Genomic DNA, 72,089 nt, shown 5'->3' with positions numbered 1-72,089 from the left:
ACCAGAAGTCTCTAATGTAAACACGTGTCGTCGGGCGCAAAATGCATCCATCAGCAATGTTGAGTCCGGCACAAATGGTTGCGTCAGCGATCGCTCTTGCCGGAGCGCGTAATGCGCTGCGCCCTGCTGCCCGCGCCTCCGTCCCGGCGGAAACGTCACCCGTATGCATGTCAGCCCCTGCACGTGTATACTCCGCTGTAGCCGCTTCTACCAGCCGACTCGCCACTTCAAAACTCGAGAGACCGCCATCGGCTAAGAGTAAAAGTAATCCTCGTGTGCCTGTCTCCGAACTTGCAAAACCACAGAAGCAGACGGTTTAATGCGACGAGGACGGCTTCACAAAGGTGGTAAAGAGGAAGAGGAAGCACACCAGCCGTAACCTCTGTGGCACAGCACCGACAGGATCGTACTTTTTGCTCCGTTCGGCAATACCGCCGACGCTGCTGTACCTGTTGCGACTACGTTACTTCACGAAGTCTGACGACATAGTGGAGTACATCAGGCTAAAAGTCAAATACACCCTGAGGGTTGAGCGGTTTGAGTCCCGCCACAACGTAAATTTTAATTTGTTTGTGGTGACAGTGCCGACCGAACATCTGTCGGCCTTCATGAAGGAAGAGTTTTGGCCGAACGGGTGTCATATATCGGCGATTCCGCGGCCGGTTACCTGACACCTTGCGCCACACGTCGCCGACAAGTGCAATACGTGTAGGTTAGTTGATGGCTTATTTTATTGTCATGTTATATTATATATATGTTAGTCCTTAAGGTATATATTATATGGGTCATGTGGCCTGAAATAAATGTCTAAATAAATAAATAACAGTTGCAGTGCCACTCCGCTCTTTAAATCACAAAGATCTGAGGCACACTGCCACTGCGCCCGTCACCCTGAGACATAAGTTGACAAGGCCTATGTGCCTGTAATTTCTCCAGCACCCTTCAAAACCGGAACACAGTAATGCTGACATTACTGCTTGGCGGCTGAAATTTTTGTCTCCGGTAGAAGTAAGTGCCGCCGCATTAAATATAACTTCGAATTAGGTACACTTATTCTCTAACCTGAATCAATGCGTACAAAAAGGGGGCATAAGGTAGTCACCACACTTATCGACATGAAATAGTATAGCCGCCGGTGAGAAAAAGCTTTCTGTTCATGTAATGTAAGAGCGGAAAAGACATGACGAAACCGGCAGGGTAACAAACGGTTCCTTCATAAATATGTGTCTGAAAATCTACAATATTACATTGCAGGTGATAACGTTGCGTGATTGTGTTTTGAATTTTGCTTTTATAATAATTGGCACTATTCAAGCTGCATTACTCTGCTTTCGACTGGAAATATTTTTCAGAGAAGTTAAAGAAACCAAAAGTTTATGTATACGCATTATGTCACTTTCCTTCAATGGTAAGTTCGACTTATTTATATATACTTTGTACAAGCTACCTACGTTACATTTTCACAATGAAATTTACCAATATTTTACTGCTGGTAGACTCAGTTTCTTATAATAAGTATTTAATTGTATTGGAAGAAAAGCATTGGGACTGCAAAAGTTGATCAAATTTAATAAAATGTCAGAATTTATGCGAAATTTAATTTGAAATTTACCGTCAGCTTTTCAGTGAAGGAATACATCGTGTTTAAACCTGCACATCGAAGGAGGTTCACAACCTTCGGAAAACGTGTGAAGTCCCCAATCCGCACTGGGCCATTGTGGCGGAGGGACTATGGCATAAACCGTCGCCGGAGAGGATGCCCGTGCCCAGCAGCGGGACGTATGGGTTGATGTTGAATTAATTACTCTTGATGTCTTTGTCGCTTTATTTGTTGCAGGACCTATAAGGCACAAAGCCAAAATGACGCTGAAAATGATCGAAGAAAGCACACCCAGTTTCAAGGTATACGACATAATGGAAATAAATGCTGAAAGCATGCTAAAACTAACCAGTTTTGTGACCTTTCTTGTCGTTACTTTATTGCAGTTCGCATTCTTATAATTTTTAAGTTCCGGATATTCTTTAATCATGAGTAGATTAAGTATCTTCGTCCTTAGGTAGATAATTTCTTCATAGAAATACGCAAGTGTCTTTCATAATCTTTGATTTGTAAGAATACAGCGCAGTCTCTTTAATTATTTTATCTTAATTCCTAACATAAAATAAGAGTATTATTTATTATTGTGAATGTTATTATCGTTATTTATAAGATAAACTTATTTAAGTCACGTCTTGTAACTTATTAACTGTAACATATGATAAGTTTCAAATGTACGTTGTACATACATGTACTTAATGTAGTGTGTATTTGTAACATAAATAAACTAATTAATATCAAACGCATTTCGAATTAGTAACTATTCTTTCATCTCAGATATAATATTTTTATATCTATTGTATATATCTTATCAGATAAACCTAATAAATATTTAAACACATTTATCTCCAATTTTTTATGCCTTTCTTTCTTGCTAAAGCCGGGATTTCATTGAATAAACAAATAAATTGTAGGTATTGTAATATTTCAACCAATAATTTAATTTACAAAACAACAATGATTTAATTATGAAAAAGAAATAAAGTTCTTGAAACTTTTCAGCTCTATACTTTTTATATAGGTTTTGTGCATAAAATTACCAGAGGTATCCGAATAATTATTTATAGGTCGAATATTAGAAAGTCAATAGCATCAGTATTTTTGTGTTCCAATATCTAATAACAAAGCTCTTGTCAACATTAAATACGTTGAATGCAGGAAATCGTGGCTATTCATATGTATTTTAGAAAGAAAGAGGGAAAGTGAAAATAATTATTTGGTCATACCTACTAACATATGAAAGATACTACTGGGTGAAATTAACAAATGAATTTTATTGTAAGTTTTGGTGGCGCAATTTTTTTTACATTTTCCAGTATCCGAGATTCGTTTGCAATAAAATGAAATATTTCTTTTATATATAACAGATGATAGGCCATAACAATTTTCATTAATTTCTGAGATATAAGCAATTCAAAATTTTTGTCGTCACCAAAACTTAGAAACGCCACCAAAACGTTTATCAGTTGCACCACAATTGAATATTGCCACAAAAGTTGGAATATATGTAAAAACAAAGACAATTAAGTTAATTTAATTATGTGTTTTAATTTTTAAGTGTAATTAATCGCATTTTACCTTGTAACAATCTACCATATTAAAACTATTAATAACGTACACACTCATCGCGGGTGTCATGAGCACACACATAGGTAACCACAAATTCATCAGAGAAATAAATGTAGGCCATAACTAGTATTTTTTTGAAATAAATCAAACATTGCCAAACAATTCTGTAAAAAAATTAATTAATTTAGTAACTAAACCTATTCATTTTATAAACTTAGTGGACCTGCAATTTTTTATTAGATGAATTGACTTTAAAACAAAATGCAATAAGTACATAAATGTTTGTAAATAAAAATGATATAATTCAACATCATCATGCAGAGCAGTTGTTTCAGGTTTTGTTTCTAAATGTGACATCTTTTTGATCTTCATCTTCGTGACATAGTGAAGTATCTCTAGAGTTATAGAAAATGAAACGATTTTTCCGGATTTATATCGCGTATATTTGTTTTTTCAAGCAAACCAACATTCGGGCCCTTTACAGGTCCTATGATCACGGTTGACCATGGGACATGAGGTTGAGAAATGAAAAACATGGAAAAATAGTTTCATTTCCTATGTGTAACAATCGCGAAAACCTAAGAACTCAATATATCTCTGGACTTTTCAAACTTAGAATATGTATTGTTATTGATAATTCGAGTTTGTATCATATTGCCTTTTTTATGAATCTATATTCAATACGCCTATAGGAGATAGAATAAAGTTTTGTTTGAGATTTTGTTGTTGTCTTTGGACTTGATAAAAATTTGTTTGCCCCTTTAAAACGATTTGTTTGCCCCTTTAAAACGACGCTCAGTTGGAACTTTCTTTTGCTGTAATTTTTTCATTTTATAATAACATGTGACGGGACAAACGAGTCGTGCCTCTGATGGTAAGCTACACGCCTGTCCATAACAGCAGCAGTGCCACTCATAGCTTTAAATAAGCAAATATCTGAGGAGCACTGCCTCTGCGCCCGCCTGAGACATAAGTTGGCAAGTCCCATGTGCCTGTAACTTCACCAGCACCCTTACAAGGGTAACCGGACCGGACCGAACCTAACCGGAACGTAATGCTAATCGTGCGTTTGTATCGATGCAGTCGCGTGTTTGTATTGCATTTGCATCGCTGTTAAAAGTCGCCACGTATAACTGCTCTAAATCGCAAAGATCTGAGGGGCACTGCCACTGCGCCTGTCACCCTGAAACATAAGTTGACAAGTCCCATGAGCCTGTAATTTCCCGGCACCCCTTATCCTTCAAGACTGAAACACAGTAACGCTTACATCACTGTTTGGTGGCAGAAACAGGTAAGATGGCAGTTCTTCCCTGGATTATCAGGGAATGAGTTCATGGTTGCCGTCTCTACGAATGTTTCCTAAAGATAAATTGTAGAAATCCAAATGTTTACCATGAGGACATATAGTGGGTTTGTCCGGACATTGAGACTTAATGCTAGATAAGACGTATAGTAGTAATTTAGAGTTATTACTTCTCAAAATAACCTGAAGAAAATTCATGTTACTGAGAAAAGGCTTCAAATACTAAAGAATGAGCCAGTCTTTATGTATAAAAAAGTTTTATTGAATGACAGGATGTTTCATCACAATGATATTCAATTATTTTTTGTGTAATTACTCCTACCAGTTTCTTATAATTGTATTAAGTGTTATTTCTTCAGGTTATTTGCAAAAAAGTAACAACTCTAAATTAACACTCTGTACCTTCATTTACATCAAGCCTCAATGTCTGGATAAACCCATCGCATGTCCTCATGACCACCGCATGTCATCACGGCATGTAAATATTTGAGTTTCTACAATTTATCTTTAGAAAACATTCCTGGAGATAGAGTAGTGTATCGTAGTTATTCGACTGCCAATGAAAACAACAATAAACTATTTTTTCGTGTTTGACATTCTGAACGAAATTGATTAAATGATATCACCTTTAATTTAACTAAAATACAATTTAAAAGATCTCTAAGGTACAAATAGATCAAAGAGTAATTAAGTAATTTTACGTTATCTGAAAATTAATGAATAACACTATCTTTCTTAAGTTTATTGGGATAATTAAAACATGAGTAATACCTACTTTAAAACAATTTTCGAAAGGGAACGTTATATTCAAAAATATCATGACAATTTAAAATTTGGTGGCGTTTTTAAGTTAAGGTAGTAACATAAACGCCACCAAAACCACCAAATTTGAGCCACATAAGATGATATTGAAGCTTAAAAATCAAACCGAGATGATTAAATTGTGATAAAATAATGACAAAATTAGTCTCTTAATTTGGTTTCAGAACACGACCTTAGAATAACACAAAAATTGAGCCCAAATGGAGCCAGAAAAACTGAATATTTTTTGTCGCACGTGCCACCAAAGGGTGTATAATTACGCTTTTTGGTGGGAGGAACACAGTGCCAATGTTTTTAGCTGTCAGGTCCCAATACACGACTGAGGCTTGCGCGGGGCAAGCACGTAATGGTTTTTAGTTAAACTACTTACCAGTTCCAACCAATTGAATATTTGCCATCAAAATTACAATTTTCGCGTGGACAAAGTTTGATCAAGTACCCAGTCTCTCACAAACTGGTAATTGCAATACTTTCAATGATTTTAGTTAGTGTTTCTAATAGTGACTAGTATACATGGAATTGTTTTTCATAAAAGCGTACACATTTTACTAGACCGACTATTTTATACAATGAAACAGAATTTGGACATATCAGCAAAATTGAAAATCGGGACATTAATATTTTTTATTAATTATTATTGTATAATAAATATTCTGAAATTCTTGCCCTGAACTCATTTTATGTCTAATTAAAGTATAAAAAAGAAATTATTAATATTTCTTCACTTTGGGGGAGGCCTATGTTCAGCAGTGGACGTCTTCCGGCTGATATGATGATGATGATGATGATTCTTCACTTTACATCAGGATTCTCAGCTTGGACACGCAAAATTTACACATAAGATATTCGCCTTACTAATGATTACAAAATATTGTGACAACAATTGACGCGTTGAGTGTACAATCTGTCGATATTGCCAATCATTATACTAACATTTATTGTAAGAAATATTTAATAAACATTTTTAGTAAAAAGACAAAATACTACTTCAGCTAGTGTATTCGATGTTCTTCAAACAAGCAAATACCATCGACATACATAAATGTATATCGATAAAGAAAAAGAAGGCTCTCAGGGCTTGAACTGTATACGTGTACTGGATATAAAGTTAATTAGAGATCGAATTACCGCCGCCACGGTCAAACTTATGAACACTGGTGTTCTAACAGGAAAATACCTCAATGAATTAAAAGTAGGAATGGTTAGGTCCATTTTCAATATGAACAATGATTAATAGATTACGAATCTACCGACTATTCTTCTTTTTCTTCTTATCGTATCGATGGCATACATTATATCATTCTGGCCCAGAACTTACCTACCAGTGCGTGGCGTCCACACAATTCGATTCCCACCTTGCTTGCTTGCTTAAAATTTTCCACGTATTATCAAAAGACTGTACTAGACAGCGCGCGTACCCTACCGCTTAAAAAACTTATAAGTATTAAAAATTATTTCCTATTTATGAAATGATGTATCTTGTGTGCTAATTAGTGTCGTATTCCAGAACTCTACTGCTCAAGTCAGGACTTCAGTATGATTTAAAGCACTAGAAATCATACTCAAGTCCTTGCCTTTAGGGTCGTATTTCCAGTACTTGAAATCATACTCAAGTCCTGACTTGAGCAATGAGTAGAGTTCTGGAATACGACCCTCAGTTTGGAGACTAATAAATAGAAAATAAATATATTTTTTTCATTTATTACAAATAAAAAAATCATACAAAGCATGTTTTAATGCAATGTAACATAAACTATGTCGTAAATAAATGTGATTTAGGGTTTTTCAAAACAACCTCTAAATAGAGAGGAGGCCTTTCTATAGAAGATCGTATTCCTTACATTTACAAACTTGAATATTTTTAAATTGTGTTTTAGTAGTCGAAGTTGCGGGCAGAATAGCTAGTATATTAAACCTCTACAAATGTAATAATACATGTGAAATACTTGCCTAGTAAATACCGTATAAATGTATGTATTACATATGTGTGTATGCTACTAGAAAACTTTTTGATAAAAACTTCTACTTAGGTACAGTGGCGAGATACAGATGCAAAATTACCACGTCTTATTGAAATTATTAGATAAACAAACTGAAATATGTAGGCCCACCTAATAAGTTTCTACATAAGTTTCCGGAATGAATAAGAAAGAAATACTACAAATGGTCAGAAATGAGTTTCTCAAAATAACGCTAACGGAAAATAGCGTCAATGCGCTTTTTCATACGAATGAACCAATTTTGGAAACATTTATGCCACTCCTCCGTGACAATCTCTGAAACAAATTTTTCATACTCTTCGACAGCCTCTTCAGATGGTGAAAATCGTTGACCGCATAACTGGTTCTTAATTTTTGGAAATAAATAAAAGTCACAAGGTGCCAGGTGGGGACTGTACGTGGTATGGCTCATAAGGTCAACGTTGTTCACCTTCAAAAATTCATTTATCCGTCTGGCTGTGTGAGAACTGGCATTATGGTGATGCAAGATGATACGGCGTTTACGGTTATTTTTACGGAGTTTGTCTATAACTTCCGGCAAACAAATGGTCGTGTACCAATCACTATTCACGGTACAACGATTCTAAAAAGCATCAGTAGCCACGTGTCTACTTTTATTAAAAAAAGAAGCTATCATCCGCTTAGAGGCACTTTGCACGCGCGCCACTTTCGTTGGTTTCGGCTCATCTCGAAAGACCCATACGCTCGATTGCTGCTTTGTTTTAGGATCGTAACTATAAATCTATGTTTCGTCACCTGTTACTATGTCCCACACCAAACTTGACGCCCCTTCGTTAAATCTGGTAAGCATGGCATTGCACCAAGTGACGCGATCCGTTTTTTGAGCCTCAGTCAAATTGTGTGGGATCCACCGAGAGCACAGTTTTTTCACACCCAAATGTTTGTGTAGTGTTGATTATATTTGACTCATGCCTATGCCTAAAGATACTCGAATCTCATGGTATGTCACATGCCGGTCTGTTTTGATCATACGGCGCACAGCATCGATGTTTTTGTTGTTCACAGCAGTGGACGGGCGACCATCACGAAATTCGTCACTGACATTCACACGACCGCGTTTGAATTCTGCAAACTAGCTATAAATAGTCGACTTGCATGGTGCTTCATAGCCAAAAGTAGTTTGAAGTCGACCGAACTACCACGCAGAGGTCTCAGGTTCGATTCCCGGGCCGGGAGAAATATTTGTATGGCCTACATTTATTTCTCTCGTGAATTTGGGTGTAATTTGTGGTTGGCTATGTGTGTGTCCATGGCACCCCCGAACACAAGGTTTCCCTAGTGCGGGGCGGGGGGTAGTGTATGTTGAGTGTGTGCGTGATTTATTATTACCTAAAGTCGTAGAAAAGAAATCACATTATGAAAATTTTCACGAGTTAAATCCATGGCAATGTAGACAATCAATTTCTAAAATGACGCCAGAATGTAAAAACAAGTGACAGTCAGATGAAACAAACTGTATCCGTTCTACAGCCAAAGACTTATATTTTCAAATGTTCTAATTACTTTGTAAATATTGTTTATGTAAGTGGCCAGTTCCGGAAACTTATAATGCGCCCTATATAGATATACATTGCACAATTAGATGAAAATCTTAAAGAAATAAATGATCTGTTTTGTAAAAGTAAATAATAGAGATGTGACGTTTTGCACGGCATCTGTTGAATATGAATTGAACAAAATATGGCAAGTGTGCAATAAACTCTTGTAATCTTAGGTCGAAGACACCTTCACTTAAATTACGAGTAGTTCGGAAAGTACTATACAAAAAATAGGTTATGCACCCTAATCTTTACAGGGCTACCGCAACGTGTTATGTTCTGATGTCCTTTTTTATACTTGGAAAATATCAACAGCATTAAAATGGGTGAAATAGGTGAGTGGTCTATATGTTGACAACGGATCCGCTTTTATGTGGTCTGTGGCTTATATCTATATCTATATATTACATATATGTAAAATAATTTGAAGCACCTATCAAATAATCATGTCCGTTACTCATAAACGATTAAAAACTCATTTGAATGTTTATCGTCATAGACTCTGCCACCTGTTAGTACAAGTACTAAATTGTCCAAATAACAGTAATAATGAATGTATTAGACGTAAATGTATTAAAAGCATTGTGGAATTACTTAAGTTTTAGATATCGTCTAAACATCACTTGATCACACTGATCAGGCCATAGGGAAGTTGTTTCATTTAGTATCACCGACACTTTTGTTATATTCATAATGGCTATAATCACAATGTCCGACACAAGCGAATATGTGTCAAAGGATATATTAGAAAAAGATTTCTTGTCGGTGTTCTCATATTTCAATATTGCCCAAAGACTCTTGGGCTCATGTCGCGTTGATGCCAGAGACTGTTTCGTGTCTCCCCCGACCATATGTCAAAAACTGTACACTATAATATGCTGTATTTTCTTTTCGTTCTTAAGTAATATGTTCGTATATTTTTACGTAGCAAGATTTAATGATAGTCCTTATGTAGGCTTTGCATTGCAGGTCGCAATAGCCTCATACAATTTATTGTTTTTGTGTAATATCATTCACGTGCGGTTTTTAAACAACGAAGAGAATGTTAAATTTTATATCAAGATGCAAGAAATCGATAGGTCTATGGCAATAGGTGTGCATAAAGACTTAAACAAACTTTTGCGTTTTGTTTACAATGCATCAATCTTGTTGTTGGGAGCAGCAATATGTATATTGGTGTTGATGTTCCTAAATTTAGGGTTATTGTTATTTGGCTTCATTGCAATGATGTGCATGTACGGAGCTTTTACGTTAGAGACCATATATTGCATTAATTTATCAGTGTATTTTATCTTTAGATTACGTTTTATGAACTCAATAATAGCTAACTACATCGAACCGGAAGTAAAGACAATAAATTTGAGAAGAAAAAAAATTAGGAAATTAGCCGCTCAGACACATAATTTCAGAACTTGGGACGTTGATATTCATTTGAAGGCATTGTTTGAATGTTTTGAGCAATTTCAAAATCTCTACAGATTCCAGGTACGAGGTACAACCATCTCTTGTTGTTTTAGTAGTATATCACAGACGTCGCCGTCGTTACGCCAAAATCTGAGAAGTTGCGTAGTAACACTGTTCACACGTGGTGCATTTGATGCTCGTGTGTCATTGACCATTTGCATCATACATTCTTTTTAAATATGTTCCAGGTCCTGTTGTTTCTCATCAGCTATATTACATCAGTAATATTTTGCGTCGAATTCTTTACTACAGGTCTCCCGATTGGCGTAAGTAGACACCTAGATAAAACAATGCAAAAATACTAATTACTTATTTATTAACCTTTGTCACTTCTGTTCCAAATAAGTTCGAAGTGGTATTTTGCAAGAGATACCTTCTACTTATACACGTTCAGCTTAAATCCTGTTTGTCTATTATGCTTATCGATATGTCAAAAAATGAAGCTACAATGTTAATTGCAGGCGGTATCATTGCGTGAATGTGTTATTAACGGTGCTATTGCAGTAATCGGCACTGTTCATGCTGCACTACTCTACTTTCGACTGGAAATATTTTTCAGAGAAGTTAAGGAAACCAAACGTTTATGTATACGCATTATGTCCATTTACTTTAAGGGTGAGTTCGGTTTTTTTGACTTAAATGTATAATGTAGTACAATATATTTTACCTGAGCCCAACGGCGGGAATGACGTTGGGTCATCGTGATGAATATGCCAATAGCAAGAACTGTGTCAGTATGAATATATTTTGGTTAAAATACAATTATGATAATTGTCGGAATAGAAAAAAAATAAATTATTTTGTTATACTCCGTGTTTCGACATGAAATGGTCGAATAGAGCTCTAGTCTGGTATCTATCACAAACAATAGAATGTAATCACTTTTATTAGGTAGCACTGACGTACAAAAGTATGGACATACAATACTACAGACGCTAAATAACACGCAATCATTCGAAAGAAAACTATGTAACATCCGTTGACTATGGTAACATCCCACATAATATTGAAACTGGATGAGTTGTTCAGGCTCTGTGAAGGAACAAATGAACACATCCATAATTATGTGCGCTGCCAAAATCGACTCTTTCTATGGCGTCGCGTCGCTATAGTCGGATATAATATAAACTTAAATCGAAAAGAAATTTTAATAGTCCTAGTAGTTTAGTTTAGTAGTCCTTTTAATAGTGTTCAAGTTTAAGATATTTTTTCGCCTTATTTTGTGACGTTGTGATCTCCTCCATCGTCATCCCACCTTTTTTCTCTGGTTTCTGGCCACTTATTTTCAAATTTTGAATCGTTCTTTAATTCTTTTGCCCCGTCATTCTCACTTTGTTTCGCTCCGTCGCCACTATCTACCTAACTCCTGAAGCGAGCACACGTACTCTCACTCATCATACTAAATTACAAATACAATAGTTTCTTATATACGTTTAAGGATGTTGTTTGTTGCAGGACCTGTAAGGCAAAAAGCCAAAAAAACTCTGAAGATGATTGAAGAGAGCGCACCCAGTTTCAATGTATATGGCTTATTGGAAGTAAATGCTGGTACGATGCTAAAACTAATCAGCTTTGTGACCTTTGTCGTCGTCACGTTACTGCAGTTTGCTTTCCTCTAATTTTTATATTCGGGACAATTTTAACATCTGCTGTTCTTTTTAATCCTTTTGTGCTGGTTAGTTCACATCACACACTTTGTTTATTAGGTATAGAATTGACGGAACAAGCACCTAACGTATAAATAATATTTATGTATATTGTCTATAGTATGTAACTTCATAGACATTGCTTGCGTGCTTTTAATAAGTAAGGTAAGTCGAATAAATTTAAATGTTAACAATCCCAAGTAATCTTTTTTGTTTTCACTTACCTATTTATAAAAAATTAAAACGTAGTTGTATATTATTTCTATTATTCTCATTTTATTTGGATGATAGACAAAATATAATATAATTATGAGACATAAACACACACAAGTTCTTTAGATAGATAAAACTGCAAACTGCATTATTTTAATTAAAAAAAAAATAAAATTAAAGTACTCGAAAATTTTTGTGCGTTGAGGGTTTGACTACAACACTACTAAATTACCATATACTGGAATAGCAATTTGTGTCCAAAATCACAAATCGCAAAGAACTACATGTTCGCTGACATAACACCGAATTGTCGAAGACGACGTTTTTCGTTCGAAGAGGCAAGGTCTTGTCAAAATTAAATACGTTGAATACAGAAAACCTTGGATTTTCATGTTCTAGGAGGACAACAGGTTCCTTAGCTGCATCGTAGAGTGGACCTGAAAGAATTAAGAAGAAAGTGTACAGTAAAAATATATAGGAAATGAAACTATTCTGTCGGATCTAAATCACGTATATTTGTTTTTTCAATCCAAAGTGTCGGTCCCTTCACAGGACCCCCTCTCTGTTCACGTCTGACTATCCGATAAAAATGAATTCATTTCCTATATGTAACAATCGCGAAAACCTAAATATAAAGAATTCGACATTGTATCTTCAATATTACGTACTACCTACCCATAATATGAATATCGTTAGGATTGGTTGCTCAAAAGACGAAGATAGAACATAGCAGTAAAAAGGCAGTAAAGACATCTAGAATTTTCAAGCCGAGAGTGGACTGGCTGCGAAGACGCTTTCACGCTGTCTCAGAGCTCGGGTCGCCGGCACCGGTTTCGGTGTTTTACTGCGCCTCCTTGCTGTATTACTGCCCCCTTCCTGCGTCTCCGACAACCTATCGAAAATGCAACGTAGGCTGCTATAAATTTAACTAATTTGTCTATGGTAAATCATGGTTTTAATTCTTTATAATTTATTATTATTTAAAAATAGGATATATTTGTTGCAGATAATATTTGTGTTAATTTTGAATAATGTTAAATTTAAAACAAAAAGATTTACCCTAAAATAAAATGTATAACGTTGGAACGTTCCGTTACAACTATAACATGCGATGAGTGTGAATCATCGTAAAACTTTTAGTTGTAATTACATTAACTTCAAATGTTTTTATTTTATGTAAATTAGACAAATGCTTGTCCAAAATTTCACTTCATGTTCAGCGATGATGTTACGCTTACGATGATGTTATTGTTAATTGATGTATGGTTTCATTAGACAATCAGTTGAAATAATACAGGTAAGGTACAATGAAAGCTTAAATACTAAAAACTAAAACTAGAATTAAATTATATGAACAAAAACAACGTACGCGAAATATACATATGTACAATAAACAAGGCAAGGTACTTACTTTATATGCAATGAGCTTTATTGACCACCTGTTTTAATAAATTCACTTTACAATGAGAGCCAGAACAACAAAATTTCGAGGCATTATCAGAATGCTAAGATTAGAACCATTTAGAAAATTTCGCTTTCCAAATTGGTCTTATTGGTAATTGGTTCGACTATTATGTACCGTTCGACGAGTAATCGGGACCTCTTCGTCTAGCACAGGGGTTCTCAAACTTATTTTGTCTACTGCCCACTTTGAGAATAAATTATTTTTTAGTGCCCCCATTTCTTCACCTACTTAAAAACCACTATAACTTCAAATTAAATTAATTATTGTGGTTAGTTGGAAGAAATCTCTTTATGGGATAAGCTCGCCTTTGTACACAAATATTTAAATTGTTTCTGAAAATTTGTAAGTTACTTTGTGGTACAATAAAGTGTTTAAATAAATAAATATTGTGAGCTATATTAGCGGAGATTAAAAATTCATTCTAAAAGTGACTTTTACTATAACCCGCAAGAGTTAACTTGAGACCTGAGCGCAGCAGGTAGCACACAACGGCGCTCAGGTCTCAAGTTAACTCAGAGACAGCACTCACGAAGCGGTTTTGACCCGCACCCGCTGCAGTTGCGGGACAGCTGTTTTATTTCAACACTCACGATACCGCAGGTTTGTGTGGTCACGTAGCCGCCGCGGTTGCGGAACAGCCAGCAAACTTGGCGGGAGAGGATCGTAAGGCACGCGGTTATTTACGATCGAATGAGATCGTCAGTTAAGTCTCAGACGTTGCCATGGACTCATATCAAAAACGAGCTATCACGTCATACTTACTTCATCAAAGAATTAAAAGAAGAAAGCCTAAAAGATTCAGGGTACATCCTCTGATTCCGGGAAAAAATCGTTACGGATTATTCGTTGTTCTTATTAATGAGTTAAAAAAACCAGAAGACAATTTTTTTAATTTTATTCGCATGTCCGTGTCTACTTATTCAGAACTTTTGAGAAAAATGGCAACTAGTAGGAAATTAATTGATCGACTCCAACATCCATAACTGACACGAAGAAATAATGAAGAAATTGACACGCGCTGCGAAATCGAAAATCAATCACAAAACGGCGTGGGAAGGAAATACCCAAACCGCGCGCGTGCACAACGCGTCGCCCGCGAACCCACCGCAGAGTGCGCGGGCGACCCACGCCCGCCAAGTGCGCGGGTGACCGCGTCCCACACGTTTTGCGGCCGCCGCGAGCAACCGTCTCCGCTGCGGGCGTAAAACGTGTCGTGAAATGTGCTACTAACTTTTGCATACATTTCTACATTCTCCGGAGGCTGCGGTCCCACAGCGGGCGCGGGTGAAAACCGCTCCATGACTTCTTAGCTTTACGGGCTACACCCGCCAATGAGAATGATTATTGACATGCTACTTTATAGTATTCAGACAGAATATCATTTTATTCAAAATAAAACAAACATAATCGATTCTACTATAAAAACTAATGAATCTGATGCTGTTTAATAAGTTTGTCGATATCAGGTTCCAATTTACTCAAGAACAGCCGCAAGTCACCACGTTTGGTAACAGACAAACGATTTCCTTTTTTAGTAAGCAGCGTTGTCACAGCGCTAAAACCACGTTCACACAAATATGACGATGGGAATGCTATCAAGAAACGTTGAACGATTGACCACAATCCAGGATACAATTGCGGGATCAGTTTTTGTGGCCAACATTCTTGGTAGCCATTTTTGAACTTGATTTTTATTTCCTTGTTCGTTGTCAATTCTGTAAGTTCTTCTTCCAGCTGAGGTGATACTGCTGTGTTGACATTTTAAAACGGATCCAACACCCAGTCTGGTATTTTCAAGTTCAAAATGTGAATGTGAAGTCAATGTGGAGGTTTTCCAAATGTTGGCAGTAGGTAAACAAGTCGTCGTTACTGCAGGATACAGATAAATTCGGAAAATTGTGAAACTCACGTCTGCCATATTCTTTTTGTGTAGAAGCAGTTTGGCTGCGAAAGCAGCAACGACATTTTTTGTTTTACTTAAATTTAGTTCATCGCCTTGCAGTTGGAGATTCATGTCGTTGAACAATTTTTACAGATCTGTCATGTAAGCTATATCATTCATTGAAATAATGAGCTTGTTTGCCCAATTCTGTATCTTTAGTTTCCAAAAACTCTATCACATAGTCAAACAGGTTGTAAATCGAGTCAGACAAGTGCCTCTTGATAGCCAACGAACTTCAGTATGAAACAACAAACGGTTGAAATCTTCGTCATTAGTAACATAAAGCTGATGAACTAATCTATCATTCAAAGAACTGTCACTGATTTTATTGACTGCTTTGATGACATATTGCAGTGATTGAAATGGTCGTTCACTTAAATTTGTAGCAACCAAATGTTGTCTATGAATATCGCAATGTACAGCAAGGACATCTGGAATTTTATTTTTTAAGTACGCTATGAAGCCTTTATAACCGGAGCGCCATCCGTAGCGACTGATATAATATCTTTCAAGGGAATCTCTTTCTCATCACAAAATTTTTCCAATGTATTGAATATGGTTTCGCCTTTTGTATCGGTCTCTAAATTTTTAGCAAACAATAGTTCTTCACATATTTTCTCATCTTTAATAAACCTTACATAAGACAGCCACAATGCTTCATTAGTTGATAAAGTGGATTCATCGAGTTGAATTGAGAATTGACTAGTCCTCAAATGATTGCACAATGATTCTTCAATGTTTTCAGCCATTTCTTCAATTGGTCTTTGCACAGAATTATTACTCAAAGGAATTTTTCGGATAATATCTGCGGCCGGTTTATGAAGCACAGTAGTTATTACTTCCTTTATTGCTAGCAAAATTAACTCTTCTCCGACGTTGTGTGATTTGCCTTTTTGAGCAATTAACAAAGAGATATTGTATGAAGTTCAAAGTCCGCATCTTCTCTAGGTCTTGAAAATATGCTACATTCTTGTCTTTCCTATCTGGATGCATTTTATTCAAATGACCTTGCAGTCTTGAAGACTTCATTGCTTCATTCGAAAATGTTTTTAGACATAGAAGGCACAAAGGCGACGATGGGTTTGTGGGATTTTTAATGAATCCGATATAATTTAATATATTCCGCACAGTATTGCCGTCACTTCTTTTTTACTTCCGAAATAGTTTTGTTTTGAGAAATACGCAAGTAAGTGTTGAACTTAAGTACTGCTTATCTATTACGCGCGAAACAGCAAATGAAAATAAAATAAATATTACGTTGTTTATATAGGATTGCATAAGCAGCACGCACCGACAGGAATAAGACAAACATGCATAAACTCGTTTATCTCGTTCGACGCTCAATCATACTCAACAAGTAAGAACAAGTATTGTATGAACCAGCCGATTGATACAGGAATGGACAAATCGGGTTATTTAACAAAAACTTGTTAAAACATGATTGCTCGCAGTCTATTGTCGACAAAAATTACCTATCTAGGAATACTAATAACTTTTAAAATGCGAAACTGTGTCTGTTGCCTCGTATTTGTTTGTTTGTGTCTACTTTTATTTCGAAACGGAGCGAGCGATTGACATGATTTTTATTTTATTTATTCAATAAAACAGGACAGATATATGAACTACACGGAGAGATATATCGAACCGAGTTACTTTGAGCAATCTCTTAATTAATATTAGTTGATGTTCACAAGTTGTAGTCGAGAGTCGAGAGCTCAGTCGATGTCTAAGAGTCTTCCTAGATGAAATTACAAATTTCCCCCTAAGTCTCTACACAACGCCCCCATTTTTTTCTGGGTCTCTTACCGCCTCCTTTAGGCCTGCAGCGCCCACAAGGGGGCGTTATCGCCCACTTTGGGAAAGGCTGGTCTAGCATATAGGCCACTGAAATCGTCAAAGATAGGTATTGAACATTGCAAAGATACGGAGATTTTTGGGAATAACGTGGAATGAAAAGTGATCCAAGTAACGCTTTGAACCTTTTTAGGATAGGAAGTTGTTATTGGTTAACCTTTAAGTCATATTTTCCGTTTATTTATAATTTGTCTAGGAATGGCCAGCATTACTTAGGCTGCGAACAGATTGACTGCATGTTTGCAGTTAGTGCCGTTGCAGTCGAGACCTTGAATGCATGAGGTTGATAACGACTTCAGGCATTAACTGCAGGCAGTCGATCTCGGCTGCATGAAGTCGGTTTCGACTGCATGCAGTTGATTCGAGAAGTTGTTATTCAATTGCTCAACAGCATGAAGTTTATAACGATTTCACGCATTAACTGCGTGCAGTTAATACCGATTTCATGCAGCCGAGATCGACTGTATATAGTTGGTGCGTGAAGTCATTATCAACTTCATGCGTTCGAGGTCTTGGTTGCATGAAGTTGATTACGAATAATTTTACACAAACAGCCTTTAAACTTTACCTTATTACTTGTTATTACTTATGGTAGATGCTTGGTACACCAAGACACGCACACTTACACTCCGCATATTAGGCCTGGTACAGCAAGTGAACAGCTAGCTTCAGGTGAAGACTGAAAATCAGGAGTGCTGCGTCTGTAACCTTTATGTCAACATCACTCGATTGTTTTTTGATTCTTCTGTTTTGTGGAGAAATAAATCATTTTATTTTTTTATTTTAATTTCTGCCGCCAAACAGTAAATAATGTCAGTATTACTGCGTTCCGGTTTTGAAGTGGGACTTTTAAATTTGTCTCTGGGTGACGGGCGCAATGGTGGTGAATAAAAAAATATTTGTGATTTAAAGCTTTCGGCACGGCACTGTTATGAACAGACGTGTCGCTTGCCACTGGTTATATAGTTTTTGTATCATTACTTTGTATCATAAAAAGTATCAACTTATTAATTGTTTCTGAAGTCGCAAATTCTATCTAATAAAAACCTGTTGTTTAAGCAATTACATTGAAGGCAATGAAAAATGAAAAAGGTTCGAATAATTTGCAAAGTTAGTTACGCAAAGTATGATTATAATCTGCTAATGTAAAAAGTTTCGACATTTTTACTTGAAAAATGTATATAAGGATATAAACCAGCTCGTCTGGGAAAGATTTTTTGTGGTTTACAAGAGTAAAGATCTCCAAGGACAGTGCACTAGTGGCAGACAAGTTCTTTAGGTCGTTATAAAAAACAGTAATCTTTTTTTCCTTTTCCCTTTATGCTTTCGACAAGTACGCTATGGATTTTAAGTAGGGCGAGTTCTCTTAAGCTTAAGTTTTTGTGCTAAGAGTTAACTTTAAGCCATTCAAGTTAATCTGCGGAGAATTACAGTTTGATCTACAAATGTAGTTTTATTAGTAGCAAAATTTAATAAACTTTCCCTTTGGTATAATCAGAGCTAAAGATCAGGCGCTCGCGTGTTAATAATTATTCAAGGCAGCGACGCGTGCATAACTCTATAGGATTGGCATTGTACATTACTTATTTACTTATTACTGCTTTTTTATATTTCCCTCATTAGTGAGCCTTGTTTAAACATCCTTATTTATAGACTTCTAACAGGCAGGGTAAGGTTTGGTTTACTTTTACTATGATACACAAATTTTCACCGAATTTGAATGCAATGGTTACGTTGAATATAAAGTAGCAGACTTCCTTGTGGAAGGGTTCGTTCAGAAGGCTTAGCATATAGACAAAACTTAAGCGTTTGGAGATATCTTTCTCTTCTCTACCGATTATGTCTCTACTCCGAGCACGATGTAACAAGAAGAGAAACTCTCTATCGTACAAAGTTTTCTCTACTTAGCGATAAATGAGTTGCTGCAACTAAAATTACCTTTAATTTTCATAGCGGTCACACTAAACCGTTAATAGTTTTTATAGGCACAACTTCAACTCCCTTCATTCATTTCCGCCGTGACATTTTTTTAGTGTTCATGGCGTGCATTAAATCAATTAAAATAAAAGGTAACACAAATAACAAAAACTAAAAAACTAAAAAGCTAAAAACTAAAAAGGAAATAGCAAAAAAAAACCGTCTTGTGTTTACTATTTGTCTGTTGTTCTTTCAAATGTTCAAGAAGTTTGTCACCGAAATTTACAAATTCTGGGTAAAAAACGCGTGTCTTCCTTTCCTTCACTTACTTTGAACCTCACAGATATACCTGTGGACGTTTGGGGCGTTAGATCCTCATCTACTTTCTGGCACAAATGATCTATTAATTCCCAGGACATCTTGAACTTATTCATGAACTCGGTCTAAGGGGGATGAAACGGTTCGCAAAATTCACGTATCGTCGTTCTTTGTCCCTTTCGTGCCAGTTTTTCCTCGTAAAAGCTTAATAAATAATTACGATGAGTACGAGACACTTTCATGGCAGAAAATTAGTATTAAATTTAAATAACGAATTAGAAAGATAATTATAGTATTTAAGTTAAAATCATTGCTTGCTTTCTGCCCCAAGGGTAGTAAAGATATCTCGCTCGGGCGATCTCTCAAAAGTGTACAAAATTTGGTTGTGTCGTGCTATGGTTACAGAGAAATCCTCTTCATTTGACATTTGTAACTTAAGCCTTATAGCGCTTATGCTCGCACCCGTCGAGACAGTTAGAGATAATTTGTAATGACGTCAGTTTTGAGAGAAAATTGACAGTTTTTGAAGGGTAAGTAAGGGTGCTGGTGAAAGAAAGAAAAGTATAGATAGATATGTATATAGATTTAAAGCTTGAAAGCTCTTGTGTGAATAGGAGCGTCGTTTACCACTAGGCGCACGACTTGATTGTTCCGTCAGCTGGTATTATAAAAAAAATAAAATAAAGTGCATGTTTCGTGAAGTTATGGAATCACAATTTAGCGATACCAAATAAGTATCTTAGTTAGCTATAAAAATGTTATAAGTCACGTCTTTGAGTAGACAAGCAAAAAAAGTTGTTAAAGTGCCTACTAAAATGGTTTCTAGAACACTAAAGGTGACTGATAGTAAGTTGTGTGAGGTAAGGGTCCGTTTAGGAGGATACTTACTATAAAATATCTAAAAGCACGCCACTAAGTGAAGAGCGTTGTTGGGCAGTATCTTTGGTGAATATTTCAGTCGTTTGCGAACCACGGCCGCGTGCGGTGATTCGTATGCCACGTGACGCAATCAACTTGCGAACGTTTTTTCGTAACTTTGACTAGTACATGTGTTTATTTTTTTATATTTTCTTTGGGATTATAAATGAAGGCGTTAAAGTACGAAAAGAAGAAAATTGTTCAAAGTGTGTCGGATAGTAGTTATGAAATTTGATGTGAAAGTAGAGATTTAAGAACAAAAATTAAATAGACTGTAGATAACTTATGAATACTCGCAGGGAAAGAGTTCTAGAGAGATAATTGTATACTATATAGTACCCGCTTACACAGTGCAGCCGATTAAAAAAGTTAGGTATACTTACTTACATAGTTGAATGTGTGCTTTTTATAAATCTGTAATTACATAAAGATCTCGCTCTTAGGTTAGGATTATCAATAGACTGGAAGAAGCACGTCTGTACAAATAGGGCATGTCTAGTCTAGGCCTAGACATGTGTCGCTCATAGTCCCAGATATAAATTAGGTCTGAGTTTCCCGACCCTACTTACGTAACTATACGCCATTGCAGATTAAATGAATTCTGTTGTCGTGGTGATTTTCGAATAAGTGTAGTTCTACTTAATTATTAGAATTAGTGAATTATGCATTGTGGACAGAATATAATATGATGAACGTTTTTAATGAAAAATATACTGTGATTTACGTGTAAGAAATACTTACGCATTGCGGTACTATATAAGTTTAAAAACTTAATAATAGTTGGTATGACGGCGACGTAGCATTTATAGTGCTAAACTGTTGCAAAATACGATTCAGTGTTGTAATTACTATTCGGGATATAAGTAGGTGACTATAATTCAAGTAAATGTCACAAATTTCCCTGTAAATCATTTCTCAGGTACAACATCCTACACTTGCGAGTGTAGATTTACTTCATTTTACACATGAAAAATGTGTGAAGAAACCCCGGTCCATCTATCTATTTATACTTTAGCACAGTGTGTTAAAGTGCTATCTGCAATAAATCATCAGTCAGTTTACTTTTTGCTTTATTTCAGAAGTTGTACCTACTAAAACTTTTATTCGATTCCATAATCTCCTTTCGAGTTTAGTGTATTCGTAGTCGAATTGCATCTTATTATCTCTAGATACCTATTATAACTTCCTATATACCTGGTATTCATATAATTATAATATTATAAATTGACTATATTTATTGAGATTAAAATTTCTGTATTTCAGGCATACAATGTCTAATATCCTAAAATGTCCATTGTCTCAAAAACACAGTAGTTCAGTTATTATTTAACTTTATGAACAAATTCCAGCGACAACAATGAGCTAAAATTCATTAAAATAACGAACGATGGGAAAAAATCGAAGTTGACAATGTTACTTTGGAAAGTAGAAAGGACTTGAAGTCGGCAGAATGTGCAAGAATGTGAATACAGTGACGTGGGAGTCGGAGACCCTGATGGGGACGCCGAAGACCTCGCGATGGGGGCAGTTGTGTCCACGGGAAGCTCTCTCACATATAGGCCTGTTTGTTGCTCTCATGCTCTACACAGCCGGGGGTGGACTGGTAAGTCTCGATTTTTTGTAGTTTTTGCTGATACTTTGAACAAAGTAGGTATTGTGGTTACTGGTTGCTTGCCAATCGAAAACATCAATGTGCTTTTACCGAAATTTTGTTTGTTACTGCTCATGTCTCTATATTTACCTAGCTATTAATATATAAAACAAGCAGTCTAATGGTTTGAAATACCGCTTTTCAAGCTCCTCTGACTTTTTCGGAATTAATGTGCGAAAGTTAATTTGAAATTTACCATGAGCTTTTCGGCGAACGAAAACATTGCGATGAAACCTGCCGTAGAAGACGATTCATAACCCTCGGAAAACGTATGTTTATGTATAAATAGGTGGATGATAATGAAATAATACATTAAAGAAAGACTTTTTCCTAGGAGTTTTTAGAAATACAAAGACCACAAAAAATATTTTTCTTATCTACTTGGTGTTGCTCAAGTTCAGCAGTCAAAGGAAACTAAACGCACCGGCACAGGTACCATTGGTAAAATCTTATTCATTTTTAGGTTCGCTTTTTTTGTCTAATTGTTAATATCCATAATACGTTTATAATTAAAGGCTTCATGATAATTTTATTGAAAAAAATAAGTATTTCCGCTTATATGTATGTATGTTAGCCCAAACAACGTCACAAGTTCATTTGCTACCCTACATGAGAGTTTTCTGCGTTTGATTATTTACCCTATATACGCAAATACTAATTTATTGGTCCGATACATTATCATTATAGGTGAAAGGGTCTTCGCTGTCATACCTACGCATCCATGAATTTCATTTATAGAATATACGTACTTTATCTTGGTTTTTTCCCCCACTAAGTTCCTGAATTTAATAAACCTTACCCTATATTGCGTAATTTCGAGCTGTCGGTGATTGTGTAGCCAACTACTACGTACCGGGTGGTTTATGAACCCGAAAATAGTTACAAACAAAACCTTAACACTGTTCTATGTTTAAATAGTACCAAAATTTTCTCACCCTTCCGTCTTAAGGCGAGATCACCGTGGTATTTCAACGGGAGCCACATTTTAGGAGGTAAGGTCGTGCCGTAAGGGGTGCCGCCACTTGCGTCCCGCAACCCGCTCGCTTAAAATTAATACGAATAAAATAAAAACAGGCAGAAAAATTGACGCTGATCCGACGTCGAGAAGCACCCGATGGCGAATGACGGGGCAGCGGGCGGCGCGGCGAGTTCTAATCCTAAATCGCTGGGCAATTTTCAAATTTTGAGATAAATATGAATTTCATAACTTTATGGCTTCAGTTGAAAACCAAAAGTAGTATTTAAAGATAAATATCTCCATATAGAAATCATGTGCAAAATTAAGAATTAATCATTCAAAATCAAAAATTAATCTTAAAACATTTAGTTATTTTAGCCTGTTTTGCAGATGATTAGGTAAAGTATATCCCATCGTGTAACAAATTAGCACATTCTTTAGACAATATCCTTAGGTGTATCGTGTATTTTTGTAAGATCGTTAATAGTAAATACGGAAACCATTTGATCTAGCAAAATATGTTTTTTAGCCGCTTCCCCTCCGGTGAAACGCAACAAATTTTAGCATAAAGCACATTAAGCTATGTGTATAAGCAACGCGTATGGGGAGCAAAAATGGTAAAACCTCACAATTTTATACAACGCGGCAGATATCAACTTCATTTCAGGGTTTTGACAAGTTTGAATATGACTTTACCTCACTTTGAGTAGGATAACATTAATCGTAACATGCACTATAAAATTACGTCGTAGGTTTAAAATCAGTATTATATTTAAGCATTACATAACATTAAACTCATCATCATAACATTTTACTTAAACATGAAAATAAAACAAATTTCTTAATCACTAAAAAAATCCTATCCTTACTTCCATTAAAATCTTATGGGTTGCTCTCGTGTATAAGCATTATTAATTAGAAGTCTACAAATTCCTCTTCATATAGGCATACAGGGCTTTCTTTAATTTTCTCTTCGTCGAAAATGTCGAAGTTTGCCGTGTCTCCGGCGGAACGAATTTTAGGTATAAACGGAGGATGTATTCGACTGTTCAGTAGCATGTCCCAGTCAACTTCTTTGAACCATTTGTGATTTTTAAAGTTCATTACACCCTCCTTTAAGTTTCCGTAACGCTTTGTGACATCAACTTGAAGGATGTGACCAACTAAATCTTTCAAGTCAGACGTGAAATGCCCCGGGCATCTATATTTGCCAGCTACAATTTTTTCATAAATTCTCATGGGGTCTGAAGCGAAAAACGGTGGGTGGCCAGCATTCATTTCAAAAATTAATATACCCAACGACCACCAGTCTACAGACATTCCGTAGCCTTTACTCAAAATGATCTCCGGTGCTAGATATTCTGGAGTTCCACAAAGAGTCCAGGTTCTACCACGGATCAATTTGCAAAAACCAAAATCTGTAATTTTAATGTAGCCAGTACGATCTATAAGAATGTTCTCTGGCTTTAAATCGCGATAAACTAACTCGCAAGCATGAAGGTACTCGAGTGCGAGAACAACTTGAGCCCCATAGAATTTTGCAGAGCTTTCTTCGAATTTGCCCATTCTGCGTAGATGAGAAAACATCTCGCCGCCAGCAATAAATGGCAAAATAAAGTACAAATAAACGTTGTCTTTGAAAAAATATTTCATATAAACTACGAATGGAAAATTAAGACCACAAAGAATTTTTTTCTCGTAGTAGCTATGTTCGATTTGTTTTAACTTGACAATTTTCTCTTTTTCCAACATTTTCATTGCATAAAATTTACCACTGTCTAGATGTTTCGCTAAGTACACTATGCCGAAGGCTCCTGTTCCGAGTACTTTTTGTCTTTCAAAATCAGTCAGTTTAGCGTTGCTTTCAGATTTTTCATTCCAAATTTCTATAAAATCTTGGCGCAGCTTTTTTAAATATTGAGAATATTGTTCTTGCTTACGTGCTGAGTACCCACCTTCTTCAGCCATATTAGCACTAATCATGACTTGAATCTCAGGACAGCCTGATATTTACTAATGTTCCAGATTTTGTTTTTAAGAAACTCTTTGTATTCTTTTCTATTTTATTTTGTTATATTATTAGCAAGAAATGGAATTGGAAACTACTAAAAGAGAAAATCAGGCAAAATCAGTACGTATAAATTAACAAGCAAATCGTTTTGTCATAGCATATCTTTATTTTTTTTCCATCATACACAGAACATTTGAATTTCTGCGCATTTTATATTATTTTTGTAGAGATGAGCAAAGAGAATATACACAACATTTAGTGGAAAGAGAAGGTTATGCATAAACCTTAGAGGATGGAAAGTCTAAGGCATAAACTAGAACAGGTTCGGGCAGCTCATTATTTGCGAAATGTATGAAAAATTTCAAACACCATGGCAAACCCGGTTGCGGGATTACTCCAATCTATATACGATACGGCTAAGTATATTATGCTTATGTTTCCATATTTGGATTTTAAGTGGATTTCGACGTTTTGTGTACTTATGGATATATCTTGCAACATTTACATAAGTTTTATATATATATATATAAGTTATAGTTTATGGTTATATATAGAGGATGGAAAATTGGTTTCCTTAATCTAAGATGTTTTAAGATCACATAGAACTGACATATATGGCGCTATTATCGATTCCGTAGTATGTTCTCAGATTTCTAGCGAAAATGTTATTAACGTAGTGATAATGATATGGTTTTTTATTATAATAACAGTTGTTTTCATTTCTATTCGTATTGGAGAGTTGTTTAAATACTTTAACATTTAAATGCAGGTTTTAAAACTGAATTTAGGCTATGGAAAATACGCGTTACACAAGTCAAGTTCATCTAGATAATTTGCATTATTTAGATTTGAGCAAAGAGCAGTTTCAAATAAAGTTTAATAATAATCGATGCCTAATAGAAAAACGCTCAGAAGATTACGATCGAATCCAAGTCATTGGAAGTGGAGCGTTTGGAGAAGTGTATCTTGCAAGAGATAAAAGCGCTTGTACTTACCACGCCTTGAAAGTTGTTGAAAAAAGTATAGCAGTTGAAAGGAAACACGTTAATCAGTTAATAACGGAGAAGAGAATCTTACAAAGTATTGAACATCCTTTTTTAATATCATTAGAAGCAGCTTTCAAAGACAATGTTTACTTATACTTTGTTTTATCTTTTATTAACGGAGGGGAACTGTTTACATACATTCATAAGTTTGGTGGCCTTTCTGAAAGTTTGGGAAAATTTTATGCGGCACAAATTGTTCTTGCACTAGAATATTTGCATCATTGTTGTGTAATCCACAGAGACATAAAACCGGAAAATGTTTTGATCAATTGGAATGGTTACTTACTATTGTGTGACTTTGGGTTTTGTAAGCTTATAAAGAATAGAACTTGGTCTCTTTGTGGTACACCAGAATATCTTGCACCAGAAATTATTCAGTCGGTGGGTTACGGTTTTGCAGTAGATTGGTGGGCTTTGGGTGTATTAATTTTTGAAATGTGTTCAGGGTTTCCTCCGTTTATGGCTTCAAATCCAAATAGACTTTATGAGAAAATCGTACAAGGAAATTATAAATTTCCGGAAACCTTAAGTGGTGATTTGAAAAATTTGCTTAAAGGTTTCCTACAATTAGACCCAAATAAGAGGTTGGGTTCATTGGCAACAGGTGCATATGACATAAAAAGTCATACGTGGTTCAGGGATATCGACTGGCTATTGTTACTACAGCAAAAAGTGGTGGCACCCTATACCCCGATTTGTGCTTCTCCCGGTGACACGAGCAACTTTCCGGATATTGAACAGCACACTTTAAAAAAAGCGTCAACATGTCTTTACGAAGATGAATTTCTAGACTTTTAAATTGCGACGACAAATATTATGAACAAGGTGTTCAAAGAGTTTAATGGTGTTAGTCTTGAATACTTCAAGCAAAGTATATAATGATTTTGATGGTATTTGCCCACCCTCGCTGTATTTGTGCAGTGTGGTTTTTTTATTACATTTTTCTATACAGTTAGACTAAATCATATTTTTTTAATAAGTTTACAGGGTTTTGTGTAGTATTAAAAAGTATTAAAATATATATATTTTTATCTTTTCTTAGTCTAATTATTGTAGTAGATTAAAGTTATCCTATGATGGCAATTTCTATGGTTTTTTCGCCTAAGACAAATGTATATAGAATCAGTAGAGCTCCTTGTGAAAGAGTTTGTCCAGGAAAGTACTGAAGTACTGCTACCTTAGCTATTTGTGCCGTATAATGTAAGCATCACTGTGTTCCGGTTTTAAAGGTTTAAGGGTGCTGATGAAATTACAGGCACATGGGACTTGACTTACGTCTCAGGGTAACCGGCGCAGTGCCCTCAGACCTTTGCGATCTAAAGATCTACATAAATGTCACAAACCACCAGATGCACAACTTGCTCGACCCGTCACTTGGTCATCATCATCAACCCGTTCATACGTCCTACTGCTAGGTACGGGTTTCCTCTCAGGCTACGAATTTGGCCATAGTCCGCCACGCTGCCTGACCCAATGCGGGTTGGTTACTCCATACGTTTTGTAAGGATTGTGAACTTTCTCTGATGCGCAGGTTTCATCTCGATGTTTTCTTTCACCGAAAAGCTCATGGTAAGTTTCAAATTCAATTTCGAACATAAATTACGAGTAATTCAGAGGCCTGGATTCGAAACCACGGCCTCTGCTTGAGAGGTAGAAGGTCAAACCATTAGGCTACCACAGCTTCTTGAAATATATTTTGCCGATGCAGATACAGGTAAGTGGTCAAAGTAAAGTAATGTATACGAAACCGAACATGATGATCAAACACTCAAAGTTGATCGTGTAAAATTATTTTAAGATTTGGACGTACATACTGCATGACAGATCTGCAAACATAGTCCCAAGTGATTAATTATTATATATTTATTTATAATTTCTTAATACGAATTTCTTTTAAGTTTGAGTACATCACAATTCGAAAAGAAGGACGGCGAAAGCTGCCCGAATAACGACGAAGAGCTATTCATGGGCTTTGCTATTATAATTTTGCGTTTTAGTTTATGCCTATTTATCAAAATATTTTTAGAAATGGGGAATAATAAAATTGTAAAAACATTGTATTTTAGAATAGATGCAAGAACACAACGCAATTGATTCAGTTCGACGATAGATAGGTAACGTTCTTGTACGTACATTTCATTTTAAGCTTGATTGAATGTTTACCTGCCTGAAGTATTGGTTATTTTATAGTACATACATAAAAGCTATAAAATACTTAATGAAATAATCAACAAACAGTAATGACATAGAGTAAAAAATAAAACACAATGTGACAAAAATATTTAGGCAATATTTAAATGAGATAATGAAGTTGCAAAGGAACGTTACGACAAGAGACCTCTTGCCAATGTCAATGTCACTTTGATATTGAAAATAGTGTAATCACGTGTGGGTTATTTCTGCCATTTGGGCAGATTTAATTTTTATTCATTTTTATTCCTGCAGGCACCAGTCAGCCTTTCAAAGAGAATTTCAATTTTGAATCTTAGTTATTTGTATAGAGACAAAAAATTTACCACACTGTTCGAATAATCACTTGTTATAGTTTTAGTATTAATAATGTAATAAATAAAAATCTTTTGTACTGATATTTCAATATATTCAGGTTTAAAGAAAAAAAATTACACTTTTTCCCTGTGGTCAGCCTCTAAAATCCAATAAACGGCCCGTGTACCCTGTACTCAGCCTTAACACTTATCAGTAATAATGAGATCAAAATCAACAATAATTATATGTGATAATCAATAACATAATATTTGTACTTAGTTCTTACTCCGTATAGCTAAACCTACTCATGATAAAAATTGGTATACATCCATCTTAGCAAAAAAAGTACTTATCAAATTATAGTTTACAAGTAAAGTACTTATCAAATTGCTTTCATTGATTATAAATCAATCACTTTAATAGCATATATGTTCACATAGTTCTTTTTCAAATGTATATGTAATCATCCTTAGCACTACTAAGCAGCAGTGCTAATATCATCATATTAGAAACATGATGAAATTATGAAATACCATCGTATTTAATAATTTCATTTCAAAAACATGATGAAATTATTAAATACGATGGTATTTCATAATTTCATCATGTTTCTGTCGTTTATTATGGAGATTTTTTTGTTCCTAGTTCTCATTGGTGGTTTTCTTAGAACAAAATCTTTCGTTACAGTATGTTTATTCGTACTAGAGGAGGGTGCTGGTAATGAAGCAACATTTTCTTTGTTAGAGATATGGATACTCTGAACAGATATTTTGAACTTGCGATTTCTTGGCGCACCGTCTTTTATTTGAATTGCTGCCGGTAATGCTAGTGAGAACAAAGGTCTTGTTAGACAAATCTGAAGAATCTTTCAAGAAATCTATTTTTCTGTTCTTGGTACTTCTTTTACTGACCGTACTGGTTTCTTTTTGCCTTCGTTTGTTAGCAGCTTTTTCTATTTTTTCTAGCTTTTACGTTTCCCGTTTTAATTTTCTGTCCAGGATATCTGCTTTCCCCTTTTCTTTTTCTTCTTCTTTTTTTTTCAAAATGTCGCCAGTCTTTGGAAGAAATGGCTCCAATTCGATTCAGGATTAAAAAGTCTTTCGAGTCGTGAAAGCACTTCCTTATTTCTTCTTTATTCTTCAGCAACTACCGCTCTCCCATTAGACGTACGTTCTGCCGATCGTATAGATAACGATTTATTTTTTCGAAAAAAAAAACATTTCAGCCATTTCTTGCCTGGTCTATTGTTAGTGAAAGGTTTGGGTCTTCCATAGGTGTGCTTGCACCATATTTAATAAGTTATCAGCACATGTATTAACGAGTTTTGTTTTTGCTCCTCTTACTCTCTCTCCGACCTCTTACCGCAATAATCCCGTAATGTATTAACCAATGAGGAATCAAAGTTTAATTTTATCAACTTGCGATTTGTTAATTCAAAAAAGACCAGTATTTATAAGCAATTAAAGACGCAAAAGGCTGACTATAGGATCCTGCCGGCCACTGGTGCTCTTACCCTATATCCATAAACTGACCTATGATGAAACGGAGAACATAAGTTTTATACAGTAGTTTTTTCTCTTTTAACCACCACGCACTCCCACACACATTCAATCATTTCCATTCTACTCACAGGGAGGTCACTACTCACATGTCTAATTATAAGTACATTGTAAGTAACTGTTAATTTAAACTCAAAATTCCAAGGCTTACTTTAAAAGACAATGTTTTTTAAATCAGTCACATGTTCTTTTTTTTCTTATTTCTCTTGATTTTTCGCGGTAAGCATTTTAGCCACTTATAAAGTGTTTTGACTAACTTGTTTTTAAAACGGGGAAACTTTTATAATATCATGGAATGTAATTGGAAACGGGATTTGAAAGTTGGAGAAAAAGTGAAAAAGGGATCAGGCGAGGAATTATGAGATGTAAATAAATATGGTATAAATATAGAATAAATATTATATTATTATTACAGCTGTTAAATTTTTGTATTATTTTCTAAAATAAATTTATATAAATAAGTATGTATAGAAGAGTTATTGGACAACAACAAAAGGTAGATGGAAGTCGGAAGAGGCACATTGGATTGAATAAGATTCTGGATAAGAGAAGAACGAACAAATTTTGGGTAATTTAAAAAAATGTGATTTAAATCGCCAACTTCACTGTTCTTGTATTCACGGAAAAGCGCTGATGTGTGAAATACAGATAATTAATTATGTAATTCAGACACAGATATCTTGCCTTAAATGCAACATTGCATGCTTAACACTCTCAATATCAAATTTGTCTGTAAGTTTATGAAATAAAGAAAATTTATGATTTTTTTTCATCCTCTAAGTATTTTAGGGCTAGAGTCCTTAGACTTTTTTCCATCCTCTAAGCTCTCGTCTCTCCCAAGGCCTAAAAGAGAATTTATTTTTTCAGCCATTCGTTTCAGCCATGTACGTTATTAAGTATTTCGAATTATTCTTGAAACGGGGAAACCTAGTAATGAAATTTGGAAACAGTATTGGGACAGTGGGGAAAGAGAGAAAAAGGGATCACGCGAGGATCTATGAGATGTAAATAAACGTTTAGTATAAATTTTAATATAGAATAAATATTATTATTGCGACAGCCAGAGCTCTTTTATATTAAAAAGAAACAAAACCTTGACTTTTTTAAAGTGGCGAATTGGTATCGAATAAAAACATTCAAAAAGTTTCTTTAGCATTGTTTTTTAAATACGATAACGGCATTTAAAGATACCCCCAATAATCTTATCTACTTTTTATTATCTACGTTTTTTCAAGATGTCAAAGTGACAGGAAAACACAAAACTTTGTAGAGTACGTATCTTATAATTTTAAATATATAAATCACTCGAATCAGACAAAGCTTATTAGCGATGTTAACGATGACGTATATTGTCGAGTTCGTAATTTTGATATTATATTAAATTATTATTTTTTGGAGTATGAATGAAAGAATAAAAATCATTGCTGTCGTTATTGGCAAAGTTACCATTGCCTTTATTCATGTTTCACCAAACATCGGCAGACCGAGCATTCAATTACTCTTACGAGATACAACGGGACCACGTGCGAAAGTTGGATAAACTAAAGGAGGAATTCTTAGCGATGTACTCAAACCCTGTTATTACTACTAAAAATGCAGAAGATTACGAAATACTGAAAACTTTGGGAAAAGGCGGGTGTTCAACAATTTTTCTAGCTCGAGATAAAATAACCTTTGAAATACTTACAATAAAAGCAATAGAGAAAGAAGAAATAGTTGAAAAGAAACATATCAAACAGATATTGTTTGAAAAAAAGATTTTGCAAAGTGTTAATTTTCCATTTATTACCACTATGACAGCAGGTTTTACAGATAATGTGTATGTGTATTTTGTAATACCCTTTGAATCTGGGGGTGAACTTTTTACTTTAATTCGAAAGTCAAGGTCACTATCAGAAACGCTGGCAAAATTTTATGCAGGACAAGTGGTTTTAGGTGTAGAATATCTTCATCATTGTTCTGTAATTCACAGGGATATAAAGCCAGAAAACATCTTCATAAGTAGAGAAGGTTACTTAAAATTAGGTGATTTTGGATTCAGCAAGATAATTGAATCTAGAACATGGACTTTGTGTGGAACTCCAGAATATTTAGCTCCAGAAATAATTCTATCAAAAGGCTATTCGTTCGCCATAGATTGGTGGGCAACGGGAGTTCTCATTTATGAAATGACTTGTGGTTATACACCATTTTATTCAAGTAGTAAAGAAAAACAATATGATAGAATTATAAGTGGTTCATACAAAATACCGGATGAAGTGAATCCGGCATGTAAAGCATTGATAAGGAGTTTATTGGTTGTAGACCCAACGAAACGATATGGATCTCTCAAAGATGGAGTATATGACATAAAAAATGCCAAATGGTTTAGTGATATAGACTGGTCTGCGTTACTTAATAGAAAAATCCAACCACCTTTTGTCCCAGAAGTACAAAATGAGGGAGACGCTGAGAATTTTCCGGAATGCGAAGACGTGAGGTTAAAAAAGCGTTCAATGTGTCTTTATGAAAATGAATTTGCAGAGTTTTAGCTGAAATTTTGTGTACGTAGGAGATAACTGTGTAGGTATTTAGGTTAATTACATTTGTTTCTTCTATTAAGTATTTTTAGTATTATTATACAATATTTTATACAAATAAAATATACAACACCTGATCAATAATTTAATTCCGAAATTGTCCTTGTTATAAAACTATAATACCTTCGTATCGAGTCCGATCTCGCGCGATACTTAAAAACTTTTCAAGAACAAGAATTTTCAGTCAGTTATTTTTATTATTTAACTTTTATTTACAACTGTGTGCATTTTTAATAACTATTGCTGAGGTGAATTAAATTTTAGCTGAAATTTTGGACAGCAGAGTTAAGTAAATAATTGCTTTGACCGAACGTTGGAATGTAAACAGTGATACGTCGATTCTCCGAAAGAAAATAATCGTTTATTTTCATCTGTTCATAGTAACATTTTGAGAAAATATAGTTATACATGAAATAAATATATATTAGTGACTAAACTTAATATTAAAAGTGTTATTTATTCGAAGAAAAATTTAATTAAAAAAAAATCATCTGCCGCATGACTCAGTAACGGTGACTGCTTGCATATACCACTTAAGGCGTTAACGCAAGCGCCTTAAGATTTACTATTGCTTGCGCACGCTCACAGCTCATTAGTGATGTAGTCATTGCTAAGCGCGCCATACACTACGCATTTATAGAAGCGCCACTTCGTCGTACGGTGCTTTGTGTCTCTGACCTCTGACAGAATTTATGTTGACAATAAAAAATGTTAAAAGCGATTCTGAGTTGTTGTAATATGAAGATTAGTAAAGAGGAGGGTTTTATTAATGGTAATATATGTAAAAAAATGTTTCATTGCGCTTGCATTTCACTTAATAATAATCTGCCTACTGCTGAATCGCGTGATATGTGGAACTGCCCTGAATGTGTATCTAAATAAACAAGGTCTAAGAAAAACGATAATACACCTATACGCAATGTTAGTAGCAACAAAGGTAACAAAAGACCAGCTCTAAAGTGTCCATCTGTTGGCAGTTCACGGGCGTCCTTATCTCGTGATGATAGTAGAGAAATTTTGGAGGTTATGTCAAAGACATAGACGATAATAGTGTCAAACTGCGCAAAAATATGTCAAGTATTTTAGATGAGCAATTGAAACCCTGAATTTTATAAGCAGCCAAACCAATGAATTTTATTAGCAGCCAATATGAAGACCTGAAAAAGGTTCATGACGTCTCTCAATCAAAAATTACGGAACTTGAGAAACATAATGTTGGATTGAAAACTACTGTGGAGAATCTTAATCTCCGTATTAACCAAATTGAACAACAATCTTGCAAAAGCAATGTGGAACTGCAATGTGGTCCCGAAAACAAGAATGAAAATATAATGAAAATTATTCAGGAGCTTGGGAAGACGATCGGTTGCATACTCAATGACAACGATGTTCTGAATTAACGCGCACGGCGAAGGTGAACCGTGCAAGTACACGGCCTCGATCCAGTGTAGTGCAGCTGGCTTCTGTAAGGTTACGAGATCAACTTTTCGCATCGACAATTCGATTTAACAAGGTAAATCCTCAAAATAAGCTGAACAGTTCACATCTAGGACAGCCTGGCGACTGCATTCCAATATTCATAACAGAACATTTGTCTTCATTCAATAAAACATTACATGCGGTAGACCGACGCGCAGCTAAAGACAAAGGGTACATACAAGTATATATGGATTAGATTAGACGCCGTAAAATTTTCCTTAGAAAAAGCGACGATGCCGAATATGTACTTGTAAAGAATATGGACACGTTAAACGACATCAAGTGATTTAGTTTCTAAGTTTTACTTGTTTGGGTGATTGTATGCTTTGTAATATTTTAGTAAAAGAGCTAAGCCAACGAAATATATATTATCAAAATATACGAGAAGTTCTCGTCGAGAACTAACAATGAAAACACAAAATTTTTATTGTCATGTGCTATGTGACCTATGGTGTCACTGTTCTTACCGAGACAAACCTGTTGAATAGTTCTGTTAGTAGCAGTGAGCTAGTTGATAATAGGTACGTCGTATGTAGAAAGGATAGATCAAGGACTGAATTTTGTTCTAAAAAAGACATGGGTGGAGTTTTAATAGCCGTATCCAAGCTATTTCAATCTAAACGAATGATTAACAGGGAGACTAGTCTGGGAGACATGTGGGTAGTTATTGAATGTCCATTCTTAAAGACTTTCAGTCAAATATCACTATGTGCATGTATCTTCCATCACCTATAAGTAAACGTGTACAAGATTTTTTTTTTAAACTATACCACGGTTATGGAATATTCAACTAACAATTGTATTCTTGGAGACACCAACTAAGTATGGACTGGTGTTTGTTGGAGGTTTTAATAGACAAATTCCGTACTTTGTGCCAATTCTTGATAGATTTCACTCTATTAAATAGATAGAAACAACACAGTAATATACTAAATACCTTTAAGAGAATACTTGATTTGGTGTTAACCAATCTTCCTAAGCATTGTAAGATCTTCTCATAATACATTTAGTATAGTGGATCAGTTTCAGCCTCCTTATGATATTGTTATCCCTTTAACGGATGTGATAATGCTCTCATGCAGAATTGAGTCCGGGAAACTTAACTTTTGGAAGGCAGATTATAGAAAAATCTGAAAAGAGCTAATGAAGTGCGGCTGGACTGTTCTGTTCGATAATGTTAATTATGTGAATGTTATGTTACATGTTTTCTATGATAAAGTCCGCACTATTATAAATACATTCGTACCTAAAAAAGGTTAGGAATAAATCATATCCGCCGTGGTTTGATCATAGATTATACCATATAACCATATTGTTATTTGTCAAAACTGTAAATGTTAATTTTGTAAATTTTAGTTAAACAGTTATATTTTAGTGCATGTTGTTTACCTTTAAGTGTTTGTGGCAATTACATCACCTGTAAAGGCATGATAAGATATAATAAGTAATATTGTACATAAACGTTCTTAAACGTAATAAACAAATACCTTTACGTAGCGGATTAAATGTGGAAATTTTTATTTCGTGTACATATTAAGTTACTGATATTCCAAATGTCTAAAATAACATTCGTTAATATCAATGAAAATTATAATTTAATCTGTACGATAAGTACAATCAACAGCACTTTGCTAGAACTTTCGCATCAAGTTACTATTAGCTAAAACAACTTTTTAGTCTATAAAACTACAAGGAATAAACTTTTACATCGATTAATTAATTAATTTAGTATCCTATGTAAGTTTTCCCTAAATTAATTATGTTAAATTAAATGAAACTGTGCTTTTCGGATCTAAATCGAAATAAACAGAAGGAAAATCTAAATTAAAATAAGACATAACTGGTTGATGACTACCACCTTAGTCGGCCGTGATCATGGGACCTGTAAAGAGCCCGAAACGTTGGTTTGTTTGAGAAAAAACAAAATACGCGATTTAGATTTAGATCCGAAAAACTAGTTTAATTTGTTATGTGTAAACAGTCGCGAAAACCTAAGATTTCGATGTTAATTATGTTATTTCACAGGTGTTTCGTGCCTTGGAATATCCAGCTGAAATGGCGAAGAAGGAATTCCACAAGGAGCGTCTAATAGAGGAACGATGGAATTTGATAAATTTAGTATCAGACAACAACTTGAACTTCACACAGTGGCTTCAACAGTTGGAGTATTACGAAAAGGTACATTTTAAGTTTTAGCTGTAGATAAATTAAATCTGCTTTGTATTAAATTTAATAAATTGAAGTGCTTACAATGTTTAAATTAACAGTATCCAATCTATTTTTATACAGGTACTGGCAGATGCAACGTCTAATGGTATATCACCAGAGGTAGCAAGAAACGCTAGCACATCGGTGGAAGAAAAATGGAGCATTCTGCAAGCAGTTTTCTTTTCATCTACAGTGCTCACCACTATAGGTGTGTAAGAACATGTAAGCATACATCACATTTTAAGGCTACAATGATGCAAAATCAGTAGTAATTTTAAACTTTATGGTAACGGTAAACTTTTTTTATATCCCTACGATTGCACTGATAATAGACGCAGCGACGCTGTAACGTTGGTAGTCACGAACTAAGTAGACTTTGCGTAAGTAAATTCATCTAATAAGGCTAATTACTACGTTTTCCCTAATGAATCATATTTTCAGGTTACGGGAACATAGTCCCTGAAACTTTTTGGGGACGACTGTTTTGTATCGTATACGCTTTGGTTGGCATCCCGTTAACGCTTACGGTCATCGCCGATTTGGGTAGAGTCTTTGCCACTGTCGTTTCGGTGACCGCCAAGCATCTACCTGAAATGCCCAGTAAGTTCAATATTTTTATATTATTAAGGAGCACGCACACTTCATACTAGCTGTTCTATTATAATATATGGTCGCCGTGTGTACATGTATTCAATCGAAATAGAAAGATTTAATTTTATAAACTGTAGGTATTCGACGCAATATCTTATGTAATTTGGGCATTCGACGACAAAGTCGCGGGTACGATTTCCGCTACTCTGGTAGACATACATATATGGTACCGAAAATTCCCTAGTTTGAGACCAGTTAATTTGGTGTGGTTGTCTGCCACATTATTATTATTACTCTTCTGTACGCGATTTCAAGACTAGTAATCAGTAACATTGTTTCAGAATGTTGCAGCAGAGTTGCAGAAGCAAATCCAACAAGTCAAAGATCCTTATACGCTTTGTGGGCAGTGGGCTTTTTGTTTGTATACCTTGCTGCCGGAGCTGGTCTCTTCAAGATGTGGGAAAATGATTGGACTTTCTACGATGGATTCTACTTTTGCTTCATCACTATGACCACTATTGGATTTGGTGACCTTGTACCAAGTAATAAATTTCAATACCTTACATTAAAATATTTTTAGCTTTGTAACTAAAAGTAAGTTTGGGAAATTTTGTTTTGAAATGTTAGCTGTTTGTATAATAATAACCAACACAGCAAACCCTAATACATATATATAATTGCAAAGCAATGAGATCAATATTCACTATTGGAGTCATATCTCTGGTCGCTGACTTGACATTTCTCGTCAGTTGTCAATACGAACCAGTATTCTGCCAGTACACAGACATTATATCTAGATAGACGCCGTAAGTGTACGCATTTCTCGTGCCCAAAGTAAGTGAAATTCACTTACTTGCCGCTGCTACACTTGAGAACGCGCTCGACAGTTATCGTAGATACACCAGACAAAACCGCGAAAAATGCATAATTGTGCCATTACAAAGTGCAAAAGCACCATAACTGTGGTAAACGGGTAAACAGGGACGTTTCCTTCCACGGACAAGTGATTTTATAATCAGAAGATGAATAATTTATTTTAAAAACATTTTTTTTGGTTTTGTATGAATTTCGAGAAAACAAATGTGCAACAGAGCATATGCCTCACGATTTGTAATGCATTGCGGCTTTTACTTAGTGCGAGATATTGGTGATCCTATGATAATACGTCATGAATAGCGAACGAACGCACTTTTGTATAATGCATTCAGTTTCGTGGTACGGCCGCTTGTACATTTCTTTGGCCAAATTTAACATGTAGTGATGTATATATTAGGCAACACTGTTCTCGATTCTGATCGATTTTGAAAACAAAGGGATGAAAATTATTATGACCTTAGCAATATTATAAAAATATTCTATAACTCTTTTGTTATAACGTTCAGTAACGTTTGGTTTTTTTTTCAGTTTTGTGGTATCTATTGTCAGTAGTATCTGTAATTTCGACAATTTTTGCAACACGTTGCCTCGAATGTCCGAATATAGTGAGCAAATAATTACATGCATCGCCGCATGCGTATGCATATGTAGTACGAGTACCTAATGCAAAAAAATATATACTGCAAAGAATTAACAGTGCGCTGTCTTTACAAAAACCTGGAGTTGGTCAAACGTATGAGTTCGTTGCTATCGAGGACAAACGTGGTCTAGTTTATCCCACCTGAGATGCTACAGATATGCAGAGTAGCAGAATTAGAAATCCGAGAAATATTAAATAATTCACAAAAATTTCACACGAGGCCGTTATTAAGTAAAGCTCTTCTGATTAATAAGAGTTTACCATATTTTGTCAGCAGTAATATTTTCATTCGTCTTGCCATTCATCAATTTGATCAATTACCAACAGGAAATCATCTAGTAAAAATAATTAAGGCAGTCGCAAGATCGTATATTGACGTGCGTTTTCATTATTTAAGTTAATCGATAAGATCTTCTATTACAAAAAGATGTTATATAATAAGCTCATTTTATTGGAAGGACAATAATTTTAATTTTTGAAGTCGATTAAAAATTAACGTTTTAATTTTTTTTAAGTAATCAACATTTTTTTAAAACAATAAAATAAATAATCTTATTCTAGTATTTTTCTATTATATTAATATTACGACTACTTATAATCAACAAATACTTGAACAAAAATTTAGAATCGATTAATTGAATGGAATACGCGTGTTTACGCGGATTCTGTTCAATCAATCGATTTAGAGCGACCGGAACAAGGTTTCGTGCACTACATAGTTCTTGTGACGTCATAATGGGTACAAAAACTGTGGCACGCTTCGTTTTCATACAAATTGCTGTACTTGCGGCGTCCATCTAGATATATGTCTGTGTGCCAATATTATACATTGTTTGTCGGGTCAGGGGTGTAGGCACATGAGTAAAGAAAGGGCAGTGTAGGCTCACGCCTAATTATTTATCGGCAATGGACATTTAAATACATATATCGTGTTAACCGTAATGTGTGCCCCAGGAATTTTATTTTACCTACGTTTTGTAAATGACGATTGGATAATGTGCGAAAATCGGTACGGGATACATTTTTTGTATCATTAATTGTAAGTTTAACTTAGAATAAAAATGCACGATATAACGAATATTTTTTTCCAGAGAAACCCAAATATATGTTGCTATGCACGCTCTACATCCTTATTGGATTGGCGTTAACATCAACAATCATTGAGCTTGTGCGGCGGCAATACGCAAGATCTTGGCAGCAACTTCGAGCACTCTCAGGTCCCTTGGCTGAGACCCTGAAGAGACTGGGAGACGCTGGACGGGGGGTCGATGTGTCTGCTTTGCACAATGATCTTCGAAAAGTGCTAACAGTGGTACGTATGCTTTTACTTTTATATTTTGAATGTGTATTGTCTTAAATTTACTGAGATAGCTGAAATCGCAGTCTTGGTACCAAAATCAAAATAATCTTTATTTCATAGGTAAGCATATTACACTTGAAATCGTCACATAGGTAAAACTCTACCGTTCATTCATAAGACAAATTCCCCTGAGAAGAATGAGCAAGAAGCTCTAGGGGTTGCTCCTTGTAAATAAACATTTGCACATATTTATAATTAACATAATATATGTTTATATATTTTTTCAAATCATTCAAACATAGGATCTATGGTGTTTGAAAAAATCCTACCTTCAAGAGCTAAAAGGGTTACTACCACGGATTTTCGTCATCCAAGAACGCAGAAGTTGTATAATAACCTTTAGTATAAAGTTTTTGTTTCACTATAGTTTTAAACCTCGTGAATGGCAGATTTTGTATATGAACCGGAATCTTGTTAAAGTCCTGCTGTTGTCAGCAGTGTTCTTTAAATGAATTTGTGACTTGTACCGGTGTAGTAAGGTCACACCTGTACAATGACTATTTTTTTATAAGTGCGTATTTGACCTTCATCGTGACCTCGACGGAGCATGCACACACAAACAATGTCTATTCACTCTCGCCATCAAAAGGCCTAACTTATACCGTTCAGGGTATAAGTCTGCAAGCAAGGAATTCCACTTCACAGCCGTTCGCCATTTAAATGTGGAACCGTAAAGCTTCGTGCGAATTTTGCCTACGTCTAGTCCCTGGATAATGGAAAAAGGAAGGCGGAATTCAAACTTGCAATTTAGTTGCACACTAGCGGATTATTTTACGGTGGTATTCAAGACAGGCTTCGCGTCTACTAAATCATAAGCCCCTTGATATGCTTTTTAACTGAATCCAAGTTGGCTAATTGGTATTTAGCAGAGCCACTCCATGACTTATAGCAGGACTCCATCCCATACACGACTGGTTTTGTGCTTGTTACAATTGAAACAACTAACCTGCTATCAAGGAGAGTGGTTTAAAGATTCTACGAATGAAATTAGTCGGTAACATTCTATTCTATAAAATTTCACTTATAAGTAATTTGTTTCATATAGTTCGTAATATTTTTATGATTTTCATGTGACACAAGCACTTTTGACCCATTATCACATGTATTTTCATTGTACCATACATGGGGACGAATTATTAGTATTTGATTTAAGATTTCTAAAATATCGTAATTTAAAAGGATGAGGATAGGAAAGGAGGACATTTGACTTTCAAAAGCATTTAGTTTTGACAAAACTTTTAACAGCTGGTAAAATATTGAGCCAATAAAAATACGTGGAACTGTAGTCTAGTTTATTCAAGTAACATTTTATTACTTCTGAACTTGTCTCATCTGTTGCATTACCCTGTAATTTAAGGTACCTAATAAAAATTTATTCTGCTATTAATCAAAATAGGCACGTAAGTGGTCACAAAAATTACAATTATTCTCATTGCTATTTCGGAACAAAGCCAACGTGTGTGGATAAAGCTTAGTCATTCCAGACTAAATGGCGACACATTAATGGGCTATTTAACTATTAAAACGGTAATCGTGTAATCATTCTACGTCCAAACATGTCAGAAGTGATATTAATTGAAAACTTGCTGCTGTATATATTGACAAACATAGATGTTTTAACCATTTTGGAGTGGTGCCAAAAGAAATTACTGCTATATGAAAATTAAATTATCTTGGAAACTTTTAGATGTCTTTTGCATGTATTGAAATGTCCTTTGCATTCTGTTCAAATTAGATTTCTTGTTGAAATCGGTGGGAGAACGATTGCTTATCAATTGAGATAAACACGTTCGTATACCTTTAATTTCTAAAGGTGTCTACAGATTTGCATTTATTTTTGACGATCGTTATTGTCACTCAATATGATGTGTTTTGACCATCAATAGGTGCCTACAGACTTGCTCGGTTTTTGACCATCGTTATTGGCGCTCGATGTGCTGTTTTGATGATGAATACCATCAATCAGCTAACAGATCTGCTCCATTTTATCGATTGTTACTGCCGCCTGATAGCGATCGATAAATATAATTTATTGTTAGATTTATTTCATTATCGAACAAATTTGTAAGTAGGCGCCTACGCCTAATTCCCATTCTAGTGTTGATTGACAAAAAACGCGCTGTTGATCGTTTGTTGCTCACATCTGTTCGTTGTGTTCGATCACACGCATCTACCGTCAAAAATTTGAGTAAACCTGTAGGCACCTTAAGTTATGTACGTATATTTGCTTAGTAATAATAGATCTCAATAACAGTGAAGAACTATAATATGATTAAACCTGTACGTCAAAGAAAGCTCGCAGCCCTTGGGAAAAGTGTGAAGTTCCGAACCTGTACTGGGTCAGCGTGGCGCCTTTAGCCTAAATAAATCCTCTCCTTAGAAGGGACTACTGTTTGGCATATTACTGGCATATTTGACGAGTCCAAGCAGTGGGATTTATAATGGGTTGACGACGACGAGGATATGTTCTTAAATATTTCTAACCGCGAAAATAATCCTAAATTTATTTTGTAGTGCTCGAATTGTTGTAATTGTAAATCAAATTACTCAACTGTCAAAGCTAGCCATTATAACTTCATCAAAAGTTCCAATAATGAAATGAGCCTCTGTAAGTTTAGTACAGTGGCAAAAGCACCAGATGACGGAACATCAGTAGAGTTTGTTGACAGAGTCTTAAAGACAGGCGTAAACAGTCTCGAGATCTGAGACTATGATTGATGCGTTGTTTATGAAAGGCTGTCCTGTTTCTTATATGGGATAAAATAAAGGAAGTAGGTAATTAAATTCACATATTAACTCCTCTCTCTTTTCCTTACCCCAGATTATTGATGGCTTTCGAATATTAGAAAAGCTTAGATCCAAAAGTATGCACTTATGCTTTGTTTAAGATTCGCACTGGTAATAAAATGAAAGATTGATTCGTGCAACATTTTGCGTAATCAGAATCAATGTTCATACATTTTTTGATTATAAGAAACATGAGTATAAGAGTACTAAGATTTATAAAGATTACTTATATTGTTATGCTTCAACAAAATGTTACAGCTGAAATATTGCTAATATACTATATCTACCACTATATATAGTATACTATATCTACTATGTGGTATATATATATCTATATTGTGTATTGCTGTGCTTAATTTCTTATTTGTTGTACAATACGTTGGGGTAATAAATTATTTTGGGTTCATTCGCTCCCGAATTTATTTATTTGTGTGAAGGGATGTGGACGTGTATTCATTTGTTCTTCAACTACAACATTTACCTCTTACCATTTACCTACAACATTTGGTTTTAAATCCTTTTCGGGGTCTATATTACAATTGGTTCGAGTAGCAGATCATTTGTTTTTGATATTTTAAAATACTTACTTAACTTTAAAATGCTTACCACCCGTGAGATTGTTCATGTAAAATTTTTCATGATTACTTGTTGACGTGCTTTTCAAAAAACGGAGATTTGGCGTTTTTCTTATTAAACTAAATATTTTAAATTAGCTTTAAATTACTAAATTAATACAATTTTATGGTTTATAGTTCATTTATTAACTTATAACAAAATTCAAAAGTTTTCTTCATTTTTCTGTTCGTGTGTTCTACTTAAACAATTGCAACACTAAATTAATTTCATTAATCTAATTTTATCCGAACTTGTTCTCCAGTCTTGGGTTTAAATAATGTTGTATCGTTATTTATTTGCCAGTGGCGTCGATGCCTACGATATTCGGTTTTCCATTAATTATCCTTTGTGTTGATACCTGTCTATGCATCATATAAATTTAAACGTGAGGCGCACTATAAGTTTCGGCAATGAATAAGAAAAAAATACTATAAATGGTCAGAAATGAATTTATTGTTTCTTAAAATATTCTCCATTAGCGTTAATGCATTTTTTTCATACGAATGAACCAATTTTAAAAACATTTATGCCACTCCTCCGTGACAATCTCTGAAACATATTTTTCATACTCTTCGATAGCCTCTTCAGGTGATGAAAATCGTCGACCGCGTAACTGGTTCTTAATTTTTGGAAATAAATAAAAGTCACAAGGTGCCAGGTCGGGAGTGTACGCGGGATGGCTCATGAGTTCAACGTTGTTCACCTTCAAAAATTCATTTGTCTGTCTGGCCGTGTGAGAACTGGCGTTTATGGTTATTTTTACAGAGTTTGTCAATAACTTCCGGCAAACAAACGGTTGTGTACCAATCACTATTCACGGTACAATGATTCTCCAAAGCAAAAGTAGCCCCGTATCCAGTTATATAAAAAAAGAAGCAATCATCCGCTTAGAGGCACTTTGCACGCACGCCACTTTGGTTGGTTTCGGCTCATCTCGAAAGACTCATACGCTCGGTTGCCGCTTTGTTTTGGGATTGTAACTATAAATCGATGTTTCGTCACCTGTTACTATGTTCCACACCAAATTTGACGCCCCTTCATTGAATCTGGTAAGTATGGCATTGCACCAAGTGACGCGATCCGTTTTTTGAGCCTCAGTCATATTGTGTGGGATCCATCGAGAGTACAGCTTTGTTACACCCAAATGTTTGTGTATTATTGATTATATGTGACTTATGCCTATGCCTAAAGATGCCCGAATGTTAAGATATGTCACATGCCTGTCTGTTTTGATTATACGGCGCATAGCATCAATGTTTTTGTTGTTCACAGCAGTGGACGGGCGACCATCACGAAATTCGTCACTGAGATTCATACGACCGCGTTTGAATTCTGCAAACCAACTATAAATAGTCGTCTTGCATTGTACTTCATCGCCAATAGCAGATTGAAGCCGAGCGAAGCTCCACTGAGCTGTTAAATCAGTGCCTCCAGTGAAAAAGGGAATAACTCAAAATTGACAATTTTCAGGAGCAAAAAAACCATTAATTTATTGATTATTGGTTGATCACATTTATTATTAGTACTTTTTATGGTTTCTAGTTTTAGATATAGCTAAGCTTTCGTTTAATGGGTATTGGTTTAGGCGTTCAGTCATATTTTCTATATATTTTTTACGTTTTTTTCGAGTTGCGTCCTTGTTTATGAATGCTTAACGGTAATAATAACACGACTTATGTTAACAAACTTTAAGACGTAATTCAACTTATTCCCTTAACTGCGACTGTTCTATAGCTATAAAAATACTAATGATATTAACCACATAGATAAAAGAAGAATAAAACGACAAGTTTTCTGTTGTGAACTATTAACCAATAGCAAACACCGTATAGTCGCGGGAATGACCAATCGTGTCCAGTGGATTAAACGGAAAGTTCAGTTATACCCTTATGTAGACTGTGGAATAATGCAATAGTCGCTTTTAGTCCTATTATTTTCCTAGTCATTATGGAACAATACGAAAACTGTCTTTATGTAAAAATATATCTGTACTTAGTCGTTAAACTTGCATGTATTTTTTGAGTTCAGACCACTTGTACCTTTAGACTCGTAAATAATGCCCGATAACCCTTTTGATTATGCCCTTTAAAAACAGTGAGTTATGCCCTTAGTGCAATAAGAAAACCGACGTTAGAAGACTTCTAGAGAGATTTCGATGTCGATGTAATCGATCATGCTGAAGCCAATGGTGCAATAAAAACAAAAGGGCATAAGTCGTCTTATTCCGTTTTTCACTGGAGGCGCTGAAATTACACTTAGCAGTTAAGTTAAGTTAAGTTCCGCTGAGCAGTTAAATTACACTTGAAAGTCGTAGGAAATCATATTACGAAAATTTTCACGAGTTAAATCCATGGTGATGTAGACAACCAATTACTAAAATGACGCCACAATGTAAAAACAAGTGACAGTCAGATGAAACAAACTGTGTTCTACAGCCAAACAGTTCCATTTTCAAATGTTGCAATTACTTTTTAAATATTGTTTATGTAAGTGGCCAGTTCTGGAAACTTATAGTGCGCCCTGTGTATTCACTCCTCTGTTGTTAGCCGATCTCATACTGGCTTCATCGAATTTTTATTGTCAATGGTTCACAAAGTTTAATGAAGGGAGTAATTCTATTTTTTATAAAACCAAGTTTCTAAGTGAGGCGACACACGAGACAGAAAATATGCGCTGGTTCTGAAAAACCGGTGACAATTGATATTTTTATATTTGTGTGCAACTGGTATTCTTAAAAAGTATTTCTTTACCAGAATCAGCTATAACATCGCCTTAGCTTAGCAAGAAATTCCCTGCATGGTGTGTTGTTACCACAGACATATATCTAGAAAGACGCCGCAAGTATACGTACCTACTTCGCGTGTTCAAAGTAAGTGAAATTCACTTAGTTGCCGCTGCTACACTTCAGAACGCGCTCGACCGTTATCATACACCAGTCGAAAACGCGAAAAATGCATAATTGTGCCATTATAAACTGCAAAAACATCATAACTGTGGGTAAACGAGTAAACAGGGACGTTTCCTTCCACGGGCAAGTGATTTTGTAATCAGAAGATGCATAATTTATAAAAAATGAAATTATTTTTCCGGATTTACATCGCGTATATTTGTTTTTTCCAACAAACCGACGTTTTGGGCCCTTTACAGGTGCCATGGTCACGGATGACTTGTAGTCTGTAGACAGGTTGCCTCGAATATCCGAATATAGCGAGCAAATAATTACATACATCGCCGGATGTGTAGTACGAGTAATACAAAAAATATATAATGCAAAGAATTAACAGTGCGTCTTTACAAAAACCTGGAGTTAGTCATACGTATGAGTCCGTTGCTTTTGAGGACGAAGGTGGTCTAGTTTATCCCACCTAAGATGCTATCCAAATATGCAGAGTAGCAGAATTAGAAATCCGAGAAATAATAAGCAAATCACAAAAATTTCACACGAGGCCGTCATTAAGTAAACCTCTTCTGATTAATAAGATTTCACCATATTTTGTCAGCAGTAACATTTTCACCATTCATCAATTTGATCAATAACCAACAAAAAACCATCTAGTAAATTAATTCAGGCAGTCGCAAGTTCATATAGTGACGTGCGTTTTCATTATTTAAGTTAATCGATAAGATCTATTACAAAAAGATGTTATATAATAAGCTCATTATATTGACAGGACAATAATTTTAATTTTTGAAGTCGATTAAAAATTAACGTTTTAATTTTTTTAAGTAATCAACATTTAAAAACATAAAGTACTTAACCATTGACCTACCAACAAATGGACGTCGGGTCTAATACAAAAACCACGAAAAAAATGTCCGAAGTTAACCTATACAAACGTAGTGACATGTAACAAAATATGAAAAAGTAAAACCATTAATTTAAATTGTAACGTCATTGCAGTATTGCCTAATTTTGCTTGTAACAATTTAAGGGCCCAAAAACACCATATTCAGCTTCTACTGGAAGTTTAACAAAATGCACCATATTTAGCTTCGACTGAAAATTACTTGAACACAAGTGTAATGGAGTAGCCTTTATCGTAAATATTAATTAATTTTTACATATATTATTATGTTGAATTTTGTACAAATTCACTTAAAGAAATAATAAAGTATTGGGCAGAGACATACATCCAAATATTACTACAAATGTGCAAATAAGCGTGTACTATAAGAAATGTACCGATATTCCAACTAAACGTATACTCAAATATCCGTAATTCCGAAAACCGATTTATAATAAAACTGTTACGCTTTCGAGTAATTGATGCTTTTCACAAAGACAAAATCAGCTTTTGTTTTGTAATCTTCCTAAAAAAATACATTTGACATTTCGGGCAAATGTATATTCAGACTTCTGATAGGCAATCCCAAGCCATAAAACGAGTACAACAATATTTTGTTAGTTATTACTAACGTTTAATAAAAAAAATCATTAAAATCAAAGCGACTCTATAGTTTCTTTGTTCTTATATTATAAATATTTCAATCGTTTGTGGTTCGAACAATTGAAAATGACCCAAGAAGTTTATAAAAGCTTCTTGAAATTGACGTAATGGGTCTCTTTCCATCTTTTACGCATGCAAAGTGTAGAAAAAGGACAGTTAGCTATTTGATTATTTTGTGTGCTTTTGTAATTTATATTTACGATTCATTTATATATAAATTAAATACTATAAAACTGTAAAAAAAATCCTTGTAAATGAGAACTGTGATAACACAATATATTTGTTTAGTGAAAATATGATACAAAATCCTATTTTTACACTTTACTGCAGTGATTTTTACAAGTTATTATTATATGATACTGCATGATTGACAACCGCGCTGTTAGTCGAACAAACGAAGACTGTTGCGCGATTGACGCTCTGTATGTGATTTTAACGCCCTATAGGTGCGGACACTTTTTAGTGCGAACCCGATGTCCATTTATTGGTAGGTCAATGTACTTAACTATCTATTCTAGTATTTTTCTACTACATTAATATTACGGCTACTTGTAATCAACAAATACTTGAACAAAAAATATTCTATTTCAAATCGATTAATTGAATACACGTAACCACGCGTTCTCTGTTCAATCAATCGATTTAGAGCGAGCAGAAGGAGATTTCCATCACTAAATAGGTCTTGTGACGATGACGTCACAAGAAGTAAGCTAAGGTCGCGCTCGGAGAGGTCAAATAACGTTGCCCGCTGTGTGCAGTCGTGCGGAACCGAATGCTGGGATTGTACAAGGATTGTAATGATTGGATTGTAAAAGACTTGTCTGAGTGCTTGCACTGTCGGCGATGCACTCAGCGGTAATCGCGTAACCTCAAGCGAATGACGGAGCTTCGCCGTTACTGCGTCCCGGTTTTAAAAGGTAGGGATCTTAGTGTAATTACTGTTACTTTTATTATATGAAACTTGTTAACTTATGTTTCAGGGGGACACATTTTTTGTACCCACTATGAAGTGGGTACAAAAAATGTGGCACGCTTGATTTCCATACAAATAGTTGTGCTTGCGGCGTCTATTTCGATATATTTCTGTAGTTGTTGCGCTGATAACAACATCATTGTAAAGAGGCGTCGGGTCATACCTTAATTTTAAACAAAAACATCCTATCTGGATTCTGGGAGAGTACTTTCCACACAGACATATATCATAATTAGACATAATTAGATGCCGCAAGTGTACCTACTTCGCGGGCCCCAGTGTATGCTATAACCACTGAGTTGCCGCTGTTACGCGTCAGAACGCGTCCTCCCGTTATCGTAGACGAATAATCATCAGTCGAAAACGTGCAAAGTGGTTTTCATACAGATCGCGGTACTTGCGGCGTCTATTTAGTTATATGTTTGTGACTTCTCACCAATGGCTATTATTTTAAGTAAACCTGGGCTCATATGGGCAGCAATGTTATGTTAGCTTGCATGAATCTGATCGAGGCCACGAATGATCAATGTCGTAACAGTCACCCTTTTAGTTTTAGTACCTAATAAAATTCGCTGAACGACTCTATAATGTTTGCTATAATCCCTAATGCTTTTCGTATCGCGGTAAAATTGTGTGTGACCGGCTCTCAATTGAATAATCTAGAACAGTACCTTTAGTGATAAGTAGGTCGAAAACATCTCTGTGATTACACTCTGGATATTTTGATCGATGACGAAGTTCATTGAGTTTTATCCCTCTAGTCTGTTTTATGATCCACATGATGTATGTTAGCATATATTTTCGAAGTTTCCAATATAAAAGATTATTCGATAGTCATAAAATTTCGAGTCAGTATTTAAGTGCGTCATAGTTTGTACGACCTTCACATAGGAAATCTTCCCGAGTATTACGTGTAAATGTTGTATGAAATTATTGCGGTCTATTTCCAGCCATTCGGATAGTTGTAAAATGAGGATACCAAACGTAAACAATATGGGATTTGCGGTAATATAAAAATATCTGCATTGGGACATGACTTTACCTAAAGAATGTCGTGCATTGTAAATTCGATTTTACTATGCTGATTTTCTTTTATGCCGAGGTATTTCAACGCGGCCTACAATTTAGGAAGTAAGGTGTGGGTGACCGGCCCTCGCGTCCCGCAACCCGCGCGCTTAAAATTCATATGAATAAAATAAGAACAGGCAGCAACGATATCTATGTGCTGGCGGAGAAAATTTGAATGTGTTTTTCAAATTTTGTGATAAATGTGAATTTAATAATTACAAGATTTCAGTTCAAAGATAAAATTTACCAGGTTCTCAGTAGTACCTAAAGATCTCCACATAAAAATTAAATGCAAACTTAGATATTTGGTTCTCATATAATTCGTTTTAGGGAAGACCGCTAGTTAATAGTAAATAATGGTTTAGGTCCATTTCATACAGCAAAACAATTTTTCCCGCTTCTTCTCCGGTGACTCGTTTTAATGTGCTCATGCTAATTATTTTGGTCTTTCATTATAATTTTTTTAATTCCTTGTTAAAATACAAAACAAAATCATTGTTCCGAAATTGCGTGATCGTAATAGTGACACAATAAAATTTCCGTGTGGTAAACTGCTATCAGTAAAAGTTGGATACGAAAATGATAAACTGCCAAACACCTTGTATTTTATTGCTTCGAATTAGGAATATTTCTAACAACAGTGCGCCTTGCTATTTTATTTTTAAGCAATTAAACACTCTTGCCGTTTCACGAAACAACGATTTATAAAGTTGGGTCATTTGTTGTTTCGAAACTTAAGGAAGCGTTGGATTAAGATTGATTGAAATCATTCTTATTACAACATTAATTCCATCTATAGACTTTGTCTTTTATTTGCTCCGTGATTAACGGACATTTTTATTTTAATTGCATTTTTGTATTACAAATTGAGTAAAATAAGGTTTTTCATTTATTTAAGCAGGACAAAGCATATATATAACACTAAAACTGGCTTGTCTCCAAAGAACCCACTTGGGCTGGGACGTAAATTTCTCGCTTACAGCAAGATGAAAAAAAAGTTTATTCCACTTTGCTATGATTCGTTTGTAGTACACAACTAAAGAGTATTTTGGTATCTACCTTAAAATAAACATAAAATTAATCATGATTTATTCAAATTATCCCTCTGTATGTAGTATTAGACTTACCGAAGTGTAAACTATGTTTTGTGTTTGTCGCAGGTAACTATGCCTCGTTTAAGTGGTGGAAAGGATGGCCTAAGCGAGAAACGACGACTGGAATGGGAGGCGGCTGTTGAAGCTGTCATCAGAGACATCACTACTCCTGCACCTACGCAGCAGAAACCACCTATTGTTCAAATTGTTATCTATGAGTCTTCGGTGTAGAAAAAAGTCTAGCTGAAGACTGATGATATAAAAATCTCGTGGAATTATGTCAATGTGATAGAAAGAAAAAGCACTAAAAAATGTCAATCATCAAAAAAAAATCGTGTGGTTCTCGGAGCGTCCAATGATTTTTGAAATCAGGACCATTAAGTTCACTGCTCCAATTTTCGATGTAAAGTCCGTTACAGTTTGAACATTTTCTTAGTACGTTCTCACAAGCTTCAATACGTCTCACTTTTCTATTTCTTACGATTGTTAAATGCGACAATTGGCTGCGTTTCAATTGTACGAAGCACGATTGGCGCCCTTTCCTGCGTGACTTTTGGACTTTATCGTCTCTCGCCCGAAAGTTCAAGGTCGAAGCTTGAATTTCTGCTGTAACGTTTCTGCTGAAGCACTGCCTATTTGAATCTTTGTATTAGAAAGCAGCGATGGAAGTGAAAGTGTTGGTATGTGGAATGCGATAAAAAAATTGTGGTCTTTGAACTGTATGTGACATTGTAAATGCGATATGAAATATATTGGTTACTATCAATGACACCCCAGTTGTCAATCTGGCAGAAATAAAAATAGATGAAAATATTGTTATATCATTTATTTTCTATTATATATTAGTCCAAAAAGGACAACCGTATTTGCAGATCTATTAAATTATAATTATAAATTAAAGCGCCTCGTCAATGGCTAACATGTTCGCTAAATTTGTGGTGGACATTTTTGGTTTAGGTAAGGGACGTGTATTCCGTAGATAGGGCAGCTCCTTTCCTTTATAAAAATAAAGGAAAGGAGCGGCCCTTAGAGGATGGAAAAAATTTCCATCCTCTAAGATAAACCTATTGTTATCTCATTAATTTTCTATTATATATTAGTTCAAAAAGGACAACCGTATTTGCAGATCTATTGAATTATAATTTAAATTAAAGCGCCCCATCAATGGCTAATATGTTGGCTAATGTATAGCCCTGCAAAATTAGAGTCACGGAAACTAGAACGTTATTAGAAAAAGCATGTGATAATTCCTTTATATTATCATCATAAAGAGTGCGAGCTGTATCAAGCGATCAGTGAACGTGTGAGGTGTGAAAGGTATTTAATAATTATTTGTATATTATGTAGATGAGCAACGTGCGTAGGAATTGTTGATTCTGTGTTAATACTCTTGCCATATCTAAAAGCACTTACCTTTTCTTGGAAATTATAGAACAAAATCTATGTTTTGATCTATAATTTCAATGACCATCATTCTTCTTTATATAAAATAAATATATCGTATATTTACATTTTAAATAAGGAAATTGATTTTGTGTTCAACTTGAATACTATTTATAATACCTTAATTAACATTGTGACACATATGTATATGAATATTGAGTTCTGTCTTTTTTATTTACACAGTACCTGGTTCTGTTATTTTAGAAGGTTATCAATAAACGATATTACAACGAGATTTTTAAATAGCGTTTTATTTCTACGTGGTACACGTTCTTACGGTTATGATTTAAATTGATTTAAAACCTACAATAATATAATATAACAAATAACTTTGTAATTAAAGAGGGATTATAACAGCCGTTTAGTATTGGATTAGGCTCGGTCTCAGAAGAGGATTTGCTTATATTACGCTGAGCAAGCTGATTTTCGATAAGAATAGTTACTTATTCGCAGTGAGAAAGTCGAATGGTAGTCTGCAGCCTTCATTTATTTCCTATTCGTCTCTGTACATATATCCACGGTAAAGAGTGCCTACACTTACATATTTTAATAAAATTACTAGTGACCTTAATCCATATCAATGCTGCGTCCGAACATTTGTAATATTACTGTAGATGTGGCGTACCACTCTTGTACGCCATCTTTCGCTTTTACGACTCAATAAAATATACCCGATATTTGTGCTAATATCGTAATATACCGTGTAAACACACTATGTCTGCACTCAAACGTTGCATCTATAAAACATACATTGCATTTAATGAACACAGTACCGACAAGGTTAACAGATGAAACGGTTGTAGGGATGTTGATATTAAGGTGCCCTTGCCAACATTTATGCGAATGAACGGTTGAATCGATCTTACCTTTGAACTATAGTTACTTTTCGTTTTGTACATTTTGCTTACTCAATTATAATAAACATATTCTCGCTCATATACATGATCTCGGTCTCAACTGTAACTTCTCTACCCAATTTTTTAAATAACAATACCTTATGACCATGATAGTCTAACCTAACGTTAATTAATAGAACATCGTCAGGCATATATATATGCCTCATGATGTTCAATTAATTAAGGTTTATACAATCGATGCCCTAATATACCTGAGCCCACTTTTTAGTTCTGAGAGCCTCCTTACTAATTCCACAGAAAAGTGTTAAAGGAATTCCAGCTTTGTGGTTGAAATTTCTATCAAGTATTTAATTGAATACGTATCTATAACATTAAAGATCAAATTGGCTTAAGAGGTTTCTTAAAACATCATTTGCTAATGATTCAATCTGAAAGTCATACCGAAATGAATTTTACGGTCACAAGGTAAAGGTTAAGATTATTTAACATTTATAATGATTATGCTCGGAACCAAAAAGTTCAGTTCAGTTATGACTGAGTTCCGGTTTTGAAGGACAAGGGTGCTAGTGACAGTATAGGCATAGTTTTAGGGGACTACAACAGCTATGGATAGGCGTGTCGGTTACCACCAGGCGTACGACCTGTACATCCCATGATATTATAAAAAATAATATAACGGTCCCCTTATCTAAGGTCTAGGTCAAAGCACAGGTTAACCAAGTGTAACCAAGAGGTTGAGGGTTACTATAAAACAAACTTCTGTAGAAAGACATGGGACTAGTCCCTTGCCTGCGGCCTGTTAATGATAATGGCCGTTTTAGATTATTTGTAGCTATGCCATGCCTTGTATTCTAATGTCCTAATTGAAGGGAAACGTATTCATTAAGAAATGGAACCATACCATGAACATAAGAAGTACGTAATATAAATACAGATATAACTTTTCAATAATGCCCTGAATTGATGGCTATTTAATATTTACAATTCACAAGTACAAACAGGGTCGGAGGGTTAGTTGGTGTGTGTTTTTATGCGAGTGATACGTGAAACCTTTCTTTGGTCAGCTGCATAAAAAAATGTAATTATCGTTGTTTTTATTTATAATTCATATTATACAAATTTAAAAAGGTTTTCGTTATTGTCCTTAGCAATCGTACCACTCGCATAAAATAGCAAGGAAGCATTGATTACTCGTGATAAGTCTCGTACTTTGCTTTGAATATATAATGTGCATGCAAAATATTGTAAAAAATATTTTGATTGTTTTGTATTCCCCAATTATCATTGCGAATTTAATGAAAATTGTGTCTATTTTATAAATAACTATATTTCGTACGACACAATTATTATAACTACCTTCATAGAGTAGTTCTTCAGTAATATGACAATATTCTACACGCTTCGTAAGATAACTTAACCTATTCAATAAAACGTCACTGTAATTATGTATTCTGAAGATTAGACCACAGATCACCTACCACCTGTCACCTCACCTATTTCTGCCGCCAAGCGGTATTGTACTGTGTTCCGCGTTTGAAGGGTAACGGTGTTGGTGAAATTAAAGGTACATATATCGGACTTGTCACCTTATGTCCATGAGTAACGGGCGCAGTGGCAATGCCCCTCAGATATTTGCGATTTGAAACTCTGAATGGCACTGCAACTGTGTTAACGACAGGCGTGTTGCTTACCACCCATAAATATAGAAAAAAAGGGGTGATATAGTATGGGGGCGTGGTTAGTGTCGACTCGATATGGTATAGTGACCATATCGACGTGACACGCTTACAAATTTCGCCACAGTGACATGGCGATCGTTGTACATACAAGATCTCTCGTAAAACGTGAAAATGCCCAGTTGTAGCGATACACCTTGTAAAAATTGGAGTGAAAACAAAAATTTTAAAACCAGTGAGATAACATTCCACCGGCTATTTGCATTTTTAGTTACTATTTCTATTATTATACAATGTTTTCATTTTGTCTCCATAGACATTTCTAGACTGAAATATAGTGATGTTCATTTACGAAGACTGATGTTCATCGACAATAAATTTTTACTGAAATGTTTGAATTTCTTACTATGATTTTTGTAACTAAAGTCCCTAAAATATCGAAGCGAAAAGCATTCACGTTAAATTGATTTCTTTTATTTTGATTATTATTATTATTACTAAACATTTTATTTCGAGTAACTTTAACGCAACTCATATTTCGGACAACCGTTTCAATTTCATGTCAATTTGGATGTTGCTGTTGCTTGCAGAAAATTTTATGTGTTTTAGATATTTAAATTCCATTATACTCGTAGATTAAACGTAGAGTATTTTTAATTTTTAAGTTTTTCCAATGAGTTCAAAATAAAAGAAGGTTGGATTGAAGCTGCAGGAAAATCGAAAGATTAGTTTTCTTATTACTATTTCTGACTTTGTTTCAATTTCCATAGCAAATGCATTTAAAAAATAAATAAAATAAAATCGGCTTTATTTTACTTGTGCATGCAAAATAAATTAGAAACAATTATAGAAAATTACATAAATCCTTCATAAAAAACAACATAATTTAATTTATTAAATCCGTTCCTGGTTCGAGTTACTCTTGACAGTGACAGCTTCACCAACCCGTGGTAACGTATAATGGAAAATTGACACTGGCGACAGTCGCCATATTTTTTATATTATTCTTATAAAACTGACACTGGTCCAAGCCTAGTGGCCGCCATTAAGAAAATAATAATAATTTATATTAATATATTAATTTAATAATACACCAGTACCAGTGTAGATATAGTAAGAAAAATGGAATATTTTTCTTAATATTAAAAACAGCCACATGGTTTCCAACTATCGATTAGGTAGGACCACATCACTCGTGGAGTAGCGTCAGTTTAAGGTTAATAAGGTTAACAATTCACGGAGCGGTTTCCATCCGCGCCCGCCGGCGCTGCTAGACAGCGGTTTTATTTCAAAACTTACGACCCTGCAAGTTTGTGCAGGAACCGTTGCTACTGCGGAACGGACCGCGAAGTTAGTGGGAGTTAATGACAAGTCGCGCGGTTAATAGAGAACTCACCCTGCGTGCGCCTGCACTATATTGCGCCTGAACCGACCGCCAAAGTGTGCGGGAGACGACGGCCGCCAAGCGCGCAGGTCATCGCGTCCTGCGCGGTTCTACTAGTACCCTGCCGCGGCAACCGCGACCAACCGTCACCACTACAGACGTAAAACGCGCCGTGAAATGTGCTACTAATTTTACATACTTAACTGTTACATTTTACACATGCCGCGGTCGCGCGGCAGACGCGGGTGAAAACCGCTCCGTGACTTGTTAGTGTAACGAAAAATAAGTTTCAGCGCCATCTAACGTGTAATAGTTAGCTATTATATATTAGTAGTATTTTTACTAAAACGCCACGTATTGGTGAATGGCTGAACCAGGATGAAAAAAATACTAAAATATTGTAATATAACTCTTATTCAAGTGATTGTAAGTTTAATTTTGTTAAATTTTAAAATTGTTTTACGTCGTTTTCACGTTTTAAGCCCTACCCAATCAATATCTTTAAGTTATGGTAGTAGACAATACAGCGCAAAGTTTGAATGCACACAAGTTAAAAAGTGGCGACATCGGCACCCGATCTTACATAGCGTCAATACATATCTCCCCTTTTTTTCTATATCCATGTTACCACCAGGCGCACGACTTGTTCGTCCTGTCACTTGGTAACATGAAAAAAAAATCGCAGTTGGATACCCAGAAACGGTACCAAAAAATGGATGTTATTGATTGCCTTTCCAAATGGTATTTTTTCTAGAAAGCATACGTTTCCCTTTGGGAATAGAACAATTGTTTCCAAGCATACAACTGATGATGCATTATTTTTAGAGCGCATCCTTCATCTATTTTGAGTGAATACGACTGTTGTGATGTGTGTCGATTTATCGAACTTGTTATGACGAAACGGCTGAACTGACTCATTCCCAGATTGACGTTTCTCCGAAACATGTTTCCAACGAGCTAGCAACAGTGATTGCGTATAACGTCGTCACTTTAGTGGAAATCAATGAGGCTAAGAATTCTTTGAGATTGTACATTGTAGTGTCGTATAAGGGTGTTGGAATTGTATTTATTTATGTTTGATACTGATTAACTATCGATGTTATAACTAGGTCATTTAATTCACTACTGATTCTGCCTTATACAGACCCAAAGAAACTGAGAACAAATTATGAATAGTTATATATTTTTAGCTGTTTTACGTATATAGCGAAAATTACATTTTCAGAGTAGAGAAACATGTTTTGCATTATCCTTTCCATGTTAAGAGTAACTAGAAATTAACCATTTCCATTAAGGCCTGATGCCTGACAATATTGCTAGTGGGTTTTCGTAGAATGGTCCCTTTAATGTTAAGGGTTAGTTAAAACATTATTCTTATAGTACCTACGACGCCATTTGTTCACTCAGACTTATGAGGCTTTTTTACTGGAAGTCGCAGTTTAGCATATTTCCACTGCAACAAGGGCACATTATTATTAGCATTTTATAAATAAGTCCATTGTTAATGAACACGAAACACAAATTTTATTAAAACCTTGTGATTTACTGTGACTTTCATTACATTATTATATCTATCGGGTAACAGGTGCACAGAAAAAATTCAGTTCATTTTACAACATATGTCCACTGACACTTATAATTTAAGATATCGGTTTCTATTAGTACAAATGTTTCGAAAATTTAACGTGACTCTTTAGCACATATGCCTCACGTAAATGAAACACACAGCTAATAAAAATTTGGCATGTAAAAATTTTGCATATCATCATGAGGCAAGTGCTCCGCTCATTTGCGAAAGATCAGAAGGATTCTAACTTTAGAAATGTCACTTTCGGGTTGAACGCTTGGAATGTGACAGCGAGTCGAGTTACAAGTGCTTTGAGAATAAATATATCATATGCCTCATGCGAGCATGCGAAATACTTTCCTCGTGAAGGAGGGCAAACACACGGCCCCAAAATACGTAATATAAAGTCAGTTATATTATTTTAGGATAAACATGTAAACACTGACAGTCATAATGATGGCGTATGTTAATAACAATCATGGATTGACTTCAAAATATTTGAAAGTGAATACCGTCCATACGGATTCATACCAATTTACTCTTTTGTGGATTTTTACCAAAATTGGTGGCTCTATGATGCTAATGTAGCTTTCAGGGCGTGGGTGTGAGTCGATTTGTCAAACGCGGCATTAACATTATGTGTGGTTAACTTAGAATCGTGACACACCCATGCTATTTGCTCGACTTTGAATGAACCCACCATTTGTCAAAGTATCAATCTTGCTGAACACTTCGATGGCTTTTTGTAACTATTACTTGGATAGCGTTAATCTGACAACATATTTTTTTCGTTTGATGTAAATGTAGTCTCGCTTGCTAGTTTACTTGTTCCCATTTTATAGTCGTTTGTTTGTTACTATTTTTGGCAACTCCTTGTTGCTTACATAATTTATTACAGTTTAAAAATGTCTAAAATTAACGGTTTTGCGTGCTCGTTTCGTAAATGTGTTGCTCAATATATTCCTCACAATTTATTTTGTACTATGTGCTCACGTAAACTTTCGTTTTCAGGTACCACAAATATGTGTAGGAGGTTATTGCTTAAGACAGGTGCTAAAATATAAAAGCGTTTTAGTGCGTTGCAAAATAAACACTTATTTCTTTTTGGGTTACAATAACAAGAGTAAAGCTCGCAATGTTTGTAAAAATATTTCAAACGAGGAAAGTGAAAAATTATTCGACATAACGAGGTTTAGTTGAGCTCTCGAAATGCGCCAGGAAATTCTGAATTTATTTCAACAAACACTTGAACGAACTAAGCTTTGAATTATGTTCGTTAGTCCCGGTTAAATCGGTAGATAGACGCATTTTGCGCTAAAGATGCGGGAAAGCACAGCGTTTTATTTAATTTAATATCATATATAGTCGTTAAAAACCAAAACAAAGATCTGCAACAAGCATATACAAAAATTCGTGAGGTCCGCTGGTTCGTTCCGGGGCGTTGTTGGCATAGCGTCTGACACGGTTTGCTAGGAGACGCTGGTTCTATTCGAGCCGGATCGAAGGATTTTTTGTAAGTGTTCTACAAGTGGCGTAATTTCACAAACAATAGTTGAATATGATGGTAATGAAACATCCTGACATTTAAAAGTTGATACTATCTCAGCTCTGGTGAAATTAGAGGCACATGGGACTTATCAACTTATGTCTCAGGGTGACGGGAGCAGTGGCAGTGCCTCTAAGATCTTTGCGATCTAAAAGTCAGAGTGGCACTGGAATTGTTACGGACAGGCTTACTATCAGGCGTACGACTCGAATGTAATTTATTCCCGTAATAATACGGTTCATTTTGCTGGTGTCGAGCGGCAGGGCTTTATTTCAAAATTTATTATATATTAAAAATTCGCTTCCATTCCGTTCCGCCGCAATATAAATTGAGCCATATATTTTAATCTTAGAAGCTAACTAACAGGACAGTCTAACCCCAATAGTGTAGTTGTGATGTCTAAACTAAGTAAATGAGTACTGTATTTTAGGCATCTTGTTTGTGCATTTTGTAAATAATATCAATATGACGACACCCGGCCACCCATAAAGCGCATTTGAATAAATCCAAAAGCAAATTACGCGAATATTTGACAGATTATTCAAGTAGATATTTGTAGATGTTCTTATAGTAGATACGAGCCCTGTACCCCATCTACGGCGGGGTCGGGCTCGGCCTGTGGCGCGAGGTCGGGGTGTGCTCAAGCTCCTCGATAGCACAGCAGTTAGTAATACGGGCGCTTGATGAGGAGTTCGATTCCCGATTTGGGCCAATTTAAGAAACACACATTAAATTTGTAAGTTGGTTTTGGTCTGAGTATTCTGGGTTATCGTTGTTTCGATATTCATTGTACAGGAAATTCGGCAGCAATTTGCCATTTTTTCCCCCTAAATATTTCTTTTTGGCATAGGTCAAGAAAATGGAATCTAACAAAGAGACGATCGAGATACAACAACGCTATAATAAGTATCTCATTTCCACTACATCGGGAAGTATGTCTTACATTTTTACAATTGTGAGATCTTATACTCGTAATTTATTACTCTCCGTATATTATCTCCATCGCGATAGCGTGCATACGCTTCGGGCTTCGCCCTCCGCGGACCTCGGCCTACGGCCTCGGCACTTATCACTTTGTTTTAAAAAATTGAAATAACTCTTTAATGGCAGCCATATTTAAAAATTGCAAAATTATGTTTTTTACCACTAATTTTTATCAAACAATCTTAGCAATCTTTTCGTGCCAATTTTCAGTCCAAACAAGGCAAGTTTTTTCAACAGTCATTACATAAAAAATCGAAAAACGGCGGAAACAAAATGTTTACCCGAAATTATGATTGAAGCCATGCCATTTTCAGTTGAATTAGAAAAAAAATTATCTACCACCAAAAAACTTGTATGGCAGCCATATTGAAAAATGGCGAAAACTAAATTTTGACCGTTAATTATTATTAAACATTCCTGAAGACCCCGACATGTCCATTTTCAATCGAATTAGAGCAAATTTTTATCTGCCGCTAAAAAGTTTGTATGGCAACCATATTGAAAAAAAGGAAAGAAATAAATTTTGACCGTAAATTACAATCAAAAACCCATAGAGATCCCCACATACCGATTTTCAGTTGAATTAGAGTTAATTTTTATAAAAGCTTGTTTGACGGCCATATTAAAAAATGGCGAAAAACCAATTTTGATCACAAATTATTATCAAGCACTCCTAGAGACTCCCATATGCTAATTTTCGAAGGGATCTGAGCAATTTTTTTCTGTCGCCAACGAATGCTTCTATGACGGCCATATTTGAAAATGGCGAAAAACTAATTTTGAGCACAAATTATTATCCGGCACTTCACATGCTAATTTTCAGCCGATTCAGAGCAAATATCTTTCGGCAGCTATTTTTAATGAAAAAACACTTACATGGCAGCCATATTAAAAAATAGCGAAAATAAACTTTTGACTCCAAATTATCATTAAGGACTCCTAGAGACCCTTGCATCGGATCGAAGCATGTTTTTCTTCGGCCGCCATTTTTAAATGGCCATTTTGAATTTTTTTTAACCCAAGCAGTTGACCAGTGTTACCCTCTATGATATTCCTTCGAGCACCTCCTACCTATCTCTAATAGTTTCCGTGATAGGTGGCTTTGAAATTTATAAGGCGGCCATCTTATTTATTTGAATTTCGAACATTTTTTACTTCCCGCGGAAATTGACTAACTTGTAGCTTTATAAATAATAGTAATAGTACAATCATGTCCTGCGCCTTATTCTACTATTTTGAGTTTCACAATTAGGTGAAGTATAACTGTTCACAATAGGGGCCCAGTATTATTTAATTAAATAAGAAAATAAGAAAGGGGTTCACGACAGGAGCCTCCCCACCCGACGCACCAACCCATTCTGTGCGTTTGGCGCACCCTGCGCAACAATCGGCAAGTACTTACACAAAATTGCCACGATGTCACCCATTATAATGTATGTCATCGATACCTAAGGAGAAAATAATAATAATATTATTATGTGAGTTAACCGCACCAATTACCTGGTCTCAAACTAGAGAATTCCCTGTACTGTGAGTACCAGAGCAATGGAATTCACTCCGGGGCACTATCCAGAACAACCAGACCAGTACCAACGTAGAATAGTCATCATCATCATCATATTAGCCGGAAGACGTCCACTGCTGAACATAGGACTGTAATGTAGAATAGTGCATTTCCCAAATTCGTCCTATACGTCCTTGCCAGCATATCTTCATAATTACGATTAAGTTTGAAGGTTGAATTTGTTGAATTACCTCTGGCTGGCTTATTTTTGTTTCTCTTCTACATAAAGCTTTCTCGAACTAAGCAATGCGTAAATTACTGCCAGATATTCATGCGCTTAACTACCTACCAATGCCTTATATTTTCCTTTCCTCCTTTCGGAATTGCTGGTGTCAATACACTCAGACAATAATAAAATACACTTTAAATGTGTACTGTGTCGTATTAAAATTAAAAGTCGTACTAAAATGCGCTGATTTATAGGCCGTTCTTCGCAGCTGTCTTGAAAGACAAACATCGTAAACAATTTGGAAACTATTGGGTCACTTCGACATAAATGTTCAGCGAATGCCATTCACGTCTGTCGAGATATAAAACCCATCTATTTAGAAACGTTCAAACATCTAAACAAATTAAAGACTGAGTTGGACCTTCCATGCTGAATTGCAAAGAAAAGGTCTGTATTTATTAGTTTTATTGAAGTAAATATACCATGGCCGACACATCGCTGAATGAATGAAAATGACTAGACGTAAACACGATAACGTCACGATCACAGCCCATATTAATCTGGATAACCACGTAGTGACAAGTAACACGTTCGCCAGACGTAACACGTTCGCTACACACGCATCAAGTAAGATTAGCTATTATTCTGTTACTATAATTTCAAAGGTTTACTCAATTCTCTGTTAGCTTATGTGACTATTATTTATATATAATTTTAAGTCCAAAGTCCAATCCAGGTCGGATTTTATCGAGTTTAAACGCTCAAAATCAAATATTTTGGTCAAAGTCAAATAATAATTTATTCCATAGGTAAAATTATTACACTTGAAAACGTAATTTTTTAAGCTAGTGCTCGTTCACTACGCTGACCTCCTTTTGAAGAACAAGCTAGTAACTCTAGGGATTGCTTTTTCAAATAAACTTAAATGCTATAGAATACATTTTGAATCATATTTGTGTGGAATCTAGGACTCACGTTGTCTTTCCATACATCTTTATCTAACACGTAGTCTACAATTTTGTAATATGACTTTTCAATTAAAATACTTTTAATGTAAGTTGTAAACTTAGGAAATAGTAAACTTAATATATGTATTAAATAAACTTAATATTGTATGTTACAAAACTTTTGTCGCAAGCACGTTTTTGTCACAAAAATAAATCTTAAAGGGGGTGAAATAGGGGATGAAAGTTTGTATGGAGAACAAATAAAACTATGAAAATAACGTTTTTATAAAAAAAAACCGACCACATAATCGTGGACATCCATAGAATTATATCTATTTGCCAAGTTTTATTGAAATTCGGATAAAGATAAAGAATCCGGATTCATCCCTTAGTTTGCCACTCTTAGAGGAATATTTTCTTCAAATTTAAATGGTGCCAAAGTGCCAATACTGAGGTACCCTCTGTCCAAGAAAAAAAACAATCATCAAAATCGGTTCACAAATATGCATATTATAGATTTTTGTATGTATGTTATTGCGTATATGTATATATATTATGTATGTTACATACAAATAAATCAATCGAATTGAGAACCTCGTCCTTTTCTTTGAAGTAGGTTAATTTGTTTGGTAGGCTACTCGAAGTGCTTATTCTACGCAGACGAAGTTGCGGGCACCAGCTAGTAATTTGTAGTAATGTCAACGTGAGGCGAGTCTATTTATTTTTTTATAAAAAAATAAGTGCGCATTTGATATCTATCTCATCTAATAGAAAGTGACGATGAGGTTGACGATGGAGCATGCACACATAAATAATGTATATTCACTCTCACCTTGAAAAGGCTCAAGTTGTAGAGTTGAAGGAAAAAGTCTGCAGGCAGATACCACTCCATAGCCGTTCGTCGTATAAATGTGGAATCGAAACGTTTCGTGCGAATCCTTGGAATATCCACAACATAGGGGTGGAACTTCTACCTACGTCTAGCCTATTTATTTATTTAATCATTAATTACACAAGACTCACACAATTCACATTTAACAAACGAAATTACAAACAAAATAAGATTAAATTTCAATTAATAATTGGTCTAACTAAACAAGTATTGATAATATATGTTTTTTATAGATTATTACTTCAAGTTTCACAAACTTTTTACACAAAGCCTTTAAATAGTAGCTGCCGATAATAATAAAAAAATACAAATCTACCATTATCACCGCGTACGACCGTTGATCCAGATCCAGATTGTTTCAATGAATTTGTCTAATAAGGCGGTGTTGTGGCCCTCGAAAACCAATCTGTTTGGGTTTAATGTGTGATGGGTGTGACACGGTAATTAATTAAGGTGCGTCCAAATTGCTCCAATCAACTATAACAGTTCAGTATAGAGTCAGGAAATATTGCTTGTTCAGTTTCCATTCATTGGTTTGGACTACTATTCACATTGTATTTAGTTGACTACTACGTGTATATAGTGTACTAGGTTAATCACTAGTAGTTTCCTTTTTCTTTCATTAAAACATGCTCTCTTTAGTAACAAGGAAATACTTGAAGACCGACCGAATCGACTTAAAAAAAGGAGGAGGTTATACATTCGCCTGTATGTATGTTTTATTTATGTTTTCCGATTTCTCCGTCAATTGTAGACCGATTTTGAAAATTCTCTTTTTTGTTAAGAGTTAATACTTTCGAGGTGGTCCCTGATACCGATGATGTTGTTATCTCAAATTACTAACTATTTTCCGCAAATAAATGTCGTGTGTAATCAACAAAATAGCGTCACCATGACAACCAGAAAAAAAATATACAAAGGAGTCCGTAATAGTCCCATTGTCACCAAAAAGTCAGAATCTAATGATGAGATCCCATGGGAATCGAAAAAAGCCAATAAGCAAACTTTTTTTTTACAAATATTTGATAAATGAGAACTTTGGGCAATATCTGAGGTATTAGTCTTAAAGATAAAATAGTACAGTGTAGTGAGAGGGTGTTGTATACAATAATGATAATAATAATAACGCACACACTCAACGTAGCCCCGCAATAGGGAAACCTGTGTCGCGGGTGCCATGGACACACACATAGACAACCACAAATTATGAGTGTAATTTGAGGTTGTCTATGTGTGTGTCCATGGCATACATATAATGCACATAATACCTATACATGACATTACGCCTGTCTCCCACCGAGATAGGAAGGGACTATGGACGTCTATCTGCTACGCTCCTGACAAATCTCCTTCGCCTCCTCCACTCCCAATCAATCTCTTCATACATACCTGTTTATTCGTAGTAATTTAGGACATCTCCAATCTGATTAAGATATGTTCGCCGAGGTCTACCAGTCACGACGCCTACATCCGCATTCGCTCTATAAATTTGTGACATCAATCTACCAACATTCATTCTTTCTATATGACCAAACCATTGAAGCATCCTCCTCTCTATCCTGGTGACTACATTGTGTTTCGTAAGATAACTTCTTCCACTGCCTCCGTAACCGAACGGTTACCATTTTTTTTCGCTGGCCGGACTGCTACGCAGAGGTCTCAGGTTCGATTCCCGGGCCGGGAGAAACTTTGTATGGCCTACATTTATTTCTCTCGTGAGTGTCCATGGCCCCTGCGACTCAGGGTTTCCCTAGTGAGGGGATATGACTGTGATGTTATTATCAAATGACAGGACGAACAAGTCGTACGACTGGTGTTAAGCGACATGCCTGTCCATAGCAGTTGCGGTGCCACTCAAAGTCTTAAGTCGCAAAGATCTGAGACATAAGTTGACAAGTCTCGTGTGCCTGTAATTTCACCAGCACCCTTTACAACCCTTTCACTCTTTAAAACCGAAACACTGTAATACTCACTTACTGCTTGGCGGCAGAAATAGGTATATTTGCCAAGCAGACCACCTTACCAGGTGGCAGTACTGACCTGGACGAACTCTTTCACAAGGAGCTCTACTGCTTTAAGAGCGGTTACACATGGCGACTTTTAGCAGCGATGCAAACATGACGCAAGCGCGTCGATATATGATCTGCATGGATATAAACGCGCAATTGGGTGCAATCGTGAGTTTGCATCGATGCAATCGCCTATACACTTGGGATTTTCAAGTTTAGCGATGCAATAGCGCATTTTATGAACGCGCGTTTGCATCGTTGTTAAAAATCGCCGTATATCGCTCTAAGATGTGATTTTTGGGTTTTTCAAAATCAGGTATACTTTAGTCTTCGTTAACAAGCGTTAGCTTTACCTCGTTGAAGTGTCCGGTGACTAAAAGGCTGGCAGTTACTCTCGCTAAAGAAAAACTATTCAAAGGGTAAACGTTGCCAGTCTCTAGTGTTTGCGCGGCGTTACGTACGTACACTTCACACCCATTTCTCATCGGTGTAGGTAGACCACAACCTTCCACATGCTTCCTAAATTTAAGTTGAAACTTCACCTTTCTTGTTTACTTCTTAAGTATAAAATGAAAAAGTTTCATGACGCGTGCGTGATTTATTGGAAAGGTGAATAGTGTATTTGCGTGTTTCTAGAATGTAAACATTAATTAATGCAAACTTTAAAATGTTCTGCTGCGACGACGGCTTATTAGTGAACATTATTATATTAAATAAAATGAAAGAGCAATATTTTGGTGATAAAATCAACTTTCAATGTATGTTACGAGTTTAGATTGGATTAGAGTTTAGGAAAAAATAATTTTCACGTTAAAGTCCATGTTATACTTGCAATAATATTGCTAAAACGTAAATAGATTGTTGAATAAATATCCTCCTGTTCCGTGTCATTGCATTGCACACATAAGGTTACTTCTATAAACATTCGGATCCAGTAAACATTCGTTAGATATGCAAATAGATAATCTCAACTGCAATTTACGAAGAAACCATTTTCAAAATGGTTAATGTAAAGTAATATTGGTATCCAAGTTGTGAAATAAAGTGTTCAAAAGCAAAAGAACACGCTTGCTCCGTTTTTATGTTGTCTGTGAGAAAGATTTTTAAAAGGAAACTCGACTTAAACGCTTTCCATTTTTCAATAGCAAGAGTAGGTAATATATGTTACACTTAGCTTTGGTCCAGAATGTACATCGTACATAGTACACTAGATTCAGTATCCAGTTTCAATAATACTATTTGGAACTATCTTCGGTTGTTACTATGAACTTTTACTCATGTTTGCGTGACTAAATTTTGTCAGTCAACTCTGGTGTTGGTTCGGTTTTGAGTCGGATAAAGGTACATTTAGAGTATAAACATATTTATGGGGTGCTAAGTAGCACGTAATAGTAAGTATTACCATTGGAATTAACCATAGACCACATTATTTCTGTCTTTCGTGGAATGAATCGTCCTTAAAATTCCATTTCTTATTGCTTAAAAACACGGACAACGATATCTATGTATTTTGTAATTAATTATCAATACAAAGATTGAACACAAAGAAAAATAAAAAGGACAACGCTGTACTGTCGCGTCGCTCTGTCAACTGAGCTACAGACCGAGTCAGTTAGGTCGATATAATTGATATCTAAATATCTTTGTACAGGATTTTTTGCTTTCAATGCCGATCTTTGACAAAAAATATATGAATATCACAGTGGTAAATCAACTTGAAATTCAAAACATCCAAAACCTATGTATTTATTTCTCTTCATCTAAGAAAACTTTCGAGTTTTCGTTTCGTATGCAATAAAGCTCGGAACAGTTGCCAAGTAGGCGTTGCATTATAAAACTTTTATAGGACAGCTAATAAGTATTCAGCGTATCGCCATTCTTGGCAACTTTGTTGTTATCTTTTGAAACTTTGCTAGTTCTGGCACATAACCTTGTAAGTCTCGTAGTTGTGTTATAAGTACATACTCATGATTAAACCTACTTCTTTATTGTATCCGACAATTTGTTTACTTTAGAATTATATCACATCACGGGTCATTTAACTGTAAGTGTCCTATTGTATGAAAATGTAATGGTGGAACTAAAGTCGTTAGATGCGAGTGCGGTTACTATTATGCTTGAAATCTACAACCTAGCTAGAAACTTCAGTGTAAAAGTTTACACTAGCGTACAATAAAGCCATGGAAGCATACCTAGACGAAGATTATTTTCTGGTAACTCCAGTTCCGATTGCTTTTTGTTGTCTACCTTATTGCGTCTAAATACACTTCAAGGTCCTTTTCATAATATTTTTATTAGTGTGTTGTACGTGTTACGTTGACTATGGTGCAAGAAGACCTAAAAATATAAAGCTAGTATAATTTTTACAATATTTACTTGTCATGAAACATGATATGACCGTGCCCTGTAACATTTTATAGCGAAACGTACCAAGGTTTGTCCATTTTATCAAGATACTGCTTTATTTATGGCACTTTGGTAGTACTGCGGGTTGCCCATTTATTTCTCCCAACGGGCAACTTCTATTTCCGCGAGAGATTTAGTCTAAACAAGTGCTCGTGTTGTCGTTAACACTTACTAGTATATCATCCCTATTACGGAAATGTCAACCATATGTCAACTGCCTGTGAATTAAGTTATATATACATAACCATTTAATCATAGCGGTGAATTGTTTTTAAATCTATCTATAAATATTCTATATAAATAATCTCAACATATAGGCATACTTGTGTTTTGTAAATGGCCCTTGTTAATTCGTCGTTGTACTTAGTAAAATTACATATGTTACTGTAGCATAGGGTGGAATTTACTTATCAATTCGATAATGATTTTTATCAACTTCCACCGCCATGTTTTAGGGGAGCAGTATCCATTAAGGGTAACGTTCGAATCATTGCTGATAGATGGCATGACCTTTGTTTATAGCAAATACCACGGGTTGACTTTTTCAATGTTTGTACTATGCTATTAATCCTGGAGAAATGAGCGCGTTTCTCCAGGATTAATAGCAGTTATATCATCTACTACAACTATACAACTATATCTATATCAACAGCTATGTCTACAACTAAATTAGCGAATATAGTTAAATGACGTAGTTAGTCACGGTATAAAACTTTACAATTACTTAGTCAAGATAATCACGATTTATTTATAAGTAGGTACATCAAATATTTGTTTCCTTAAAATAAGAAGTAATGGCAACGAAGAGTTAGCAAGTCAACGAAAATAAATTTGTAAATTTAGAATCGCTGTAATAACAATAAAACTTCTTACAACATCGTGTAAATAACCCATTAATTAACGTCCTCTCCATGCTATTGAGGAAGTTTGGTAAAAATTCTTTAAACAGCGCACCCATTCCTATTTTAATTCAGGTGTATCTTTTGCTGAGACACGTATATAACGTTTCGTCTGTTTTAAGGAATTTACACTATTCAACTTTGTGCGTAACGTAAGTGTAGTAAAATCGTAACAAAAATGTAAACTCATATATATTATTATGTATATTAAGATGACTAAGCTTCAAACGTTCATTTTATTAGTTTTACTCAATGATAAATATATTTATTGCATTCATATGGTAAACATGTCTTAAATTTAAAATAATGCTACACATATGAGCCTTTTATTCGGGATAACAATAACAGCAGAGGTAGGCCGAGGTTTCAATTATTAAGTAAAATTGTTATTTATCAAATAATAATAAATAAAAAAAATGTCATATAATAATAAAGAAACACGTCATATTATGAGTAGAATTATGTCACTTGAAAGTTTGAATTTAATTAGATTATAATTATGGATATATAATTATATACTACAAAGTCATGCCCCTGTAGTGCTACTACAGTAGCATAACTTTATAGTATATAATTAACATTTATTTATTATTCAAATTTATTATAATATTATTATTTTTATTTGTCATCAAAGTATTCATTTAAATTGTAATAGCATTTATTAATAAGATGTAATTTTAATTTATTTAGAAACAGTGACTATTTTTCCTCGTTTTTAATAATGGAGCTCACTGAATACCCTCACCGACATCGAGTGGGGACTTGAGCTGTGTATGTGTAGCCGAGATCGTGGCAGAAGCAATCTATTGCGTGGTCTAAAAGTGTGTCGTTGAGGCAGGTCGTCAGTGTTAGTGAAAGTCAGGGTGTTGTTTAATATATTTACAAATTTCTAAAATATATATAGAACACAAAGTCAAAATTTTAAATTGTTTACTACTACTCAAATTGCCAAGAATGCATCTTTTCTGGATTGTAAATATTTCTCGTGCGTGCACACTATTTCCCCCAAAGGATAATTCCGTAACTTAGGTGGGAATGAGTGTAAGCAGTTTTACTTATGACACTTATAATATTCTTGGTTCATTCTTCGAACACTGGACTAAACTTCATGTGTACCGGAAACTTATGCGTGTGCTTTTCATTTTCATTGCTAACATTGGTATGTGAGTTTGTATTGTTCACTAACCAATGTGGGTGTATTGTATAATGGCTCAACTGCCTCGGTGGCCGAACGGTTCGATTCTCGGGCCGGGAGAAATATTTGTATGGCCTACATTTATTTCTCTCGTGAGTTTGGGTGTAATTTGTGGTTATCTATGTGTGTGTCCATGGCACCCGCGACACAGGGTTTCCCTAGTGCGGGGCTATGTTGATTGTGAGCGTTATTGTGAGCGTTATTGTCTGAAATAAATTATTTGAATTCGAATGATCACTGTGCTATTTCGTCTCATGAGACAAACGATTAAGATTTTATGATCTCAGAGTGTATGTTTATCAGACTCAGACATCCCGCACATCAGACTCAGTCTGTACCTTAGTTGGCAAGAGTCCCCGATGCGGGAACAGAATTTTTGTATCAATAATAATAATAAATAAGTGGCGCATTTCCACGAAAACTATATGAATATCATGGTAACAAAAACATCATGATATTCAGTAAATTAAATATTACTTAACTATATACGCATTGTTTCTAATATTAGCTAATATTTTATCCATCTGTAATTTCAAATTGGTTATTGCAACATTCTAGTAAATCACAATATTCTCCGTTACAAGAGTGAACAGTCGCGACGTGAATAAAATTTTGGCTGACACAGTGTCTTCCGACTTTCCTTATCTAGTTAAGATGCAGACTGTGCTATTTTGGACATCCTTTCTTTTTTGATGTTTTATTTTCTGGTATTTATTTACTTTGAGTAGAAATATACTCTTAAGTGAGACTTATTTAAGCATTAGCGACCATACAACTGATAACGAATGAGTTTACTTAATGACTTTCTTGGAAATAAAAGCTTTGTTCAGATGGAGTAAATTGCACTAATGTATTTTCACTTATGAGAAGCCGTCAGTCATGGTAAAGATTATTTGAAAAACGTTTCCTTTTACTATACGCCTAAATTAGTCTTTACCATGGGGTGTACGAAAGGAGCTTTGCCACACGACGTACCATTCCTTTCCTGTACGCCTGGAGTACCTTATGCCGATTGGCAAATCCTTTCACCACAGAGGCATTGACTTACAAATAAACACAGAGGCAAACATTTTTGTATGTATCCCATCGATAGGATAAGAAGATGAAGAAGTGTTTAATATTCAGTTTCAGCGTTGTTTCTTGGACTATATCATCAACCCACTTTTACGTCCAACTGCTAGATACGGGTCAAAGCGCGAGAGATAGCTTATAATAACAAATTTAAGTCATTTAGACGCTAATATTTTAGTATATATTAGTTGGAACTCTTTCAGGAAGCAGGAAAGTAAGGGCGTTCCCTATAGAAACCGATGGAATAATTTCACAAAAAATAATTGAATATCAATTCAATAAAAATTTTAAAGACAGTGAATAGCGACAAAGATATCTAACTGGATTATAAAAATTTCATAGATTTCTCATAGATGGCGCTACGACTAAAAAGTCGTTGTAAAAACCAAATACAGAGATACGACGCAAGCACATAGAAAAATTCGTGAGGTCCGCTGGTTCGTTCCGTGGCTTAGTTGGTATA

At 35.2% G+C, this 72,089-nt stretch overlaps 4 protein-coding genes across 4 annotated transcripts in view; 3 read left to right on the top strand and 1 right to left on the bottom strand.

Moving 5' to 3' along the window:
• Positions 1 to 2,001, top strand: part of LOC113235375 — a 14,735-nt gene extending 12,734 nt beyond the window's left edge. The window contains exons 4-5 of the mRNA XM_026471054.1: positions 55 to 258; positions 1,838 to 2,001. Coding sequence (XP_026326839.1) covers positions 55 to 258; positions 1,838 to 2,001 — 368 coding nt within the window. The remainder of the gene's footprint in view (positions 1 to 54; positions 259 to 1,837) is intronic.
• Positions 2,002 to 20,922: 18,921 nt separating this feature from the next.
• LOC113235038 (TWiK family of potassium channels protein 9) lies at positions 20,923 to 52,689 on the top strand. Its single transcript, XM_026470568.1, has 8 exons — positions 20,923 to 20,955; positions 21,937 to 22,190; positions 36,383 to 36,535; positions 36,647 to 36,773; positions 37,007 to 37,165; positions 37,498 to 37,698; positions 39,764 to 39,984; positions 51,084 to 52,689. The coding sequence occupies exons 2-8, from the start codon at positions 22,038 to 22,040 to the stop codon at positions 51,246 to 51,248; spliced, it is 1,179 nt and encodes a 392-aa protein (XP_026326353.1). The 5' UTR covers positions 20,923 to 20,955; positions 21,937 to 22,037; the 3' UTR covers positions 51,249 to 52,689.
• LOC113235244 (cAMP-dependent protein kinase catalytic subunit alpha-like) lies at positions 24,112 to 24,969 on the bottom strand. Its single transcript, XM_026470876.1, has one exon. It carries the CDS (start codon positions 24,952 to 24,954, stop codon positions 24,112 to 24,114), a length of 843 nt encoding a protein of 280 aa, XP_026326661.1. The 5' UTR covers positions 24,955 to 24,969.
• On the top strand, positions 31,789 to 32,946 carry LOC113235039 (cAMP-dependent protein kinase catalytic subunit-like). The gene has a single exon (XM_026470569.1). The coding sequence runs from the start codon at positions 31,862 to 31,864 to the stop codon at positions 32,828 to 32,830; it is 969 nt and encodes a 322-aa protein (XP_026326354.1). The 5' UTR covers positions 31,789 to 31,861; the 3' UTR covers positions 32,831 to 32,946.
• Positions 52,690 to 72,089: the final 19,400 nt, after the last annotated feature.

Source organism: Hyposmocoma kahamanoa, unplaced genomic scaffold, assembly GCF_003589595.1.
Source record: "Hyposmocoma kahamanoa isolate Upper Pololo Valley unplaced genomic scaffold, ASM358959v1 87, whole genome shotgun sequence".
In the NCBI taxonomy this organism is placed as follows: domain Eukaryota; kingdom Metazoa; phylum Arthropoda; class Insecta; order Lepidoptera; family Cosmopterigidae; genus Hyposmocoma; species Hyposmocoma kahamanoa.
The sequence above is the reverse complement of the archived record's forward strand: the minus strand, read 5'-3'. Positions and strand labels throughout refer to the sequence as shown.

What these genes read in the sequence shown, in the direction of transcription:
- LOC113235038 (XM_026470568.1), top strand. Translation starts at nt 22,038, where the DNA reads ATGTGCAAGAATGTGAATACAGTGACGTGGGAGTCGGAGACCCTGATG. An exon ending in ATTTGGTGACCTTGTACCAA is followed by an intron (nt 37,699 to 39,763) that starts GTAATAAATTTC and finishes ATTTTTTTCCAG; the next exon opens with AGAAACCCAAATATATGTTG. An exon ending in TTCGAAAAGTGCTAACAGTG is followed by an intron (nt 39,985 to 51,083) that starts GTACGTATGCTT and finishes TGTTTGTCGCAG; the next exon opens with GTAACTATGCCTCGTTTAAG.
- LOC113235244 (XM_026470876.1), bottom strand. Translation starts at nt 24,954, where the DNA reads ATGAAAATGTTGGAAAAAGAGAAAATTGTCAAGTTAAAACAAATCGAA.
- LOC113235039 (XM_026470569.1), top strand. Translation starts at nt 31,862, where the DNA reads ATGTACTCAAACCCTGTTATTACTACTAAAAATGCAGAAGATTACGAA.